General features: G+C 34.5%; 2 protein-coding genes across 2 annotated transcripts; one reads left to right on the top strand and one right to left on the bottom strand.

Annotated features, from left to right (window-relative positions):
- The first annotated feature begins 56,122 nt into the window (after positions 1–56,122).
- Positions 56,123–60,686, top strand: LOC133329316 (uncharacterized). The gene is made up of 3 exons (XM_061537806.1): positions 56,123–56,189; positions 59,367–59,565; positions 59,732–60,686. Exons 1-3 carry the CDS (start codon positions 56,123–56,125, stop codon positions 60,684–60,686), a joined length of 1,221 nt encoding a protein of 406 aa, XP_061393790.1.
- A 2,410-nt stretch (positions 60,687–63,096) lies between these two features.
- On the bottom strand, positions 63,097–65,615 carry LOC133329315 (phenoloxidase-activating factor 2). Its single transcript, XM_061537805.1, has 3 exons — positions 65,596–65,615; positions 64,344–64,443; positions 63,097–64,262 (listed from the first exon to the last, which is right to left on the bottom strand). Exons 1-3 carry the CDS (start codon positions 65,613–65,615, stop codon positions 63,108–63,110), a joined length of 1,275 nt encoding a protein of 424 aa, XP_061393789.1. The 3' UTR covers positions 63,097–63,107.
- Positions 65,616–72,089: the final 6,474 nt, after the last annotated feature.

Here is a 72,089-nt window from a genome sequence, read left to right as displayed (position 1 = left end):
CGACGATGACGACCGGTAGTAATTCTAGATAACAGCGGAAGGATGTTTGCCCATAATTTCGAAGGCAATAAAGGATTTATGCTGGAAGAAGGTAAAAGGATGTGAAAAGGCCTCTCAATTGTTTTGCTTTTGAGTTTGGTTAACCTGGTTTTGTTTGGTTGAACGGTCTCTGTTCTAAAATGTGGTAGGGTTGGCCTCAATGTGGTTTAGAGGGGTAGTGGTTATTCCAGTTGCCTTTATTCTTTTTCTTTTCGAGGATAGCAAGGAGTTTGCAACCAATTTTGCTAGAATTACAATCATAGCAGAACTTCCCCCTCGATTGAAACATAATAATTGTTGTCTACACGCATGTGTCTTAAGTCTTTTGTTTTCATGTCGTTGTTTATCATTTCTTTTCATTGCAACAATTTTAAATTATAAACAAGTTCAGAAAATATGAAATTCAAACACGAAGTTACAAAAAATCATAAACTTGTTGAAACCTCAATTAACATTCCCACCCATCTTTCTTTCGGGAACAATACAACAATTCCCCTAAATTACATTGCATTGGCCCCAATAGTCTCCACTGTTTAAAATTCCATAAGGCATACACGGTCGATTAAAAAGTGGGCAATAAAAAACATGTTTATATTTTTTCCAACAAGAATTAATAATTTTAATATAAATTTCAATTTTAACATAAATGTTCAATATTATTTAGGAGAGATTTTTGTTAAATCGGACGAAAATATATATGGGAGCTATATTTAAATCTAAACCGATTTTCAGGAAACTTAACATATATCATCCTATACCTAATTTATTACGCTGTGCCAAATTTCGTGGAAATCGAAAGATATATAGGGACTTTGGTGGACCATTTACATTAAATCGAACGAAAATCTATATGGGAGCTACATCTAAATCTAAACCGATTTTCAGGAAACTTAACACACATCATTCTAGACCTAATTAATTATGCTGTGCCAAATTTCGTGCACATGGAAAATATATAGGGACTTTGGTGGGCCATTTACATTAAATCGGACGAATATATATATGGGAGCTATATCTAAATCTGGACCGATTTTCACGAAATTTTACACACGTCATTCTAGACCTAATTCATTGCGCTGTGCCAAATTTCGTGCAAATCGAAAGACATTTAGGGACTTTGGTGCACCATTTACATTAAATCGGACGAAAATATATATGGGAGCTATATCTAAATCTGGACCGATTTTCACGAAACTAAGCACACGTCATTCGACGCTTAGTTTAGTACGCTATGCCAAAATTCGTGTAAATCGAATGATTTTCAGGGACTTTGGTGCACCATTCACATTAAATCGGGCGAAACTATACATGGGAGCTATATCTAAATCTGAGCCGATTTTCCCGAAATTTTACACATATGATTTTATACCCCATTAATTACGCTGTGTCAAATTTCGTGCAAATCGAAAGATATATAGGGACTTTGGTGCACCATTTACATTTAATCGGACGAATATATATATATATATATATATATGTATATATATATGTATATATATATGGGAGCTACATCTAAATCTGAACCGATTTTCATGAAATTTTACACACATCATTTTATACCCCATTCATTTCGCTGTGCCAAATTTCGTGCACATCGAAAGATATATAGGGACTTTGGTGCACCATTTACATTAAATCGGACGAAAATATATATGGGAGATATATCTAAATCTAAGCCGATTTTCAGGAAACTTAACTCACATCATTCTAGACCTAATTCATTACGCTGTGCCAAATTTCGTGCACATCGAAAGATATATAGGGACTTTGGTGCACCATTCACATTAAATCGGGCGAAACTATACATGGGAGCTATATCTAAATCCGAGCCAATTTTCGCGATACTTAGCACACATCATTCTAGGCCTAATTCATTACGCTATGTCAAAATTCGTGCAAATCGAATGATTTTTAGGGGCTTTGGTGCACCATTTACCTAAACTCGTACGAAAATATATATGGGAGCTATATCTATATCTGAACCGATTTTCTCCAATTTCTATAGGGTTCGTCTTTGGGCCAAATAAGTGACCTATGCCAAATTTCATTCAAATCGGATTATAAATACGACCTGTACCCTGTTTACAACCTAACATCAACAGACGGACGGACGGACGGACATGCAAATTCTCTATGAACATTCTCAAAAGGAACCATTGGTCTATCTCGATTCCTTTTCCTGTTACAAACATATGCACAATGACATAATACCCTGTACCACAGTGTGATGAAGGGTATAAAAATATTCCTTTAAAAATCCACGCCTCATATAGACCTTGAAAAATATTCCTTTAAAAATCCACGCCTCATATAGACCTTGAAAAATATTCCTTTAAAAATCCACGCCTCATATAGACCTTGAAAAATATTCCTTTAAAAATCTACGCCTCATATAGACCTTGAAAAATATTCCTTTAAAAATCCACGCCTCATATAGACCTTGAAAAAAAGTTTCTTTTAAAAATCCACGCCCCATATAGACCTTGAAAAATATTCCTTTAAAAATCCACGCCTCATATAGACCTTGAAAAAAAGTTTCTTTAAAAATCCACGCCTCATATAGACCTTGAAAAATATTCCTTTAAAAATCTACGCCTCATATAGACCTTGAAAAATATTCCTTTAAAAATCCACGCCTCATATAGATCTTGAAAAAAAGTTCCTTTAAAAATCCACGCCTCATATAGACCTTGAAAAATATTCCTTTAAAAATCCACGCCTCATATAGACCTTGAAAAAAAGTTCCTTTAAAAATCCACGCCCCATATAGACCTTGAAAAATATTCCTTTTAAAAATGCACGCATCGTATAGACCTTGAAAAATATTCCTTTAAAAATCCAAGCTTCATATAGATCTTGAAAAATATTTTTAACAAATCCACGCTTCATATAGACCTTGAAAAATATTGCTTTAAAAATCCACGCCTCATATAGACCTTGAAAAATATTCCTTTAAAAATCCACGCCTCATATAGACCTTGAAAAATATTCTTTTAAAAATCCACGCCTCATATAGACCTTGAAAAAAAGTTCCTTTAAAACTCCACGCCTCATATAGACCTTAAAAAATATTCCTTTAAAAATATACGCCTTGGATAACCTCAGGAAAAAATATTCTTTAAAAAATCCACGCTTTGGATATTGTTTTTAAAAAAATCCACTCTTCCATTGGGTCTTGAAAAAATATTCTGACATTATTTTCTCTTGAAAATGTTATTGTCTTTGTATTTTCCTGCAACATCATTACCACACAAAAGACAAATGTCGGACATCATTTTAATCGGCATCTCCCCCGTAATCGACACCAAGAACAATCACCATCCAACAATCTTTAAGAGTTAAAGGCTATGACACACATACATACATATATTTTTTTTCTTAAAAAAACATTAAATAACAACAACATTAACAACAAAGATAATCTCTAATGCAACATCAAATCTCAAATCTAACATCGACAGCAGCAACAACAACAATTGCTGTTGCAGTACAAGACAAGAAAGATACAACAATCATGGCATGCAAAAACATTGATCATCAAATCGGCCGACAGAATGTCTTTAAATGAATTGTGTCCTCCAACACATGGGGCCCCTTCTGCCCCTTCTACCTCCTCAGCAAACCGAAAAGCACACACACACTCAGTTCTCTAACACTCCGAATATTTTAGCCATGAATTGTGTGTGTGTGGATTGTTTGTTTGGTTGAATGGTTTTGGTTAGATGCCGGCTTCACAACTTGTTGGAGTTTTAAAGCAGTTACAGATTTTGGTGGGAGATGGTGGGTCGAAGCTGGTTTTTTTTTTTTGGTGGCCAAGAGTCAAATAGGCGCTTGTCTTGCTTAAATTGTTTGAGGCTTGTCTGTGGGTCGCGGTTGCCATCACCTTCATCTCCATCATCGTCTTTGCCGCCACCGTCGTCGTCTTCGTTCTCATCATGCGCAACATTAGGCCCACCATCAGACACTGACTTTGACTTACAACACTGAAACTATGACAGAGACCATGACAATGTTAATTTTTTTGTTGGTATGCTTGTCGAAAAAAAATTTGCAACAAAAATAAAAACAACAACAAATATTTTTTTCATGGCAAAACCACACCAAACTGTGTGAGTGTGTGCAAATAGCAGCCGAAGAAAGGGTGTCAAATGGGAAAGAATATTTCCTAAGGGCTAGCCAAGGCGTGGATTTCTAAAAATTTTAATTTTTTTAAAGGCTAACCAGGTCGATAGCAATCAATCGGCTGAAGAATGGTTTACAAGCCGAACTATTGAAGACTGGTGGTCAGATGCTGGTAAGGAGCATGCACCAGCTGATTAGTACAATTTGGCTAGAGGAATGTATGTCCAATGATTGCAACCTCTGTATCATATGTCCCGTGCACAAAAAAAGAGACAAGACGATATGTGCAAACTATAGAGGAATAAGTCTCCTTCCCATCGCATATACAATTACATTATTGGACCATACCAAGGCGACTTCAGACGTGGCAAATCCACCATTGACCAGATTTTTACTCTCCGCCAGATTTTCACTTCGTCGACTAAAAAGCCGCATTCGACAGCCCTATCCGTCCCATGTCTGCCTTTGGTATTTCTGCAAAATTAATTCGGCTAAGCAGGATAACTTTAACAGGCACAAGATTAGCAGTTAAAGTCGAAAAGGACCTCTCGGAGCCCTTCAGTACCGAACGAGGATACAGACAAGGTAATAGTTTGTCGTGTGACCTTTTTAACATCCTGCTGAAAAAGGTCATACGAGAGGCAAAAGTGAACAGAAATGGCACTCTGTCATAATGGGTCGAGCATTGAAAGCGGTAACAGCCACCTTTGAACAAATTAAGAACGAGTCTGCCAAAGTGGGTCTGGCAGTAAACGACGAGAAGACCATGCTGATGGTATCAACGCGCAAGACGTCCAGTGGACTCGGACCAACTGTGGAACTTGAGAGAACTACAGCTTCGAGGTAGTCAAAGATTTATATACCTTGGAACCGGCATAAGCACAACTAATGACATCAGTTTTGGAATTCGGAGAAGGATAGTGATGGCCAACCGATGCTACTATGGTCTGAGCAAACAACTCAAAAGCAAGACCACCTCCCGCCAGACCAAACTCACACTCTACAAGACGCTGATATTACCCGTGCTGTTATATGAATCTGAAGCATGGGTACTTACGCAAGCAGATGAGACAGCTCTTGGAGTGTTTATGAGAAAAATTCTCCGAAAGATCTATGGGCTGATCTGCGTAGATGGTGAATATCGCCGTCGAATGAACCATAAGCTATACCAGCTATTCTCGGACATCGACATTGTTAGACGTATTGAGCTGCAGCGATAACTTTGGCTAGGTCATGTTGTGAAAATGGATGAAGATGTCCCAGCCCAGAAGGCATATTAAAGCGAACCAGCTGATAGTTCACGCAGAAGGGGAAGGCCACGAATACTATGGAAAGATTAAGTCGAAGATAACATTGCCGAAAATAGTCTTTCAAATTGGAAAAACGGCGCAAAAGACCGACGCGCCTGGAAATCTTTTCTAAGCTTGGCTTATGGAACGAATGTTCTGTCACAAGCCTGCTAAGTAAGTAACCAGTTGTGGATTTCTAAAATAATAATTTTTAAGGGCAAGCCATGGCGTGAAATTGTTTAAGAATATTTTTTTTAAAAAATATTTTTTCCTGAGGCTACCCAAGGCGTGGATTTTTAAAGAATATTTTTCCAGAGGCTATCCAAGGCGTGGATTTTTTAAAGAATATTTTTTCCAGAGGCTATCCAAGGCGTGGATTTCTAAAAGAATATTTTTCCAGAGGCTACCCAAGGCGTGGATTTCTAAAAGAATATTTTTTCCAGAGGCTATCCAAGGCGTGGATTTTTAAAGAATATTTTTTCCAGAGGCTATTCAAGGCGTAGATTTTTAAATGAATATTTTTTCCAGAGGCTACCCAAGGCGTGGTTTTAAAAAAAAAATCAGGCTTAGAAACAGAATATTTTTTTCAAGGACCAAATCAGGCTTAGAAACAGAATATTTTTTTTTCAAGGACCAAATCAGGTTTAGAAACAGAATATTTTTTTCAAGGACCAAATCAGGCTTAGAAACAGAATATTTTTTTTTTCAAGGACCAATTCAGGCTTAGAAACAGAATATTTCTTTTTTCAATATCTCTCGCATTTTTATTCAAAATCGCATCACTCCTCAGTCTGTCACCCTTTGCCACTCTGCTAGTTTTTGTTGTTGCTGCCTCAATTCATTACTCGTATATTTAGGTTTATTTATAGCGTAGACTCGGCACTATGTTCTGCATTGGGTGTTTTGTTGTTGTTGTTGTTTCTTCTGCGGTTTTATATGTTTTTCAATATTTTTTTTTTCTTTTGGGTTTGTTGTTATTGCTGCACCTCTGCCGAACCCGCCAATATATGAACATATTTTCATTATTATCGTTGTTGTTGTTGTTGCTGAAAATGTTTTATGCGTTTTACATTGCAATTTGCATTTTGCAGCACGTTGTTTCGATGTTGTTGTTGTTGCTGTGTGGTGGCTAAGTATGTATGTTTTGTTGGAGTTTTGCATGCCTCCCCAAACGGCAATGCCAAAAACCAAATAATGACTATGATAAGATCCGGTTTTTTTTCGAGATACATGTGACCTACTTCCGGTGACTATTTATTTTGTGTTGCATTTTGCATATGTGTATGGGTGAGTGTGTGTGTGTGCTTCAACTCGCACGTGTGTATGTATAGATATGTGTAAAGCTGCTGCACCGCAATGGGTGTTGGTTGTTTGCCAATGACAATGACTTGCCAGTTATCCGCCTGGGATGACTGGCCTCCATCCGCACATGAATATATATATATATATATATATATTTGTATAAATGGGCATGTGTGTGTCATATATGTTTATTTGTTTGCATTTTGTTTATTTTATTTATGCCACCTTTAGATTCTATTAGCAAATTGACTCGTGTTTTACATGCAGCGTCAACAAAACCGTCTCTCTCTCTCTCTCTGGGGGCATTCTGGTTTATTTGCCCATTTCACAGCGTGGCTGAGGCCAAGTTGCAGATACAATAGTAGGAGTATGTCATTATGCATGTGAGTGTGTGTGACTACTTCTAACAACGCATTCAGCGAGCCAAATAGCCGATTGGTAGATATGAAAAATAATCTTGGTTTAGGATGGTCCCCGATATATTCTTTAAAGATCAACGCCTAGGATAGCTTCTAGAATAACTTACTTACTTAGCTGGCTTGTTACAGAACGGTTGTTCTATAAGCCGAGCTTAAAAAAGATTACCAAGCTCATCGGTCTGGTGCGCAAATCCACCAATTTGGAAGACCACGTTCCAAGGTATTGTTTTCTACTTGGTCTTTCCATCTAATTCGTGGCCTTCACCTTCTACGGGAACCATCAGCTGGTTCGCTTTTGTATGCCTTCTAGGCTGGGGCATTCTCATACATTCGCACAACATGACCTAACCAACGTAGTCGCTGCAGCTCAATACGTCTAACAATGTCGATGTCCAAGAATAGCTGGTACAACTCATGGTTCATTCGATGGCGATATTCACCGTCAACGCAGATCGGCCCATAGATCTTTCGGAGATTTTTTTCGTTCAAACATTCCAAGAGCAGTCTCATCTGCTTGCGCAAGTACCCATTCTACAGATCCATAGAACAGCACGTGTAGTATTAGCGTCTTGTAGAGTGTGAGTTTGTCTGGCGGGAGGTGGCCTTGCTTTTGAGTTGTTTGCTCAGACCATAGTAGCATCGGTTGGCCATCACTATCCTTCTCCGAATTTCAAAACAGATATCATTCGTTTTGTTTATGGCGGTACCAAGGTATATAAAATCTTTGACTACCTCGAAGGTATAGTTCTCAAGTTCCACAGTTGGTCCGAGTCAACTGGACGTCTTGCGCGTTTATACCATCAGCTTGGATTCTCGCAGACTCCTCAATTTTTTCAAAGGTGGCTTTTACCGCTCTCAATGTTCGACCCATTATGTCGATGTCATCGGCGTAGGCGAGTAACTGGTGTTGTTTGGTGTACAGAGTGCGATTTCTGTTCACTTTTGCCTCTCGCATGACCTTTTCCAGCAGGATGTTAAAAAGGTCACACGATAAACTATCACCTTGTCTGAATCCTCGTTCGGTATTAAAGGGCTCCGAAAGGTACTTTCCGACTTTACTGCAGATCTTGTGCCAGTCAAAGTTATCCTACATAGCCGAATTAATTTTGCAGGAATACCAAAGGCAGACTTGGCTTTAAACACCTCTGAACGGATAGGGCTGTCGAATGCGGCTCTATGGTCGATGAATATGTGGATTGTATCGATGGGTTTTTCGTTGGTCTTTTCCAAGATTTTGGCGCAGAGTGGAAATCTGATCAATTGTGGATTTCCCAGGTCTGAAGCCGCATTGGTATGGTCCAATTATTTCATTGACCATTGGCTTCAGTCGTTCACACAGCACTCTGGATATAACTTTATATGCGATGTGAAGGAGACTTATTCCTCTCTATAGTTGGAACATATCGTCTTATCTCCTTTTTTGTGCACGGGACACAGAATGCTGATGTTCCAATCATTCGGCATGCATTCCTCTAGCCAAATTGTACTAATCAGCCGGTGCATGCTCCTTACCAGCATTTGGCCATCAGTCTTGAATAGTTCGGCTGGTAACCCATCGGCTTCTGCTGCTTTGTTGTTCTTGAGTCGATTAATTGCTTTTATGACCTCATCTTGGCTAGGTGGTATACACTCTATACCATCATCTCTTATTGGTACTGGGGTATCTTCTTCAACGCCACTATTTGATGCCAGAAGCTTTTCAAAATGCTCCTTCCAGATCCTCAACACGCTGTCTGTATCTGTCACCAGGTTTCCTTTTTTATCTCTACAGGAGGATGTGCCTGCACCAAAGCCTTCGGTTTGGTGTTTTACTCGTTGGTAAAATTTCCGGACTTCATTCTGACTCCTGTACATCTCGATTTGCTGGTGCTGCTAACTACCATGTTTTTTGCTGCCACGAAGTCAATCAACCTCATGCCGTTGTCGGATGTTTCTTCATGGAGGCTGAATTTTCCGACGATGGGGCCAAAGATATTTTCCCTTCCGATTTTTGCATTAAAAATCTCCTAGCAGAATTTTAATGTCGTGGGCAGGGCAACGGTCATATGCTGTTTCTAGGCGCTCGTAAAATAGGTTTTTGCTCTGTTCATTTTTATCTTCGATCGGAGCATGGGCGCAAATGAGACTGATGTAGAAGAACTTCGCTTTTATACGAATTATAGCAATTCGTTCATCTACTGGAGTGAATCTGGAGACGATGTATTTTATTCTCCTGTTAACCATAAATCCGCAGCCAAATTCATGTCTCGTTTCATGGCAGCTATTATACAGGGCGTAATCATCTGATTTACTTACGCCAGTCCCTTGCCATCGCATTTCCCTTAAGGTAATAATATGGGCTTTGTACTTCTTTAGTACATCCGCCAAAGCGAACACTGCGCGCATTCCAAGTGCAGATTAGCAGATCGTGGTCCTTTATACGTTTGCGGGGGTCGTCAACATTAGGGGGGTTTGGTTTTCTTTTTCTTAGCTTTTTCATAGTAGGGGTTGTTTTCCGAGAGTGGGCAACTAACCCGGCGACTCAATCCATTTCTTATAGTTCTTATGGGTGAGGTCGCGGCACATATTAGCTCACTATTTCATCGGGTGATGAAAGTAGCTCCCCAGGTGGAACCGCGGGGAGGTCAGTGTCCACAATTGAGATGAAAGAGATACCAAGATAAGCCTGGACTTCGCCATGGTAAAGCCAATCAGAGCCGTTGCTTGGTATCTATTATCCCCATCGCCATCCAAGAATAAATATTCTTTAACCAGTAAGGAAAGTAGTAAAGTCGGACGGTGCCGACTATATGATACCCTTCACCACTATGGGTATATTAAACAGGACTATTAACATGAAATTGGATGAAATAAAATATGTGATATTTATCTAAATGTGAATCTACCTAGATCTATCCATAAAGTATGTAAATCGACTTCAAACAAATATAAATAGGTCATCCGTTGGGCTATGTCTGTCAAATTTCGTGCAAATCGAAAGATATATAGCGACTTTAGTAAACCATTTACATGAAATCGGACGAAACTATATATGGGTGCTATATCTAAATCTGAACCGATTTTCTCGAAACTTGGCAGACATCATTCTAGGCTCAATTCAGTACGTTATGCCAAATTTCGTGCAAATCGAAAGATATATAGGGACTTTGGAGCACCATTTACATGAAATCGGACGAAACTATATATGGGAGCTATATCTAAATCTGAACCGATTTTCACGAAACTTGGCAGACATCATTCTAGACCTAATTGATTAGGCTGTACCAAATTTCGTGCAAATCGAAAGATATATAGCGACTTTGGTCCACCATTTACATGAAATCGGACGAATCTATATATGGGAGCTATATCTAAATCTGGACCGATTTTTTCGAAACTTGGCAGACATCATTCAAGGCTCAACTTAATACGTTATGCCAAATTTCGTGCAAATCGAAAGATATATAGGGACTTTGGGGCACCATTTACATGAAATCGGACGAAACTATACATGGGAGCTATATCTAAATCTGGACCGATTTTCTCGAAACTTGGCAGACATAATTCTATGCTCAATTCAGTACGTCATGCCAAATTTGGTGCAAATCGAAAGATATATAGGGACTTTGGAGCACCATTTACCTGAAATCGGACGAAACTATATATGGGAGCTATATCTAAATCTGGACCGATTTTCACGAAACTTGGCAGACATCATTCTAGACCTAATTGATTAGGCTGTACCAAATTTCGTGCAAATCGAAAGATATATAGGGACCGTTTACATTAAATCGGTTAAATATATATATGGGAGCTATATCTAAATCTGAACCGATTTTTCCCAATTTCAATAGGGTTCGTCCTTGGGCCGAATAAGTGACCTATGCCAAATTTCATCTAAATCGGATTATAAATGCGACCTGTACTTTGTTTACAATTTAACACCAACAGACGGACAGACGGACGGACATGCATAAATCGACTCAGAAAGTGATTCTATGCATATTCTCAAAAGGAACTATGGGTCTATCTCGTTTCCTTTTGCCTGTTACAAACATATGCACAAAGACATAATACCCTGTACCACAGTGTGGTGAAGGGTATAAAAATCCACGCCTTGGATAGCCTCTGGAAAAAATATTCTCTTAAAACCTTCGCCTTCCTTTGTCCGCCACTGTTTTTAAAAGCCCATTTAAAATCCCTTTGTCTTCCTTCTCTCCTTTCCTTTATCCTCTTCCTCCCACAAAAGCAACAACAACAACAACATAACAATGCCAAGTTTAATAACATTTGTTATTGGTCTGGTTGCACAGATGTTATGTTGTTTGAACCAATACATACACACACACACATGCATCTGAATGTGTGTATGTCTGGCTGATGGATTGTTTGTGTTTATTACAAATAGACCTAAACTAATTCACAAACGCCCACACTTTGAACTTTTTGTTGAAATTGTCGTTGTTGTTGTTGTTGTTTTTTGTTGATGATGACGTTGTTCGGAGTTCTAACAACATTCGCATAACTAAAGAGCCTCTATTTTGTTAAAGCCATGGTGTTGGCTTTTGGCTAAATTTAAATAATTTTTTTACAGAAAAAAGAAATGAACGGATTATGGGTGGGTTGTTCGGCAAAAACAAGCCAAACAAATATTTTTGTTGATATATTTATAACATTATGCAGAATTATTGTTGTTGTTGCTGTTATATTTCTATGTCTGCTAGATGTCATGTTGTTTTTGTTGTTGTTAGTATTTTTGTTTTCTAGCTCTTGAAATATTTATGAGTTAGTTGACCTAATTTTTTTCTTGCTCTCATATTTTGATTGCTAATTCCCCACATCATGGTGCCGTTGTTGTTATTCGATTTTGATTATGGCGATTGCTTTTTTTCAAAAATAATTTCAAATAATTATTTATAATTTATTGCCAATGATTTGATTTGATTAAAATGTGCAGAAAAAATCGATTTTTTTATTTGTATAAGTGAACAACGTAGTTTGAAAAACAAAAGACTTAAGACCCGAACCTAATTTGTCGAGGTTCTTGTTGGTTGATTATTAAAAGCGGTGTTCTGTTTTCTTTGGACGGAGGGAGGTCAATTGGCGTAATTATAGAAAGGAAATGGGAAATTATATTTGTTTTTATTTATTTTTGGTGGAATAGTTTTGGTTTTTTGGAAATTTAACAAAAAAATATAAATTAAAAATGGCAATGGCTTTCCGCTCAAAAAAAGTAAACTGTTGGATAGCCTCTGGAAAAAAATATTCTTTAAAAATCCATGCCTTGGGTAGCCTCTGGAAAAAATATTCTTTAAAAATCCATGCTTGGGTAGCCTTTGGAAAAAAATATTCTTTAAAAATCCACGCCTTGGGTAGCCTCTGGAAAAAAAATTTAAAAAATCCACGCCTTGGATAGCCTCTAGAAAAAAAATATTCTTTAAAAATCAACGCCTTGGATAGCCTCTGAACAAATATTATTTAAAAAACCCACGCCTTATATAGACCTTTATACCTTGGATAGCCTCTGAAAAAATATTCTTTAAAAAATCCACGCCTTGGATGGCCAAGGAAAAAATATTCTTTAAAAAATCCACGCCTTGGATGGCCAAGGAAAAAATATTCTTTAAAAAATCCACGCCTTGGATGGCCAAGGAAAAAATATTCTTTAAATAAAAAATCCACGCCTTGGATGGCCAAGGAAAAAATATTCTTTAAAAAATCCACGCCTTGGATGGCCAAGGAAAAAATATTCTTTAAAAAATCCACGCCTTGGATGGCCAAGGAAAAAATATTCTTTAAAAAATCCACGCCTTGGATGGCCAAGGAAAAAATATTCTTTAAAAAATCCACGCCTTGGATGGCCAAGGAAAAAATATTCTTTAATAATAAGATCCACGCCTTGGATGGCCAAGGAAAAAATATTCTTTAAAAAATCCACGCCTTGGATGGCCAAGGAAAAAATATTCTTTAAAAAATCCACGCCTTGGATGGCCAAGGAAAAAATATTCTTTAAATAAAAAATCCACGCCTTGGATGGCCAAGGAAAAAAATATTCTTTAAAAAATCCATCGGTCTTTTGCGCAGTTTTTCCACTTTGAAAGACCATTTTCGGCGATGTTATCTTCGACTTGATCTTTCCATCATATTCGTGGCCTTCCCCTTCTGCGTCAACCATTAGCTGGTTCGCTTTTATATGCCTTCTAGGTTGGGGCATCTTCATCCATTCTCACAACATGACCTAGCCAACGTAGTCGACGTGCAACTCAATACGTCTAATAATGTCGATGTCCGAGAATAGCTGATACAAGTCATGGTTCATTCGACGGCGATATTCACCGTCAACGCAGATCGGCCCATAATTCTTTCGGAGAATTTTTCTCTCAAACACTCCAAGATCTGCCTCATCTGCTTGCGCAAGTACCCATGCTTTAGATCCATATAACAGCACGAATAATATCAGCGTCTTGTGTAGTGTGAGTTTGGTCTGGCGGGAGGTGGCCTTGCTTTTGAGTTGTTTGCTAAGACCATAGTAGCACCGGTTGGCCTTCTCCTAATCCTTCTTCGAATTTCAAAACTGATGTAATTCGTTTTATTTATGGCGGTATCAAGGTATATAAAATCTTTGGCTACCTCGAAGCTGTAGTTCTCAAGTTACACAGTTGGTCCGAGTCTACTAGACGTCTTGCACGTTGATACCATCAGCTTGGTATTCTCGCCGTTTACTGCCAGACCCACATTGGCAGACTCCTTCTCAATTTGTTCAAAGGTGGCTGTTACCATTGAGAGCGGTTCGACCCATTATGTCGATGTCATCGGCGTAGGCGAGTCACATGTGTTGTTTGTTGTACAAAGTGCCATTTCTGTTCACTTTTGCCTCTCGTATGACCTTTTCCAGCAGGATGTTAAAAAGGTCACACGACAAACTATCACCTTATCTGTATCCTCGTTCGGTATTAAAGGGCTCCGAGAGGTCCTTTCCGACTTTAACTGCTGATCTTGTGACTGTTAAAGTTATCCTGCATAGCCGAAAGAATTTTGCGGGAATGCCAAACGCAGACATGGCTTTGTACACCTCTGAACGGATAGGGCTGTCGAATGCGGCTTTATAGTCGACGAATAGGTGGAATGTGTCTATGTGTTTTTCGTGGGTTTTTTTCCAGGATTTGGCGCAGAGTGATAATCCGGTCAATTGTGGATTTACCAGGTCTGAAGCCACATTGGTATGGTCCAATAAAGTCATTGACCATTGGCTTCAGTCGTTCACACAGTGCGCTGTATAGCACTTTATATGCGATGAGAAGAAGGCTAATTCCTCTATATTTGGCACATATCGTCTTGTCTCCTTTTTTGTTCACGGGACACACGATGCTGAGGTTCCAATCATTGGGCATGTATTCCTCTAGCCGAATTGTACTAATCAGCTGGTGCATGCTCCTTACCAGCATCTGACCACCAGTCTTGAATAGTTCGGCTTGTAGGCATATGCTGCCTATGATTGCTATTCTGACTTCATCTTGGCTAGGTGGTATACACTCTATACCGTCATCTATTATTGATTCTGGAGTATCCTCTTCACCGCTACTATTTGATACCAGAAGCTTTTCAAAATGCTCCTTCCAGATCCTCAGCATGCTGTCTGTATTGAAAAAATAGTCTTTAAAAAATCTCGAATCGAAAAAATATTCTTTAAAAAAATCTACGCCTGTTTTAGACCTCGAAAAATATTCTTTAAAAATCTACGCCTGTTTTAGACCTCGAAAAAATGTTCTTTAAAAAATCTACTCCTAGTTTGGCCCTGGAAACATATTCTTTAAAAAAATTGCTCTTGGAAAATATTTTTTTAAAAAATCTTGCATGTTTTAGACCTCATGTATTGGTCTTAAATAATTATTCTAAAAAAAAGTCGCTTCCAAAACATTACTTCCTAAGTCACCCTCTTCTAAATAATTCGCAATTCCTTATCAAGAACCCCGGTTGTTACTTCTCTGTAAATAACGCCGACTACTCTTGGCTTCTGAAGATAACAAACAGCGGGATATTGCTTCTGCAACCTTTATTGTGTCAATCGTATCTTATCTTTTCAGCACAAATATTTGCCTATTTAACGAAGGCCTAATCAGCAAGTGTCCACCTCCACCTTTTTTCGGTGAACGGTATGCAAACAGAGGACAGCAAACAAGAAGACAATTTTGCAACTGCAAAAACCACAGCAGAACCTTCACGGCATATTTGCATTAAAGTGTAAATATGACAAATTTCTGTAATCTCCGAATGCATCTACACCCACAGGAAGCCCAGGTAACTACATTGTTAGTTAAATTAAACTGTTACCTGTAAATAATCCCCTCTCACATTGCTCTAATTTTGCCAAACAAAACAAATAGTTTTGCAATTTGTTCATAAGTTCAGAGCTAATCTGCATAACTAAATTAGTTCGCCAAAAAAATTAGGGCGTTGCTGTGTATACAAAGAAGGCGTTTCGGCCGGATCGGCTTAAGGAAAAAAGACAAACCACAGGTTGCCATTGAGTTGGTAGCTGGAATTCATGGTAATTGCTCTATTTATTTTCTTCCGATGAGTAAATATTTTGTCAATTCTTAGTTTTAATCCAGCTGGAAGTAAATCATAAAACAAAGGACTTAAGACACAAACACGAAATGCAATACCTGCGCAATCTTGTAGGGAGGCATTTTATAGTGCCATACAACAACAAACTGTATTCCCTAACACAGAGACACACACAATAAGTCAATTGAAAACTCAGCGATATGTTTTTTTTATAGAAATTAGTTTTTTAAGAAAATATTTTATGGTACGGATTTTTTAAAGAATATTTTTTCAAGTAGCCAACAAGACGTGGATTTTTTAAAGAATATTTTTTTCAAGGGCGAATACAAGGCGTGGATTTTTTAAAGAATATTTTTTCCAAAGGCTACCCAAGGCGTGGATTTTTTAAAGAATATTTTTCAAGGGCTAACCAAGACGTGGATTTTTTAAAGAATATTTTTTCAAGTAGCCATCAAGGCGTGGATTTTTAAAGAATATTTTTTCAAGTAGCCAACAAGGCGTGGATTTTTTAAAGAATATTTTTTCATGTAGCCAACAAGGCGTGGATTTTTTAAAGAATATTTTTTCAAGTAGCCAACAAGGCGTGGATTTTTTAAAGAATATTTTTTCATGTAGCCAACAAGGCGTGGATTTTTTAAAGAATATTTTTTCAAGTAGCCAACAAGGCGTGGATTTTTTAAAGAATATTTTTTCATGTAGCCAACAAGGCGTGGATTTTTTAAAGAATATTTTTTCAAGGGCTACCCAAGGCGTGGATTTTTTAAAGAATATTTTTTCAAGTAGCCAACAAGGCGTGGATTTTTTAAAGAATATTTTTTCAAGGGCTACCCAAGGCGTGGATTTTTTAAAGAATATTTTTTCAAGGGCTACCCAAGGCGTGGATTTTTTAAAGAATATTTTTTCAAGTAGCCAACAAGGCGTGGATTTATTAAAGAATATTTTTTCATGTAGCCAACAAGGCGTGGATTTTTTAAAGAATATTTTTTCAAGGGCTACCCAAGGCGTTGATTTTTTAAAGAATATTTTTTCAAGGGCTACCCAAGGCGTGGATTTTTTAAAGAATATTTTTTCAAGGGCTACCCAAGGCGTGGATTTTTTAAAGAATATTTTTTCAAGGGCTACCCAAGGCGTGGATTTTTTAAAGAATATTTTTTCAAGTAGCCAACAAGGCGTGGATTTTTTAAAGAATATTTTTTCAAGTAGCCAACAAGGCGTGGATTTTTAAAAGAATATTTTTTCAAGTAGCCAACAAGGCGTGGATTTTTAAAAGAATATTTTTTCAAGTAGCCAACAAGGCGTGGATTTTTAAAAGAATATTTTTTCCTAGGCCATCCAGGGCGTGGATTTTTAAAAGAATATTTTTTCCCAGGCCATCCAAGGCGTGGATTTTTAAAGAATATTTTTTCAAGAGCTACCCAAGGCGTGGATTCTTTAAAGAATATTTTTTCAAGGGCTACCCAAGGCGTTGATTTTTTAAAGAATATTTTTTCAAGGGCTACCCAAGGCGTGGATTTTTTAAAGAATATTTTTTCAAGTAGCCAACAAGGCGTGGATTTTTTAAAGAATATTTTTTCAAGTAGCCATGATTTCTAGGGCTACCCAACATCCCATGTTTTTCTCAAATTTTTCATTTATTTTTACAACCTATTTATCCTTGAATTTTTTAAATATACAATTCTCATATTTTTTAATTTCTTCTTTCCTGTCATCTCCTGAATATTTCCTTATTTGACCTTTTTCCAATTGACCTCGAGTTATGTAACATTTATTGCCCACCTTTAGAGACCATATGTGACATTTCTTTTTTTATATTTTTGCACACTTCCGACACGCGACATGTGTGTGTGTATGGGCGCGCAATAAAAAGTAGAAGATGGACAAATACACATATCCTTAGAACACATGTGGCATACATTTTTGAAACCTAATTCCAAAATTATGTAATATTATGTAACACTCAAAATATGAATGTTACGTAACATTCAAATGTGCGGAAATTGGAAAACAGACAACCATTAAATGTGCAAGGTCAATTGTTTTACTACTGTTACGTAACAATGATGAGAGATGAGAGAGAGAGAGAGAGAGAGTCAAGGACATTTTGGGTTTCTCCACATTAAAAAATGTTTCTTAGAATTAATATTTAGTTTTTTTTTTTTTTTTTGGCCACAAGGACTTCAGGCGATGTTTGTCATCTATTCAAAAACACTTCAGACACAACATGTTTGTTGTTGTAGAGCAAGAAATGTCATTAAAAAAGAGCATGGTGATTTTTTATAATTTTTTCCTATAGAAAACTCAGCAAGGATATTTTTTTTTAATTGATGATATTTTCTGGGGAAAACTTCAGCGGTGTGTAATTTATAAATGAGTCTATACCGTATTGAGGTTAGAATTTTTTATTCCTCCACCATGTAGAACCATACTCACGATGACCCAAGGCCCCATCGAGAACCCAAAATATCTGCTATGGAAAAATATACCATTGATATTTTATACCCTCAGCCTTTAGGCTAATGAGGGTAAATACACTTTGATACGGTGAAAATGTGCCTCATCGAAATATTGTTTTTAAACCCCATGTTTCTTTCGACCAAATCCGTTTCAGAAAATTTAGAGTCGATTTACACATGTTCCTCCGTCCGTCCGTGCGTTGTCCGTCTGTATGTCTGGCTGGCTGGTGAGCACGGTAACTCTCGAAGGGAATACTCGATTTCATCCAAACGTTGCACCTCATAATATTTCTTTCAAACTTAGTTTAAGTTCGAAGGTGGGGAATATTGGTCTACTCCTTCTCGTACCTCCCCCACTAAATTGCCTCCCCCTCTAAATTTAGCTAAAAATATATTTTATAAAAAAATGTAAACGGACTATCCGATTTTAACGAATCGTTGTACAACCTGTTATATTTGCAAAGTCTAGATCAAGCCCGAAGATGGGATCCATTGGTCCACTCCTTCTGGTACCTCCCACAAAAATGGTCTAAACCTCCTCCGCAAACCATAGGGTGAGGGTATATATCTGTCGGTAACACCGACTGACTCTTTTTTAATTGTTTCTACATACGTTCAAGTAAATTGAATAGTCCAAGAAAAGATTAAGGGCTTCTCTACACTTTGCCTAGGGTGTAATAGGTGTAAATATCGAAAACTTTTGGAGATTTTTTTTCTAATGAAAACAAGTAAAAACGTCCTTAGGGTTTTTTAAGTCGAACATTTTTTATCCCCTACCATGAGGTGGACATTCCAGGAGAAAATAAAATACCAAATTACAGATACTCAGTTTGGAAAATCCTCCTAGGTCCTTGAACATACCCAAAACCAGTAAGGAAAGTAGTAAAGTCGGACTGGGCCAACTATATGTGTACAAGTTCCGATACAGGCGTATGGACTTGTAGGGGTTCTAAATCTACAGAGTAGCTTTGTTGCACAATGACGAACAACAGTAAATGAATATTAGACAATACAAGTATAGAGGCGATACTTAAGTGTTGCTAATTGGAAATACATATGCACCATTTACCTTAAATCGGACGAAAATATATATGGGAGCTATATCTAAATCTTAACCGATTTTCACGAAACTTAGCACACATCATTCTAGACTCAATTCAGTATGCTATGACAAATTTCGTGCAAATCGAAAAATATATTCGGACTTTTGTGCACCATTTACCTTAAATCGGAAGAAAACATATATGGGAGCTATATCTAAATCTGAACCGATTTTTACGAAACTTAACACACATCATTCTAGGCTTAATTCAGTACACTGTGCCAAATTTCGTGCAAATTGAAGCATATTTAGGGACTTTGGTGTACCATTTACCTTAAATCGGACGGAAATATACATGGGAGCTATATCTAAATATGAACGGATTTTCACGAAACTTAGCACACATCATTCTAGGCTTAATTTAGTACGTTGTGCCACATTTCGTGCAAATCGAATGATATTCAGGGACTTTGGTGCACACTTTACCTTAAATCGGACAAAAATATATATGGGAGCTATATATAAATCTGAACCAATTTTCACGAAACATAGCACACATCATTCTGGGCCTAATTCAGTGCGCTATGCCAAATTTCGTGCAAATCGAAAGAAATGTAGAGGCTTTGGTACACCATTCAACTTAAATCGGACGAAAATATGTATGGGAGCTATATCTAAATCTGAACCGATTTTCACGAAATTTAACACACATCATTCTAGGCTTAATTTAGTACGTTGGGCCAAATTTCGTGCAAATCGAAAGATATTTGGGGTCTTTGGTGCACCCTTTACCTTAAATCGGCTGAAAATATATATGGGAGCTATATCTAAATCTAAACCGATTTTTACGAAACTTAGCACACATCATTCTAGGCTTAATTCAGTACGCTATGCCAAATTTCGTGCAAATCGAAAGCTATCTAGGGACTTTGGTACACAATTTACCTTAAATCGGTCGAAAATATATATAGGAGCTATATCTAAATCTGAACCGATTTTCACGAAATTTAAAACGCATCATTCTATGTTTAATTTAGTACGATTTGCTAAATTTCGTGCAAATCGAAAGATATTCGGGGACTTTGGAGCACCATTTTCCTTAAATCGGCTGAAAATATATATGGGAGCTATATCTAAATCATAACCGATTTTCACGAAACTTAACACACATTTTTCTAGACTCAATTCAGTACGTTGTGCCAAATTTCATGCAAATCAGAAGATATGTAGGGACTTTAGTGCACCATTTGCCTTAAATCGGACGAAAATATATATAGGAGCTATATCTAAATCTGAACCGATTTCCACCAAACTTAGCACACATCATTCTAGGTTTAATTTAGTAGGTTGTGACAAATTTCGTGCAAATCGAAAGATATTTGGGGACTTTGGTGCACCATTTACCTTGAATCGGCTGCAAATATATATGGGAGCTATATCTAAATCTGAACCGATTTCCACCAAACTTAGCACACATCCTTCTAGGCTTAATTCAGTACGCTGTGCCAAATTTCGTGCAAATCGAAAGCTATCTAGGGACTTTGGTGCACCATTAACCTTAAATCGGACGAAAATATATATGGGAGCTATATCTAAATTGGAACGGATTTTCACGAAACTTAGCACACATCATTCTAGGCTTAATTTAGTACGTTGTGCCACATTTCGTGCAAATCAAAAGCTATCTAGGGACTTTGGTACAGCATTTACATAAAATCGTACGAAAATATATGTGGGAGCTATATCTAAATCTGAACCGATTTTTCCCAATTTCAATAGAGTTCGTCCTTGGGCCAAATGAATGAGCTGTGCCAAATTTCATCCAATTCGAATAATAAATGCGACCTGTACTTTGTTTACAATTTAAGATGGAAAGACAGACGGACGGGCGGTTGGACGGACATGCATAAATCGACTTAGAAAGTGATTCTATGCATATTCTCAAAAGGAACCATGTGTCTATCTCGTTTCCTTTTACCTGTTGCAAACATATGCACAAAGTAAAAAATCCAAAACTCTCCCCAATTGGCCTAATAAAATTAAATTTAAAAAAATCCAACGATAACAACAACAACCAAACATTTTTATGGACTTCCATTTTGGCTACTGGAAAATGCTATAAAAATTTCTCAAAACACCGAAGTAAGTCATGCCAAAGATGCTACAAAGTGATTTAAGAACATAGTTCGGAAAGACAAAAACAACAACAACAACTAACTCTGCAGATGGTGGCCATCTCCACAATTGACCAGAAGTCCTACAAAAAAAATTTAAGCCATAAAAAAACAAACCAATTGGTCATTGATAGAGACCAGACGGTCATCTTCTGCGTCTACACCAAAAAAACAACACGATGAGGTGAAGTTGTTGATGCTGCCGTTGCATTGTCTGGCTACTGTTGCGTTGCAAAGTCAGACAATAAAAAAAACAATAGTTGGTCCCCCCAAAACCATAAAACAACAAATAATCGGACAGACTAACAACAAAATAGTGGCAGACAAATTTTACAACAACCACCACCATCACAACAAATAACTAGGAGCTAAAAAACTCGAACAAAACAAAAACAACATCACTGAAAAAAATATAGTTTGGGGCTGGGCCAGTCGGACATTTCGGACATCAATGTAAACTTGGATGAATGCTGACCTGCCAGCATCTTAGTCGGCTTTTTCATAAAACTAAACTTAAAAGCCTTCAGGAGTTTTCTTTTTTATTTTTGTTGTAACTTCTAGTAGTCGACTTTTTATTGTTGTTGTTGTTTTTTTTTAACAATTACGCTGTCCTCCTTACCAGACACCTAACAGCATTAGAAGCTTAAACATGTCTAGATCTTCAGTGGGCTTTATTTTGTAACGAAAAACCCCAAAGCGATGGTATTAATGTCCGCCCATGGACAAGTTATAACTTCGTTGATGTTGTTGTTTTTGTTGCTTCGGAATGAAAAGTGTTAGAAATGTAAGGGGGGTGCTTGTTTTTAGACTTCGACATCATTATTCAAAATTTGAAGAAAAGAGAGAGAGAGAGAGAGAGTGAGAAATGTTGCTTATCATAATAGTAGAGAGAGAGTTATCAATATGGAAATTTTAGTTAAAAGAAAGATAGGTTCATAGCTACCATATATATTTTCGTCCGATTTAATGTAAATGGTGCGCCAATGTCCCTAAATATCTTTCGATTTGTACGAAATTTGGCACGGCGTACTAAATTAAGTCTAAAATGATGTGTGCTAAGTTTCGTGAAAATCGATTCAAGTTTAGATATAGCTCCCATATTCCGATTTAAGGTAAATGGTGCCCCAAAGTCTTTCGACTTGCACGAAATTTGACACAGCGTATTGAATTTGGCCTGGAGTTATGTCTGCCAAGTTTCGTGAAAATCGGTTCAGATTTAGATATAACTCCCATATATATTTTCGTCCGATTTAAGGTAAATGGTGTACCTAAGTCCCTATACATGTTTCGATTTGCACGAAATTTGGCATAGCGTACTGAATTAAGACTAGAATGATGTGTGTTAAGTTTCGTGAAAATCGTTTCAGATCTAGATATAGCTCCCATATATATTTTCATCCGATTTAAGGTAAATGGTGCACCAAAGTCCCTATATATCTTTCGATATACACGAAATTTGGCACAGCGTACTGAATTAGGTGTGGAATGATGTCTGCCAAGTTTCGTGAAAATCGGTTCAGATTTACATATTGCTCCCATATATATTTTCATACGATTTAAGGTAAATGGTGCACCAAAGTCCCTGTATACCTTTCGATCTGCACGAAATATGGCACAGCGTACTGAATTAAGCCTAGAATGATGTGTGCTAAGTTTCGTGAAAATCGGTTCAGATTTAGATATAGCTCCAATATAGACTTTCTTCCGATTTTATGTAAATGGTGCGCCAATGTCCCTATATATTTTTAGATTTGCACGAAATTTGGCACGGCGTAATGAATTGGGTCTGGAATGATGTCTGCCAACTTTCATGGAAATCGGTTCAGATTTAGATATAGCTCTCATATATATTTTCATCCGATTTAAGGTAACTGGTTGAACAAAGTCCCTATATATCTTTCGATATGCACGAAATTTGGCACAGCGTACTGAATTGGATCTAGAGACATGTTTGCCAAGTTTCGTGAAAATCGATTCAGATTTAGATATAGCTCCCATATATATGTTCGTCCGATTTAAGGTAAATGCTACCTCAAAGTCCCTATATATCTTTCGATATACACGAAATTTGGCACAGCGTACTGAATTAGGCCTAGAATGATGTGTGCTAAGTTTCGTGAAAATCGATTCAGATTTAGATATAGCTCCCATATATATTTTCGTCCGATTTAAGGTAAGTGGTGCACCAAAGTCCCTATATACCCTCTCGATTTGCACGAAATGTGGCATAACTAAGTTTAGAATTATGTGTGTTATTTTCCTGAAAATTGGTTCAGATTTAGATATATCTGCAACATATATATTTTCGTCCGATTTTAGGTAAATGGTGCACCAAACACCTAATGTGTGTCCGATAGACACGAAATATTGCACGATTGAGACTAGAATGATTGCGTTTTTTTTTTTTGTGTAGTGGGTGCTGATCAGACATAGCTTCCACATATATTTTTCGAACGGGTGTCTGATTGATATTACCGAATAGTGTGTATCAAGTGTGCTATAAATCGATTTACCGAAAGGCATGTATATTGATTGATATTAGTCCGTTAATTTTTATACCCTATACAACTATGTTGTCAAAGTTTGTAACGCTGCGAAATATTGGTCCTAGACCCACCTTTAAGTATACCGATCGTCATATCTCGACTAGCTGAGTCGATCTAGACATGTGTGTCCGTCCGTCTATCCATTATAATTTGTAAACACGATACAGGCCACAGTTATGGACCAATCTTCAGGAAATTTTGCATGTAGGATGGGTTCTGGCCAATGAAGACCCCTATTGTCTTTGGAAAAGATCGGTTAATATTTAGGGGATGAAATGAACCGAAAACTTTATTTTTGTCGGTATTTCTGGTCGCTCCAGAGTTATGACCCAAACACCGCGAATTTTTGCATGGAGAAGGGGTTCGGGCCAGAGAATAAGCATGCCTGTTTTGATAAAGATCGGTCAATATTTAGCGGGTCAAATGGACCCTGACTTTTGTGTGAAAAATGACAAAAAAAAATTAAAGGTCAACCACTCCTCTTGGATATGCTATCAACTTATCGGGCCTCTGTTCTTCAGGGGTAAATATATACGCTATAGAAATATATTTACCCCTGAAGAACAGCGGCCCGAAAAGTTGATAGCATATCCAAGAGGAGTGGTTGACCTTTAAATTGATACCAATTATATGGTCGTATGTACTCAGATGTGGGAGTTACTCTTACCAATTTACAGGTGCTTACGTACTCAGATTTTATTTAGTAAACCATTACCACACTAGAGGGCGAAAATATAGCACTGATCGCTTTGAAATGTTCCGTGAGGTTTCAGTTATGGTCACCGACAACGCCTATAATTTTCGGTGATGATCAGATAATAATATTGGGATGAAGTGGAACGAAAACTTAATTTTTTGTGTTTCTTAGACCCGACGATCTATTGGCCACAATTGAAAGCCGAACATCACAACACAAACCACGGTGAAGGGAATCTGGACAAGTAATTAGAAGGGCCTATACTGGATATTAGTAATATTTGTCAAGCGAAATATTGCCCAAGCTCAGAATGTAGAACCACAGAAAGTAAGATTTTCATGGAAGTTGTGTAGGGTATCATATGGTCAGCCCCGTCCGACTATACTGCTCCGCTCACTGGTTTTTAATGGAATTTTAAAAGAAAATTGAGAATTCCCACATGTGCAATATACCCAAGTGGTGAAGGGTATCATATAGTCAGTCGGCCCAGTCCGACTTTACTACTTTCCGCACTGGTTTATTAATAAAATTGAAGGATTTTTTTAGAATTTTTTTCGGGTGTCTCCAAAGTTCCCCCCATAGGCAATTGGACTCGTTAACCAGATTTTGACAATTGAAACTAGTCGTTCGTACGACAGTTTGTGAATATGTTGTCAATTGATGACATACATACTTACATTCATATAAAACATATTTACTTCCAAACAACAATTTTGTACAACAAATAAAACAACAACAACAACCACAACAAAAAATATTAACCCAATTATGTCCATAAGCAATGTAATCATCCAAAGTGGATGGTGGACAGTCGACAACAAATATTGCGTCGCATCAGAAGAAGAAGAAGACGGCGACGACGACGATGAATGACAGTCGAACAGCGTTCCAAACGTTCCGACCAGTCAACTTCATGAACAAGAGATACTTGAAATATCTGTAACAAAATTGGACAGTAACAGCAACAACAACAACAACAATTGGAGAATTGGTTGGTAAATAATGTTTTCCAGTTTGCAAGTGGTCGGTTGGAGTGGTCACCGATCCAGGCGTCCATCCATCTATGATGATGATGTCGACGATGTGTGTGTGTGTGTGTGTGTCTGTCTGTGTTCATCGTATGGGGAATAACCTGATCTCTCCCCAAAGTCTTTATTTGATTCAAGTCAAGTCCAAGTCAAGTTGTTGGTCTCCACTTCTTGGGCAATGTGATCAAGTATGGAGGGGTACCGTCAGGAGGTCGGTATGTTGTTGCTGTTTTCATTTCTGCTAAAGGCCAGAACTTCCGTCTTGTCTAAAACTGGGTCAATTCACTTATAAATGTTGGTTGGTAGTTGTTGTTGTTGTTGTTTGAGGTGTTGCGGGTTTTGTGTTGTTCTCTGTTCTCTCACAAGGGGTTTTGGGCGATTTTGAATTTTTTCTTTTATTTTTTTGTAATAATTAAAAATAAACAACAACAACAACAAAAAGTTTTAGTTTATTAACCTAACCCGTGCCTTGGAGTTATTTCGATTATCCTGCGATTTTGTTTTTTTTTTAATTTAAGGAGACAGGGAATTTCTTGCCAAAGTAATGGAACAATTTAGCCCTATATTTGTGTACCCTTCACTATAAAGTGGAGTACGTATTAAATGTATCATTACGTTTGCAACACGTCGAAATAGTCCGAACATATTACATGGGTGCTATGTCCGGGATAATGATACCCACGGTATTTTGAAGATTTTGGGTAACTTTTTAAATCGATTTGGCCCTTAAAAAAATTTATGAAAAAATCCACACCTATGTTGGACCTTGAAAAAAATATATTTTAAACCAGTAAGGTAAGTAGTAAAGTCGGACTGGGCCGACTATATGATACCCTTCACCACTTTGGGTATATTCAGCATATGTATCCTAAAGTCAAAATTATATATGGAAGCTATGCTATATCTATATCTGAACCGATTTGAAGGAAACTTATCAGAGATTAATTGTATTAACTTCAGTACGTTGTGTCAATCGGCCTAGCTATGGATTTACTTAAAATCGGACGGAAATATATATAGACAGAAATATATATAGAGGTGTATGTAAATCTGAACCGATTTTCACGAAACTTTGCACACATCATTCTAGATTTAAATCAGTACGCTATCCTAAAATCGAAAGATATATGGGGACTTTGGTGCACCATTTACCTAAAATCGGACAAAAATATATATGGGAGCTATATCTAAATGGGAACTGATTTTCACGAAACTAAACATACATCATTCTAGACTTTATTGAGTTCGATATGCCAAAATTCGTGCAAATCGAAAGATTTTCAGGTGCTTTGGTGCACCATTCACCTAATATCGGGCGAAACTATATATGGAAGCTATATCTAAATCTGAACCGATTTTCATGAAACTTAGCACACATCATTCTAGACTATGTTAAGTCCGCTGTGCCAAATTTCGTGAAAATCGAAAGATATTTAGGAACATTGGTGGTCATTTACCTAAAATCGGACGAAAATATATATGAGAGCTATATCTAAATCTGACCCAATTTTCACGAAACTTAGCACACATCATTCTAGGCTTAATTCAGTACGCTGTGCCAAATTTCGTGCAAATCGAAATATATATAGGGGCTCTGGTGCACCATTTACCTAAAATCGGACAAAAATATATATGGGAGCTATATCTAAATGGGAACCGATTTTCACGAAACTTAACACACATCATTCTAGACTATGTTCAGTACGCTATACCAAATTTCGTGCAAATCGAAATATATATAGGGGCTCTGGTGCACCATTTACCTAAAATCGGACAAAAATATATATGGGAGCTAAATCTATATCTGACCCAATTTTCACGAAACTTAGCACACATCATTCTAGACTATGTTCAGTACGCTTTACCAAATTTCGTGCAAATCGAAAGATATTTAAGGACTTTGGTGCACTATTTACCTTAAATCGGACGAAACTATATATGGAAGCTATATTTAAATCGGAACCGATTTTCACGAAACTTAACACACATCCTTCTAGACTATGTTCAGTACGCTATACCAAATTTCGTGCAAATCGAAAGATATTTAGGGACTTTGGTTCACCATTTACCTTAAATCGGACGGAAATATATATGGGAGCTATATCTAAATCTGATCCGATTTTTTCCAATTTCAATAGGGTTCGTCCTTGGGCCAAATAAATGAGCTGTGCCAAATTTCAGCCAAATCGGATTATAAATGCGACCTGTACTTTGTTTACAATTTAACATCAACAGACGGACGGACGGACGGACGGACATGCATAAATCGACTCAGAAAGTGATTCTATGCATATTCTCAAAAGGAACCATGTGTCTATCTCGTTTCCTTTTGCCTGTTACAAACATATGCACAAAGACATAATACCCTGTACCACAGTGTGCTGAAGGGTATAAAAATCCACGGCTATATTGGTTCCTGAAAAAAAATGTTCTAAAAAATCCACCCTCGAAATCTCCCTACCAAAAATTATATATGCTGTACCATGTTTGGGTGTAGCTTCCTTATTGGCTGTAATTTGATATTTTGGGTTATCATTGGGTAGAAAATCTTCGTACAAAAATTATCCATATTGGACCAAGTTGTAGGGTAGTCCCCATATAACAATACCTCCCAAAATTCGTTATTTTGAGAAATTTGGGCATGTTTTTCAATCGAACTTATTCTTATTGGATTTTTTGAGTTCTCATTAGGCTGTAAATCGATCTACCAAAATTTATAAAACAAATTGGCCCAAGTCTTGTTGTAGCTCCCATATAAAGGTACTTCCGAATTGTCGTTATTTTGGGTCTATTGGCTCTAATTTAATATTTTGAGTTCTAATTGGGTAAATTATTTATCTACAAAAAATTATAATTATTGGACTATATTTCGAAATAGCCCCCACATGACAGAACCGCCCTATATTCGGTATTTTGATGAATACGCACGCATTTTAAACCAAATTTTCTCTAATTTGATACATTTGGTTTCTCATTGGGTAACTAATTTCCCTTACCAAAAGTATCCAAATTGGCCCAAGTTTCAGGGTCTACCTCATATTATGGTATCCTCAATTTTCGGTATTTTAAGAATTTCCTAAACCTTTTTCAATCGGTTAGGCTCTAATTTGATATTTAGAGTTTTCATTGTTTGTCAAATCTACCTACTAAAAATTATCTATATCAGTCCACGTTTTGGTATAGGCTCCAAATAATGGTGCTCTCTGATTTTCGATGTCTCGGGAGCTTGGACACATTTTTTAAACCAAATTTGCTGTAATTAGATATTTTAGGTTCGCAATGGCTCTCAAATCTGTCTACAAAAAATTACCAATATCGGTCCACATTTGGGTATAGTCCCCATATAACTATAACCTCAATTTTCGATATCCGACACTTTTTTCAAACCAAATTGCCTATAATTGGGTATTTTGGGTTCTCATTAGGTTTTACATTTCCCTACCAAAAATTAGCAATATCGGTCCTCATTTGGGTATGGACCCCATATAATGATACCCCCTAAATTTCTACATTTTTGGGTGCTTGAGCACATTTTTCAATCGAATTTGCTCCAATATGATATTTTGGGTTCTCCTTGAATTGTAAATCTTCCTAGCAAAAATGATCAATATCGGTCCACTTTTGGGTATAGTCCCCATATAACCATACCCTCAAATTTCGATATTTTCAGAATATCCGACACTTTTCTCAAACCAAATTGGCTATAATTTGGTATTTTGGATTTTCATTAGGTGTTAAAACATCCCACCAAAAATTATCAATATCGATCCACATTTGGGTATAGCCGCCATATAATGGTACCCCTAATTTTTCGATATTTTGGGAGCTTGGACATATTTTTAAACCGAATTTGCTGTAATTCCGTATTATGAGTTCTCCTTGAATTGTAAATCTTCCTAGCAAAAATGATCAATATCGGTCCACTTTTGGTTATGGTCCCCATATAACCATACCCTCAAATTTCGATATTTTCAGAATATCCGACCCTTTTTTCAAACCAAATTGCCTATAATTCGGTACCAAATATTATCAATATTGGTCCACATTTTGGTATAGCCGCCATATAATGGTACCCCTAATTTTTCGATATTTTGGGAGCTTGGACATATTTTTAAACCGAATTTGCTGTAATTTCGTATTATGAATTCTCCTTGAATTGTAAATCTTCCTACCAAAAATTATCAATATCGGTCCACATTTGGCTATAGTCCCCATATAACCATACCCTCAATTTTCGATATTTTCAGGATTTCCGACACTTTTTTTCAACCGAATTGTCTCTAATTTGGTATTTTGGATTCTCATTAGGTGTTAAATTTTGCCACCAAAAAATTATCAATATCGGTCCACATTTGGGTATACCCGCCATATAATGGTACCCCTAATTTTTCGATATTTTGGGAGCTTGGACATATTTTTAAACCGAATTTTCTGTAATTTCGTATTATGAGTTCTCCTTAAATTGTAAATCTTCCTACCAAAAAATTATCAATATCGGTCCACATTTGGGTATAGTCCCCATATAACTATAACCTCAATTTTCGATATTTTCAGAATTTCCGACACTTTTTTTCAAACCAAATTGTCTCTAATTTGGTATTTTGGATTCTCATTAGGTGTTAAATTTTCGCACCAAAAAATTATCAATATCGGTTCACATTTGTGTATAGCCGCCATATAATGGTACCCCTAATTTTTCGATATTTTGGGAGCTTGGACATATTTTTAAACCGAATTTTCTGTAATTTCGTATTATGGGTTCTCCTTGAATTGTAAATCTTCCTACCAAAAATGAACAATATCGGTCAACATTTGGCTATAGTCCCCATATAAACATACCCTCAAATTTCGATATTTTCAGAATATCCGACACTTTTTTCAAACCAAATTGCCTATAATTTGGTATTTTGGGTTCTCATTAGGTGTTTCATTTTCTTACCAAATATTATCAATATTGGTCCACATTTTGGTATAGCCGTCATATAATGGTACCCCTAATTTTTCGATATTTTGGGAGCTTGGACATATTTTTTAAACCAAATTTGCTGTAATTAGATATTTTAGGTTCGCAATGGCTCACAAATCTTTCTACAAAAAATTACCAATATCGGTCCACATTTGGGTATAGTCCCCATATAACTATAACCTCAATTTTCGATATTTTCAAGATATCCGACACTTTTTTCAGCCAAATTGCCTATAATTTGGTATTTTGGGTTCTCATTAGGAGTTACATTTTCCTACCAAAAATCAGCAATATCGGTCCACATTTGGGTATACCCGCCATATAATGGTACCCCCTAAATTTCTTCATTTTTGGATGCTTGAGCACATTTTTAAATGGAATTTTCTGTAATTTCGTATTATGAATTCTTCTTGAATTGTAAAATTCCTAGCAAAAATTATCAATATCGATCCACATTTGGATATAGCTCCCATATAACCACATCCTCAATTTTCGATATTTTCAGGATTTCCGACACTTTTTTCAAACCAAATTGGCTATAATTTGGTATTTTGGGTTCTCATTAGGTGTTACATTTTCCTACCAAAAATTATCAATATTGGTCCACATTTTGGTATAGGCCTCATATAATGGTACCTCCTAATTTTCCTTATTTTAGGGTGCTTGAGCACATTTTTCAACCGAATTTGCTGTAATTTCGTATTTTGTGTTCTCATTGGGTGGCAAATCGTCCTAGCAAAAATTATTAATATCGGTCGATTTTTGGGTATAGCCCCCAATATAATAAAGGTCCAGCCCATATGTTTGATAGTCCTTGCTTATTTTCCAATCGAAGTAATACAATTGTAGCATTACGAAGTGACTATAAATTAGAATTTTGGGATCTTGGTGGGCGAAGAACTTCTTCACAGAACAAGTTCATGTTCCTGCATAGCTCCCTATACAAGCATCACGCATCATTTTCGGTATTTTCCAGATCGTATATCCCTTTTTCCACCCGAGTAACTGTAGTTTGGTATCTTTTTCTCAATTTACCATGGCATAGTCCCGAATATAAAAGTCTCACTTGATTTTAGGTATTTTGAATGTCCATCTCGACCTGATCGAACTTTACGAAGTTTGTACTTTTTCTTGAAGAATTATTCCTACCAATTAGCTTGTCCAGACACTGTTTGGTGTCATCACCATACTCATCAATAACAACAAGAACACCAACCATCAGAAGACATTTTCTTCGGTTGTAACCAAATTCCTGTTCTTTTTTTTAATTTTGAAAACCCGACCAATTTGATTTCGCTTACAAATCGTAATTGGAGCTTACAAGAATTCGCAGGTTTTGGTGCGTGTCATGAACATTTAATTTCATCATCAATTTCAGTTTTACGACAACGAATTGGATCCTTATTGATGACGGTGTCTTCTTCTTCGACTTCTTGTTCTACTTGATTTCAGCGGTTGTTTTCTTCGTCTTCCTGTCCTGCTTCATCTTCTCCTTGTGGGGGGCAACTAACTACACACACATGTTACCGTTAATGATGCAGTTGCAACAAAAAAAACTTGAAATGTTTTTCTTCTTCTTCTTCGGGCAATTGATGGCAAGTGAAATAACTAACCTTGTCGCCTTCATAAATAAAATGCGACGATCCACCACCACCACCAGCCTCCTCCATGTGGAGAAGATCAACAAAAAGTGGTGGAGAAGAAGACAACGACGATTCACATGAATCAAATTCACATGAAATGCATGAAATTATATTCTTCTTCTTTTTATAGGTTGAGTGTATGCATGTGTGTGTGTGTGTTTGATATGTTGTTGCAGCTCCAATCATCATCTTCGTTATTATTGTTGTTGTTGTGGCTGTAGTACGATTAAATCAACCTCCCTCTAGGGCATGACCGCTTTTCATTTTGTGTATGGATGTTTGAGGCAATCCTTGCAACAGGTACTTCTGTCATCGTTCACAGTTGGTGTTTTGTTTTCTGTTGGCGGGTGATGGGAGAGATGGTCCATCTCCCTACCCTGCAGTATGGTGTATTCTACATATTTTCTTCGATATGGAGCTTGCAACCTAATCGAATGCCAACCAATAAAGAGATTTTTTTAAGATTTGCTAGATAATGATTTTATATCACATTTAGATGTATAGGGACAGTGGTTAAGATCGAATAAATTGGTTCATGTTTTCTATGGAAACATTCGACATCGATTTTTTATCGATTTTTTTTTTAATTTTTCATCGGTGATAAATTTGACTATAGAAAAGATGACAAATTTTTCTATAAGAAAAATTGCTATCGATTATTTTACTAAAGAAAAAATTACTATCGATTATTTTTCGATAACGATAAAAAATTATCGGTGAAAAATTATCGATAAGAATGTTTTTTTTTTTATTGACAATCGATACTTTTCTAAAGAAATTACTATTGTTTATCTTACTATAGAACAAATAACTATCGATAATTATATTTATCGGAAAAAAATACTATCAATAATTATTTTTATAGAAAAGATGAAAAATTTTTCTATAAGAAAAATTGCTATGGATTATTTTACTAAAGAAAAAATTGCTATCGATAATTTTTCGATAACGATAAAAAATTATCGGCGAAAAATTATCTATAAGAATGTTTTTTTAATTGACAATCGATTATTTTTCTAAGGAAATTACTACTGATTGTCTTACTATAGAACAAATAACCATCGATAATTATTTTTATCGGAAAAAATACTATCGATAATTATTTTTATAGAAAAGACGGCAAATTTTTCTATGAGAAAAATTGCTATGGATTAGTTTACTATAGAAAAAATTACTATCGATAATTTTTCGATGACGATATGGTAAAAATTATCGATAATAATGTTTTTTTTAATTGGCAATCGAAAATTTTTCTAAAAGAAATTACTATTGATTATGTTACTATAAAACAAATAACTATTGATAATTTATCGGAATAATTAATATCGATAATTATTTTTATTGGAAAAATTACTATCGATTTTTTTCTAAATTAAAAGTTACTATCGATAATTATTTTTGTCAGAAAAAAAAATACTATCGATAATTATTTTTATTGTAAAAATTGCTATCGATATTTCTTCTAAAATAAAAATTACTATCGATAAGTTTTCTATAAGAAAAATTACCATCGATAATCTTTTTTATGGGTTTATTATTGATTATCTTACTATAGAACAAATAACTATATAATTTATAGGAATACTTATTATCGATAATTATTTTTATCGGAAAAAATACTATCGATAATTATTTTTATCGGAAAAATTGCTATCGATATTTTGTTCTAAAATAAAAGTTGCTATCGATAATTATTTTTATCGGAAAAAATACTTTCGATAATCTTTTTATGGGTATAATTACTATCGATAATTTTTCTGTAAAAAAGTTACTAAGAAATTTTTTTCCGATAATTATTTTTATTGAAAAAATTACTATCGACATTTTTTCTAAAATAAAACTTAGTATCGATAATTTATATAATAAAAATTACCATCGTTACTATGGAACAAATGACTATATAATTTATAGGAATAATTATTATCGATAATTTTTTTTTATCGGAAAAAATACTATCGATAATTATTTTTATCGGAAAAATTGCTATCGATATTTTTTCTAAAATAAAAGTTGCTATCGAAAATTATTTTTATCGGAAAAAATACTATCGATAATCTTTTTATGGGTATAATTACTATCGATATTTTGTTCAATATGAAAAATTAATATCGATAATTTTTCTGTAAAAAAGTTACAAAGGAAATTTTTTTCGATAATTATTTTTATTGATAAAATTACTATCGATAATTTTTCTATATGAAAAATTACTATCGATAATCTTTTTATGGGTATAATTACTATCGATAATTTTAAAGTTACTATCCATACTTTTTCTATAAGAAAATTCATGACGGATAATTTTTATGTGGTAAATTATCGATAACAAATATTCCATAAAAAAATTATCGATGATAAACGTGTGTGTATAGATAAGTTATCTACGATAATATTTTGTTCGATGACTATTTTCCTATCGAAAAATAGATAACAACGTTATTTAAAACACTGATTATCGATCATGTTTCTAGAAGAAAAATACTATCAATAATTTTCTGTAAGAAAAATTACTATCGATAGCAATCGATAATTACAATCGAAAAATTTTAATCTATAATTTTTGCGATACGAACATTTGCTATTGTTAATATTTCTAATAAAAATGTTATCGATAATTAAGCTATCGATAAAACAATCATCGATAAGTAATTTATCGAAAAATTCAAAATCGATGTTTTGATTTTTCTATTAAAATTTTTTAATTGATTATTTTTTTTAAATCCATTTCGATAATTTTTCTATAGTAACATTCAGCATCGAACATTTTCGATAACACAAATTTACCTTCGATCATATGCAGAAATGTTCAGCATCAATATTTTTCAATCGAAAAATTCAACATCGATTACCTTTTTTATAGAAATCGAATTATATTTTTTCTATAGAAACATTTCGCATCGTTTATTATTTATCGATAAGTGTGTAATTTGATAAATACAATTGTAATCGAATTTTTTTTTGTTAGAAACAATTTTAATCCATAATTTTTTGATACGAAATTTCTTTTGATAATATTTCTAATAAAAATATATGTCATCTTAAAATTTTTAATCGATTTTTTTTTTCTAGTTTGTAACGTCGCGAAATATTGGTCCTAGACTCACCTTTATTCCGGTCGTCAAATCTCGACTAGCTGAGTCGATCTAGACATGTGTGTCCGTCCGTCCTTCCGTCTGTCCATTACAATTTGTAAACACGATACAGGCCACAGTTATGGACCAATCTTCACGAAATTTTGCATGTAGGATGGGTTCTGGCCAATGAAGACCCCATATTGTTTTTGGAAAAGATCGGTTAATATTTAGGGAATGAAATGGACCAAATACTGAATTTGTGTCGGTTTTTCTGGTCACTCCAGAGGCCGCAATTATTGCCCAAACATCTTGAATGTTTACATGGAGAAGAGGATTGGGTCAAAGAATAAGCATGCCTGTTTTGATAAAGATCGGTCAATATTTAGAGGGTCAAATTTACCCTGACTTTTGTGTGAAAAATTAAAAAAAGAAATTAATTGTATGGCGTATATATTTACTCCTGAAGGACATAGAGCCGAGAAGTTGATAGTATATCCAAGAGGAGTGGTTGGCCTTTAAATTGATACCAATTATATTGTATGTATGTATTCGGATGTGAGAGTTACACGTAAATATTCAGATATTATTTAGTAAACCATTACCACACTAGAGGGCGGAAATATAGCACTGATCGCTTTGAAATTTTCCATGAGGTTCCAGTTATGGCCAAGGACAACGCCTATAATTTTCAGTGACAATCAGATAATAATTTTGTGAGGAAGTGGACCGAAAACTAAACTTTTTTTGGATTTTTTCGAACACTACAAAACAACCCAGGTTGAAGAGATTATCGACAAGTAATTAGAAGGACTGCATTGAATATTAGTAATATTCGGAAAATATGTCAGTGTATATGTTATAGTTCCGTGGTAGTTGTGTAGGGTATCGTATGGTCGGCGTCCGTCCGTCCGACTATACTGCTCCGCTCACTGGTTGATGTATGGAATTTTAAAATTTTAAGTTGTTCGGAAATTATCATTTTATTAAATAATAATCGATAAATTCCCTATCAAAATTCATCGATTTGAAAAATTTTCGATAATTGTTTATAATTTTTACTAAAAATAGATTGTTCCGTTAAAAAATATATATCGATATTTTCGATATAAACAATTATCGATATTTTTGATGCATGGAAATTAAAAATTTTAAGTTTTTCGAAAATGATCATTTTTATCAAATAATAATCGATAAATTCACTGTCGAAATTTATCGGTTTCGAAAAATTTCGATAATTTTTTATCAAAATCTTTTTAAAATTTGTACCACTGTCTTATTATTATTTTTCTTCTTCAAATATTTTTTGGCATATAATTTCACTTACTTTTCCTGACTGTCTGTATGTCTGTCTCTCTGTCATGCCGGTCCATCCCTGTTGGTCCCTCTATCCCGCCAGCAGAATCATTTATTCATTTTTTTTTTTATTTTCATTTCGTTATGCTGGCAGCATAAAAATGACTTGTTGGTGTTGTTGTTGCATTAATGTTTTGTTGTCAAACAAGTCGCATACCAAAAACAACGTGATGTGGGCCAAGTTATCAACACACGTTCTCCCCTTTAAAATGATTTGGGGGGAATGGGAAAAACAACAACAACTACAAAAAAGAAGTTCAAAATAAACATGACAATCAGAGAAAGAAGCAAATGCAGTTAAAAAGTCAAGAAGAAGAAGAAGCAGAAGAAGAAATGCAGCAATCCCAAATATTCAAGGTGTTGGAGGGGTGGGGGCGATAACATTAGCATACGATAAATACCAATAACAACAACAAGAAAGACAATGCAATGCAAAAGAACCCAACCCAAACCAAAAACAAAAAAAAAGTACACAGAAGAATAAATTTACAAACACAACAGAAAAAAAAATCAAAGATAATCAAAGAAATGGAAGAAATGGAAGACACGCTTTTAAATTAAGTGAGCTGCAAGAATAACAACAACAACAACACCACCACCACAATCAATAACAACAAACAAGTGTGTGGAACCCCGAAAATCAACAACAACAACAAGTTTGGCAATCAATGAGGCAACAACGTCATGTCATGTTCGGTGCCATCGAACGATTCTTTATAATGGTATAGAGCAACAAACAAACCATTAACCCGAAACGGAGGGGACCCAAAGCTTCTACGGTGGCCAACATCAAAGAGAGGCAGAGACATGTTGGAGAGAGGATGAGGGGGTAAATTTACTACCAAATTTTTGTTTTTCCTAATTTTTTCCTTTGGTGGTAATTTTAATACAAGTCATGTGCATGTACAATAAAAAAAAAACTGAAAGGGTATCTTCATCTGTTCCCCAGGGTAATTTAAAGGCTTTTGCCTTATCATAAATTTTGATGAGCTGCTCAATAGTTAAAGGGGGATTATTAAATATATTATCGGATCATATAAATAATCGTTGTGATCTGACGTGATTGTTACGATATGGGGGCAGGTAGTTATTATTTTTGGGGTAACAATAATTATTTGGCAAGAAAAAATTCAACAAAAATTTTTAGAATTTTCAAAAAAAATGGAAATTTTTAAATATTATAATAAAAATAATATTTTTTCAAAATCTCATATTTAAAATTATTTAAAACAGGCTAAACAACCCTTTCTTTGATTCATTATTTCCACTCTTCTTATTCCCATTCCAAACTTTGAAGCTATCGCTCTAAACAAAAAATGTTTGTTTCTTAAGTCTTTTGTTTTTTCTTTCACTTAAAGGCCAGTCTATTGGCGGCATGTTGTTAGAAGTTTGTGTATGTGTGTACGCTTGTGGTTCACCTGCCACATAATTTATCTGTAAAATATGTTTAGACCCCATGGTGATATTTTATCGAAGCTTACATAAATTCCGATTTTGACTAGAAATGAAAATAAATTTCATAATGAATCAGAAAAAAAAACAAAATTGAAATTATTGTACAGAAAAAATATGGATGAGAGCCTATATGAAAGAATATTCTTTTAATGGCCTCTACAGGACCTCCAAAAATATTCTCAAACAATATTCCTTTAAAAATACACACCTTGTCAGAACCTCAAAAAAAATTCTTTTAAAAATCCACGCCTTGTCAGAACCTCAGAAAAAATTCTTTTAAAAACCCACGCCTTGTCAGAACCTCAAAAAAAACTTCGTTTAAAAATCCACGCCTTGTCAGAACCTCAAAAAATATTCCTTTAAAAATCCACGCCTTGTCAGAACCTCAAAAAATATTCCTTTAAAAATCCACGCCTTGTCAGAACCTCAAAAAATATTCCTTTAAAAATCCACGCCTTGTCAGAACCTCAAAAAATATTCCTTTAAAAATCCACGCCTTGTCAGAACCTCAAAAAATATTCCTTTAAAAATCCACGCCTTGTCAGAACCTCAAAAAATATTCCTTTAAAAATCCACGCCTTGTCAGAACCTCAAAAAATATTCCTTTAAAAATCCACGCCTTGTCAGAACGTCACAAAAAATATTCTTTTTAAAATCCACGCCTTGTCAGAACCTCAAAAAATATTCCTTTAAAAATCCACGCCTTGTCAGAACCTCAAAAAATATTCCTTTAAAAATCCGCGCCTTGTCAGAACCTCAAAAAATATTCTTTTAAAAGTCCACGCCTTGCCAGAACCTCAAAAAAATTTCTTTTAAAAATCCAAGCCTTGTCAGAACCTCAAAAAATATTCCTTTAAAAATCCACGCCTTGTCAGAACCTCAAACAAAATTCTTTTAAAAATCCACGCCTTGTCAGAACCTCAAAAAATATTCCTTTAAAAATCCACGCCTTGTCAGAACCTCAAAAAATATTCCTTTAAAAATCCACGCCTTGTCAGAACCTCAAAAAATATTCCTTTAAAAATCCACGCCTTGTCAGAACCTCAAAAAATATTCCTTTAAAAATCCACGCCTTGTCAGAACCTCAAAAAATATTCCTTTAAAAATCCACGCCTTGTCAGAACCTCAAAAAAAATCTTTTTTTTTAAATCCAAGTCATAGCTCAAACCTAACGTTTGTTTCATCTGACAGTATGCCAAGAAAACAAAACGAGTCATTGAATGAATGGATGAATGCCTAACTGACTGAGTGACTGTCTGGATGCCTTTCTGGCCATGTGACTTACTGACTAACTGTCTGCCAAACTAGTGAATTCTGGCTGCGGGCTTTGTAATGCTGCCTCTGTTGTTTTTATAATTTCTGTGTACTGCTGTTGTTGTTTTTGCTTGCCATTTCACAAAAGTCGGTCATGAAATCGCAAGTGACCCACATTTGCTGCTGCTACTGCTGACGTGACGGCCAAGGAAATAACACAGATAACACACAACACAAAATAATTCCCCATCCATCCATTCATACAAAGAACGCAAAAAACGAACCGCCAGAGCGAAGAATAAAAACACACGAAGCTATGGTGTTAGTGTGTGTGTTTGCAAGCTTCGTGCCAAAGCCCATGTCGATTCTAATGCGTAGTCTTTGCAAGCCGTGTGCAGACTTGGGGACGTGTATGATTTTTCTTTGTTGTTGTTGTCTTTTGATTTTTTGCTATTCCACTTGCCATCACATTCACTCTCACATTGGCATGTTTCTTGTTGTTGTTATTTACAACAACAAAAACCCCAAACGATTGCCTATCAACGACCAGTGGTTATTGTAAACGAACTTTGTCTGTTTGATACTCGATGATGTTTGAATGGTAGTTAAGCAAACAAAAGACTTAAGCAACAAACTTGACCTAAGATTGTGTGTGTGTGTGTGTGTTCTTTGGTTTGTTTGTGTAATCACGGCCAATGACAATGTCACTGCCAAAGGAAATTGAAACAAATAATGGAATTGGGTTCAATTACAGTGATATATTTCCAAGTGGAGGATTTTTAAGAAAATAAATTTAAACCGTAAGGTTAAAGAACCGTGGGTTCTTTAAAAATGGGTTTTTAGCATGATTTTTTTTAAATTTATTATTTAAAAAAATACATATTTGAAACCTTGGAAAATATTTTTGGAAAACTTAGAAGAGCTCTGGATTTTTTAAAAACATATTTTTTGAAACCCTAATATATTTTAAAAAATCTATGTTTCAAACATTGGAACGGGCGTAGATTTTTTTAAAAATATATTTTTGAAATCTTGGAAGAGGCGTGGATTTAAAAAATATATTTTCTAAAACCTTAGAAGAGACGTGTATTTAAAAATGGATTTTGAGGTCCTGAGAAGGCGTGGATTTTCAAAAAGAATATTTTTTGAGGTCCTATAAAAGGCTTGGATTTTTTAGAGAATATTTTTTGACTAGGTATAGAGTGTATACCACCTAGCTAAGATGAAGTCAGAATAGCAATCAATCGGCTGAAGAATAATAAAGCAGCAGGTGCCGATGGGTTACAAGCCGAACTATTCAAGACTGGTGGTCAGATGCTGGTAAGAAGCAAGCACCAGCTGATTAGTACAATTTGGCTAGAAGAATGCATGCCCAATGATTGGAACCTCAGCACAAAAAAGGAGACAAGACAATATGGGCCAATTACAGAGAAATAAGTCTCCTTCCCATCGCATATAAAGTGCTATACAGCGCACTGTGTGAACGACGGAAGCCAATGGTCAATGACATTATTGGACCATACAAATGCGGCTTCAGACCTGGCAAATCCACAATTGACCAGATTTTCAATCTGCGCCAAATCCTGGAAAAAACCACGAAAAACACATCGACACATTCCACTTATTCGGCGACTATAAAGCCGCATTCGACAGCCCTATCCGTTCAGAGGTGTATAAAGACATGTATGCGTTTGGCATTCTTGCAAAATTAATTCGGCTATGCATGATAACTTTAACAGGCACAAGATCAGCACTTAAAGTCGGAAAGGACCTCTCGGAGGCCTTTAATACCGAACGAGGATTCAGACAAGGTGATAGTTTGTGACCTTTTTAACATCCTGCTGGAAAAGGTCTCTGTAGACCAAGCAAAACATATTACTCGCCTACATCGACATAATGGATCGAACATTGCGTGTAACAGCCACCTTTGAACAAATTTAGAAGGGTCTGGCAGTAAACGGCGAGAAGACCAAGCTGATGGTATCAAACCGCAAGACGTCCAGTAGACTCGGACCAACTGTTTAACTTGAGAACTACAGCTTCGAGGTAGTCAAAGATTATATACCTTGGTAACGCCATTAGTAAAACCATTGACATCAATTTTGAAATTCGGAGAATGATAGGATTTGAAAGAAAAAATTCTCCGAAAGATCTATGGGCCGATCTGCGTTGACGTGGATTTTTAAAAGAATATTTTTTGAGGTTCCAACAAGGCGTGGATTTTTAAAAGATTAATTTTTGAGGTTCTGACAAGGCGTGGATTTTTAAAAGATTAATTTTTGAGGTTCTGACAAGGCGTGGATTTTTAAAAGAATATTTTTTGAGGTTCTAACAAGGCGTGGATTTTTAAAAGAATATTTTTTGAGGTTCTGACAAGGCGTGGATTTTTAAAAGAATATTTTTTGAGGTTCTAACAAGGCGTGGATTTTTAAAATAATATTTTTTGAGGTTCTGACAAGACGTGGATTTTTAAAAGAATAATTTTTGAGGTTCTGACAAGACGTGGATTTTTAAAAGAATAATTTTTGAGGTCCTGACAAGGCGTGGATTTTTAAAAGATTAGTTTTTGAGGTCCTGACAAGGCGTGGATTTTTAAAAGATTAATTTTTGAGGTCCTGACAAGGCGTGGATTTTTAAAAGATTAGTTTTTGAGGTCCTGACAAGGCGTGGATTTTTAAAAGATTAGTTTTTGAGGTCCTGACAAGGCGTGGATTTTTAAAAGATTAGTTTTTGAGGTCCTGACAAGGCGTGGATTTTTAAAAGATTAGTTTTTGAGGTCCTGACAAGGCGTGGATTTTTAAAAGATTAGTTTTTGAGGTCCTGACAAGGCGTGGATTTTTAAAAGATTATTTTTTGAGGTCCTGACAAGGCGTGGATTTTTAAAAGATTAATTTTTGAGGTCCTGACAAGGCGTGGATTTTTAAAAGATTAATTTTTGAGGTCCTGACAAGGCGTGGATTTTTAAAAGATTAATTTTTGAGGTCCTGACAAGGCGTGGATTTTTAAAAGATTAATTTTTGAGGTCCTGACAAGGCGTGGATTTTTAAAAGATTAATTTTTGAGGTTCTGACAAGGCGTGGATTTTTAAAAGATTAATTTTTGAGGTTCTGACAAGGCGTGGATTTTTAAAAGATTAATTTTTGAGGTTCTGACAAGGCGTGGATTTTTAAAAGATTAATTTTTGAGGTCCTGACAAGGCGTGGATTTTTAAAAGATTAGTTTTTCGAATATTTATTTAAGTTTTTTTTTAGTAAAACCATATGACATTGAAATAGAAAAATCCATTGTTTGTTCAAATCCCAAAATTTGTTAATTTAATTATTTGATTTTTTTTAAATAGGTCAACTGCTTAGAAGTTACGACCAATTGTGTGTTGAGCATGCGCAACAATGTCTGTCTGTTGTGCCGAAATACCTGAGAATATGCATGAAAAGTAAAACCTAATGAATTAACACCTTTAAAGAAGAAGAAGAAGTTGGCGAAAAAATAAAAACAAATTTGTATGACTGTTGTTGTTGTTGTTGTTGTTGTTATTATTTGGAAATATTACTTTCTTTGTGCTATGACATCGTTGGTCATGATGGCGAGGGTTATGTGGTTGGTTCTTCTGCTGCTAAAATTAAGTAACCATTATTTGTGTTCTCCAGCATTTCCATTGTTGTGTGTGTGTTGCTATGTGATCGTGACGTGTGTGTGTCTGTTTTGTACTCTATATGTCGATAATTATTATGGTATGTCCCAATTCCATAGTTTACTTTTAATAACACTTTGGCTCCGTTCGCTGTCATCAGCACCAGCAGCAGCAAATCTAATAGTAACACCACACACTTGCCGCCTCCCCTCGGAGACCCCTGTCATATGTTGGTGATGATGGTAACAATGGTGTCAGCCATCTAGCCAAAGCCGCATAGCTTGGCGGGATGGCTGACAACAACAAAAACAATTGAGGTAAGATTACGTGCTTACGAGAAGTCTAGCCGACACTTCAGGCCAGCTATATTGGTATGTGTGTGTGTGTGTGTATGTGGAACTTTATTTCTTTCTTCTAAAGTTTGTTTTTGTTGTTGTTTCTTCTTTTTTTTATTCCTCAAAATTTACTTTTGATTATAATTTTTTATCGATAATCGTGTTGTGTTTGTAATGGCACGATTCTGAAAAAAAAAACAACAATAACACAAAATCGTGGGCTAACTACCAGATTGAGGAGGTTCTTATATGTTGTGTATGGTGTGTGTGTGTGTGTGTGTATGTTTGTGCCTAGGTGTGAGTGTGCGTATTTTTCCTCTTCTTCTTCTGTTACGACCTTATTGGGAATAACCAAACACAAAAACCAAGTTCTTAACAGTTGTTGCGTTGGTGTTTCCCGTGTCGTTGTTGTTGTTATTGTTTCTTTCCCTCAAAGCTTTGATCACGCTGCCAAAAAAGCTGCTGACTTTCTTTGGCAGACTCGTCGCCCTCCGTCCTTCCTCCTCTACCTCATTGTCGTGATTTACCACCCTTCCTTCCCGTTGCCGCTTCCATTTTACACACACACGAACATTTTGTAATCGCTTTGCCGAATCAGCCACGACCACGAAACGAAAGGGAAAGAATTTCTTTCTGAGGTAATACCTGTTTTGCGTTCTCATTTTTTTCATTCTTTTGTTTGTTGTTGTTGTTATTATTGGTGGAAATTAAAAATAACCAAAGTGCTGGTGATGGCGATGATGATGAAATTCATTGGAAGTTAGCTTTCGATTTTTACATAAGAAAATGAAATGATTTCCGGGAATTAAAAAAATCATCGTCGTCGTCATATTACTACCGGCGGAAATATTTATACGCCGTGTTAACCTCCGTTCCGAAAAACAAAACCCCGAAAAAGAAGAACCATGACTAAGCTGAAAATCTGATACCGCAATCGGTCTGAACAGCAATTATTTCGACAGGTGGTGTACCGTTATTACCGAGAGTTCATAAAACAAAAAAATCAAAATGTTTCGGGCAAAAAAAAAAATTGTGGATTTTTTAAAAATATATTTTTTGAAGCCTTGACAAGGCGTGAATTTTTTAAAGAATATTTTTTCAAGCCTTGACAAGGGGTGGATTTTTTAAAGAAGAACTTTTTTAATCCTTGACAAGGCGTGGATTTTTAAAGAATTTTTTTTCAAGCCTTGACAAGGCGTGGATTTTTTAAAGAAGAACTTTTTTAATCCTTGACAAGGCGTGGATTTTTAAAGAATTTTTTTTCAAGCCTTGACAAGGCGTGGATTTTTTAAAGAAGAACTTTTTTAATCCTTGACAAGGCGTGGATTTTTAAAGAATATTTTTTCAAGCCTTGACAAGGCGTGGATTTTTTAAAGAATATTTTTTCAAGCCTTGACAAGGCGTGGATTTTTTAAAGAATATTTTTTCAAGCCTTGACAAGGCGTGGATTTTTTAAAGAATATTTTTTCAAGCCTTGACAAGGCGTGGATTTTTTAAAGAATATTTTTTCAAGCCATGACAAGGTGTGGATTTTTTAAAGAATATTTTTTCAAGCCTTGACAAGGCGTGGATTTTTTAAAGAATTTTTTTTCAAGCCTTGACAAGGCGTGGATTTTTTAAAGAAGAACTTTTTTAATCCTTGACAAGGCGTGGATTTTTAAAGAATATTTTTTCAAGCCTTGACAAGGCGTGGATTTTTTAAAGAATATTTTTTCAAGCCTTGACAAGGCGTGGATTTTTTAAAGAATTTTTTTTCAAGCCTTGACAAGGCGTGGATTTTTTAAAGAATATTTTTTCAAGCCTTGACAAGGCGTGGATTTTTTAAAGAATTTTTTTTCAAGCCTTGACAAGGCGTGGATTTTTTAAAGAAGAACTTTTTTAATCCTTGACAAGGCGTGGATTTTTTAAAGAATATTTTTTCAAGCCTTGACAAGGTGTGGATTTTTTAAAGAATATTTTTTCAAGCCTTGACAAGGCGTGGATTTTTTAAAAAATATTTTTTCAAGCCTTGTGGATTTTTTAAAGAATATTTTTGACAGGGCGTGGATTTTTTAAAGAATATTTTTTCAAGCCTTGACAAGGCGTGGATTTTTTAAATAATATTTTTGACAGGGCGTGGATTTTTTAAAGAATATTTTTTCAAGCCTTGACAAGGCGTGGATTTTTTGAAGAATATTTTTTCAAGCCTTGACAAGGCGTGGATTTTTTAAAGAATATTTTTTCAAGCCTTGACAAGGCGTGGATTTTTTAAAGAAGATTTTTTTGAAGCCTTGACAAGGCGTGGATTTTTTAAAGAATATTTTTTCAAGCCTTGACAAGGCGTGGATTTTTTTAAAGAATATTTTTTCAAGCCTTGACAAGGCGTGGATTTTTTAAAGAATATTTTTTCAAGCCTTGACAATGCGTGGATTTTTTTAAAGAATATTTTTTCAAGCCTTGACAAGGCGTGGATTTTTTTAAAGAATATTTGTTCAGGCCTTGACAAGGCGTGGATTTTTTAAAGAATATTTTTTCAAGCCTTGACAAGGCGTGGATTTTTTTAAAGAATATTTTTTCAAGCCTTGACAAGGCGTGGATTTTTTAAAGAATATTTTTTTTCAAGCTTTGACAAGGCGTGGATTTTTTAAAGAATATTTTTGGCAGTGCGTGGATTTTTTAAAGTTTGTAACAGGCAAAAGGAAACGAGATAGGCACACGGTTCCTTTTGAGAATATGTATAGAATCACTTTCTAAGTCGATTCATGCATGTCCGTCCATCTGTCCGTCTGTAGATGTTATATTGTAAACAAAGTACAGGTCGCATTTATGATCCGAATTGGATGAAATTTGGCACATCTCATTTATATGGCTCAAGGACGAAACCTATTGAAATGGGGAAAAATCGGTTCAGATAAATTCGTCCGATTTAATGTAAATGGTGCACCAAAGTCCCTATATATCGTTCGATTTGCACGAAATTTGGCATAGCGTACTGAATTAAGTCTAGAACGATGTGTTGTAAATTTCGTAAAAATCGGTTCAGATTTAGATATAGCTCCCATATATATTTTCGTCCGATTTTAGGTAAATAGCTCACCAAAGTACCTATATATCTTAAGATTTGCCCGAAATTTGGCACAGCGTACTGAATTAAGTCCAGAACAATGTGTGTTAAATTTCATGAAAATCATTTCAGATTGAGATATAGCTCCCATATACATTTTCGTCCGATTTTATGTAAATAGTGCACCAAAGTCCTTATATATCCCTCGATTTGCACGAAATTTGGTACAGCGTAATGAATTAGGTCTAGAATGATGTGTGTCAAGTTTCTTGAAAATCGGTTCTGATTTTGATATAGCTCCCATATATATTTCCTCCGATTTTATGTAAATGGTGCACCAAAGTCTCTATATATCGTTCGATTTGCACGAAATTTGGTACAGCGTACTGAATTAAGCCTAGAATGATGTGTGTTAAATTTCGTGAAAATCGGTTAGGTTTAGATATAGCTCCCATATATATTTTCCTCCGATTTTATGAAAATGGTGCACCAAAGGTCCTATATATCCTTCGATTTGCACGAAATTTAGTACAGCGTACTGCGTTAAGTCTAGAACGATGTGTGTTAAATTTCGTGAAAATCGGTTCAGATTTAGATATAGCTCCCATATATATTTTCGTCCGATTTTAGGTAAAGTCCCCCACCAAAGTCCTTTTATATCGTTCGATTTGCACGAAATTTGGCACAGCGTACTGAATTAAGTCTAGAACGATGTGTGTTAAATTTCGTGAAAATCGGTTCAGATTTAGATATAGCTCCCATATATATTTTCGTCCGATTTTAGGTAAATAGTGCACCAAAGTCCCTATATATCTTTCGATTTGCACGAAATTTGGTACAGCGTACAGAATTAAGTCTAGAACGATGTGTGCTAAATTTAGTGAAAATCGGTTCAGATTTAGATATAGCTCCCATATATATTTTCGTCCGATTTTAGGTAAATAGTGCACCAAAGTCCCTATATATCTTTCGATTTGCACGAAATTTGGTACAGCGTACAGAATTAAGTCTAGAACGATGTGTGCTAAATTTAGTGAAAATCGGTTCAGATTTAGATATAGCTCCCATATATATATTCGTCCGATTTAATGTAAATGGTGCACCAAAGTCCCTATATATCGTTCGATTTACACGAAATTTGGCACAGCGTACTGAATAAAGTCCAGAATGATGTGTGTTAAATTTCGTGAAAATCGGTTCAGATTTAGATATAGCTCCCATATATATTTTCGTCCGATTTTAGGATTCCATCATATTTTTTTTTTTTGTAGTTTTTTTAATATTTTTTCTTGTATTTTAAATTTCTCCTGGTTTTTTTTTAATAAATTTTTTGAATATTCCAGAACTTCGTATATATCTCAAAGATTCCATAATATATTCAGTGGTTCCGTTCCATTTTATTTTTCATTTAAATTTATGTAACCTCAATATCCCGTTCGTAACTACGTCAATGAAATGTTTCCCTAATGAGTTTTTTTTCTGTTCATTATCGCAAAATCGAAACTGTTTTTTGGTTTTTGGCTTCTAAATCTGCCAAAGCAAAGAAATTTTACTTTTCAAAACATGACAATCACTTTTTCTGTTTTTGGATCGACCGTCCGACCAATCAGCCAGCCAGCCAAGCCAACCAACTACCGCAAAACAACCCACTTTTGGTCTCGTTTAGCGGACACATTGGCAGCGAAGAATTCGCATTAAAAATTCAAAATCCCGCTGCAAAACAACAGAATCATAATAATGCGCAAAAACTTTTAATGATGGAGGGGAGCAGACGGTCGGAAAGGAGGGCAGGTGGTGGTTAGTGGAAACGTGCTGGCCAGTAACAAAAAAAAACCTCAATTCTGATTCACTTTCATATGTGACACGACCACGTTAACAATGGTTGGTTGGCGGGCTAAAAGGGCCCTTGACGAAGAAAGGCGGTGAGGGGCCGATGAAGAGTTAAGTGGTCAAAACACACACACACCACATACATAGACACATGAAAAAGAAAGAAGAAAGAACACAGAATGCTATTAAGCACAACAGACAGTCGTAAAGACCGACGACGACGGCGACGACGAATGTTCGGCGGATGGTTGGACAGAATTTTAACCGCCAAACAATGCGGCAAACGCAAATAATTCCATGTTACCATCATCGCCAGCACGATCACTACCACCAACACAAATACAAAACAAACAAACAAACCGAATGAACGAACCGAACCAACCGACCGAACAGCCCCTCCGACCACAGATTTTATTTGTTTAACAGTTTGTGGCATTTGTGGTTGTTGTTGCTGTTGGCGTTCTTGCTGCTGCTGCCACTTTTGTGAATATTTAATTTACGGAAAAATATTTTAACGACAACGTTGACCCAGTTAACCAAAGACCCACACACAGACGCACACTCACACGCACTTAGCCCCACTCTGCTCTACCCAAACCCTCTTCTCACAGACTGTCTCCAAGACATCTTTCAACTACCGGCATTCAGGCACGCACGCAGATACACACACGCACACACACTCACCTGCCCACCTCAGACAACTCACCCAAAAGAGTTCTGAGATTACGTTCCCAAGTTGCTAATTAATCGACGACAGTGTCAGCGAAGTTGAAGTTGTTAACCAAAAAATCCCCACCCAAGCTTCGCGATCATGGACTGGTGTTTTTGCGAAAAATAAAAAATCGGAGAACAACAACAATTCATGATTACAAAGAAAGTGTTAAGAGTGGGAATGGGATTGCAAGACATATTCGAAGTTAGGTAGGAAAAGGGGGTGGGAGGAGTTCATTTTGGGTTCCTTTTTTGGTAAGTCGGGTAAAGTCTACCGTCTACTTATGCGTGATATGGCAATTTTGATCGTACAACATGACATTAATTAAGAAAGTGAGTTTAATTTTTTTGGGGAGGATTTAAAAATTTAATTTGGAAAAAAACTGTGAACGGAGCAGTATAGTCGAACGGGGCCAACTATATGATACCCTACACAAAAATCTAACTTCCACAAAAATCTAACTTTCTGTGGTTATATATTCTGAGCATGGAAAATATTTCGCTATATTTGCACCCTCTTGACCGACTAGAGGTCAACAAATATTATTAATATTCAGTAAATCCCTTCTAATTACTTGTCCAGACTCCCTTCACCGTAGGTTGTGTTGTGATGTTCGGCTTTCAATTATGACCTATATCTCGAAAAAAACTCAAAAAAATTAAGTTTTCGGTCCACCTCATCCCAATATTATTATCTGATCATCACCGAAAATTATAGGCGTTATCCTTGACCATACCTGGATCCTCATGGAAAATTTCAAAGCGATCAGTGCTATATTTCCGCCATCTAGTGTGGTCATGGGTTATTGAATATTATCTGAATACGTAAGCACCTGTAAAAATTTAAGTGTAACTCCCACATCCGAGTACATACGACAATATAATCGGTATCAATTTTAAGGCCAACCACTCCTCTTGGATATACTATCAACTTCTCGGCTCTATGTCCTTCAGGAGTAAATATATACGCTATAGAATACAAATTTTGTCATTTTTCACACAAAATTCAGGGTCCATTTGAACCGCTAAATATAGACCGATCTTTATCAAAAGAGGCATGCTTATTCTTTGGCCCGATTCCCTTCTTTTGGGCCAGCCAGAAAATCAGACAAAAATAAAGTTGTTGGTCCATTTCATCCGCTAAATATTAACCGACCTTTTCCAAAAACAATACGGGGTCTTCATTGGCCAGAACCCATTCTACATGCAAAATTTCGTGAAGATTGGTCCATAACTGTGGCCAGCATCGTGTTTACAAATTATAATTGATAGACGGACGGACACACATGTCTAGGTCGACTCAGCTAGTCGAAATATGACAATCGGTATACTTAAAGGTGGAACAATATTTCGCGGCGTTACAAAATTTTGGGGCTGCACAAAGCTATAATACCCTGACAACATAGTTGTGTAGGGTATACATATTTTTTTTTTAAATCCACGCCTTGGATGAACTTGAAAAAATATTTTTTTTTTACTTTGGTGAACCATAAAAATTAAATCGGCTGAAAATATATATTGAAGCTATATCTAAATCTGAACCGATTATCACGAAATTTAACACACATCATTCTAGACTCAACCCAGTATGCTATACCAAATTTCGTGCAAATCGGAAAATGTCTAGGGACTTTGGCATATCATTTACTTAAAATCGGGCGAAACTATATATGTGAGCTATGTCTAAATCTGAACCGATTTTCAAGAAATTTTACACACATCATTCTAGACTCAACCCAATACGCTATGCCAAATTTCGTGCAAATCGAAGGATATATACGGACTTTGGTGCACTATTTACCTTAAATCGGACGAAAATGTATATGGGAGCTATATCTAAATCTTAACCGATTTTCAGGAAACTTAACACATATCATTCTAGACCTAATTCATTACGATGTGCCAAATTTCGTGCAAATCGGAAGATGTCTAGGGACTTTGGCATACCATTTAGCTAAAATCAGGCGAAACTATATATGGGAGCTATGTCGAAATCTGAACCGATTTTCAAGAAATTTTATACACATCATTCTAGACTCAACCCAGTACGCTATGTCAAATTTCGTGCAAATCGAACGATATATAGGGACTTTGGTGCACCATTTACATTAAATCGGAGAAAAATATATATGGGAGCTATATCTAAATCTGAACTGATTTTCACGAAATTTAACACACATCATTCTGGGCTCAATTCAGTACGCTGTGCCAAATTTCGTGAAAATCGAAAGATATGTAGGGACTTTGGTGCACCAATTACCTTAAATCGGATTAAACTATATATGGGAGCTATATCTAAATCTGAACCGATTTTGACGAAACTTAACACACATCATTCTAGGCTCAATCCAGTACTCTATGCCAAATTTCGTGCAAATCGAAAGATATTTAAGGACTTTGGTGCGCCATTTACGTTAAATCGGAAGAAAATATATATGGGAGCTATATCTAAATCTGAACCGATTTTTTCCCAATTTCAATAGGGTTCGTTCATGGGCCAAATAAGTGACCTATGCCAAATTTCATTCAAATCGGATCATAAATGCGACCTGTACTTTGTTTACAACTTAACACCAACAGACGGACGGACGGACGGACGGATATGCATATATCGACTCAGAAAGTGATTCTATGCATAGTCTCAAAAGGAACTATGGGTCTACCTCGTTTCCTTTTGCTTGTTACAAACATGTACCACAATGGGGTGAAGGGTATAAAAATGTGCCTTTATTTCCCTCGACTTCCAATTCCTGAATTAACAGCCAATCAAATGTTAACTAGTCAAATGTTAACTACATAACAGTCAACCCCATTCCATAGCATACTTTTAGGCATGTCAATTACCATGCGTTGCCAACTACACATATATTGAATAAAAGCAGTTTGTTAAAGACACAAACTATGAATATTCTAAATTAATTAAAAACACAAAATAAAAATTACAAAAATATATATTAATAATAAAATTAAAAATAACTAATATTTATTTAATTTTATTATTGTGTTTTATTTTCAAAACAACAGTTCTATCCGAAAATATTTGTTAATTTATTAACGATTGCCTTATGTTTGCAAAGTAATAAGAAAGGGGTGTACAGTACCAATACATGTTATGTCGTTTTAGCTGTAGCATATGTTAAGGCGCAAATTAACATGTCAAGCGGACAGCAGTTAAAATAAAATATATTTAATACTTAAAACGATAACAGAGCTGAAAATAAAAGGAACATCAGTGCCAGTGGGCGCGGATTTTTAAAAGAATATTTCTTAAGGTCCTACAAAAGGCGTGGATTTTTAAAAAAATATTTTTAGGTCCCACAAAAGGCGTGGATTTTAAAAGAATATTTTTAGGTCCTACAAAAGGCGTGGATTTTTAAAAGATAATTTTTGAGATCCTATAAAGGTGTAATTTTTTAAAAGATAATTTTTGAGGTTCTGACCAGGCGTGGATTTTTAAAAGATCATTTTTTGAGATCCTATAAAGGTGTGGTTTTTTAAAAGATAATTTTTGAGGTTCTGACAAGGCGTAGATTTTTAAAAGATCATTTTTTGAGGTTCTGACAAGGCGTGGATTTTTAAAAGATCATTTTTTGAGGTTCTGACAAGGCGTGGATTTTTAAAAGAATTTTTTTGAGGTTCTGACAAGGCGTGGATTTTTAAAAGATAATTTTTTGGGATGCTATAAGGCGTGGATTTTTAAAAGATCATTTTTTGAGGTTCTGACAAGGCGTGGATTTTTAAAAGATCATTTTTTGAGGTTCTGACAAGGCGTGGATTTTTAAAAGATCATTTTTTGAGGTTCTGACAAGGCGTGGATTTTTAAAAGATCATTTTTTGAGGGTCTGACAAGGCGTGGATTTTTAAAAGATCATTTTTTGAGGTTCTGACAAGGCGTGGATTTTTAAAAGATCATTTTTTGAGGTTCTGACAACGCCTTGTCTAGGCTTCAAAAAATATTCTTTAAAAAATCTACGCCTTGTCTTGTATAGGCTTCAAAAAATATTCTTTAAAAAATCTACGCCTTGTCTAGGCTTCAAAAAATATTCTTTAAAAAATCTACGCCTTGTCTTGTATAGGCTTCAAAAAATATTCTTTAAAAAATATACGCCTTGTCTAGGCTTCAAAAAATATTCTTTAAAAAATCCACGCCTTCTGTGGAGGTTTCAAAAAATATTCTTTAAAAAATCTACGCCTTGTCTAGGCTTCAAAAAATATTCTTTAAAAAATCTACGCCTTGTCTAGGCTTCAAAAAATATTCTTTAAAAAATCTACGCCTTGTCTAGGCTTCAAAAAATATTCTTTAAAAAATCTACGCCTTGTCTAGGCTTCAAAAAATATTCTTTAAAAAATCTACGCCTTGTCTAGGCTTCAAAAAATATTCTTTAAAAAATCTACGCCTTGTCTAGGCCTTGCAAAAAATAGCCTTTGGCAAAAATTATTAAAAAAATCTACGCCTTGTCTAGGCTTCAAAAAATATTCTTTAAAAAATCTACGCCTTGTCTAGGCTTCAAAAAATATTCTTTAAAAAATCTACGCCTTGTCTAGGCTTCAAAAAATATTCTTTAAAAAATCTACGCCTTGTTCTATGCTTCAAAAAATATTCTTTAAAAAATCTATGCCTTGTCGAGGCTTCAAAAAATATTCTTTAAAAAATCTACGCCTTGTCTAGGCTTCAAAAAATATTCTCTAAAAAATCTTCGCCTTGTCTATAGGCTTCAAAAAATATTCTTTAAAAAATCTACGCCTTGTCTTGTATAGGCTTCAAAAAATATTCTTTAAAAAATCTACGCCTTGTCTTGTATAGGCTTCAAAAAATATTCTTTAAAAAATCTACGCCTTGTCTAGGCTTCAAAAAATATTCTTTAAAAAATATACGCCTTGTCTAGGCTTCAAAAAATATTCTTTAAAAAATCTACGCCTTGTCTTGTATAGGCTTCAAAAAATATTCTTTAAAAAATCTACGCCTTGTCTTGTATAGGCTTCAAAAAATATTCTTTAAAAAATATACGCCTTGTCTAGGCTTCAAAAAATATTCTTTAAAAAATCTACGCCTTGTCTAGGCTTCAAAAAATATTCTTTAAAAAATCTACGCCTTGTCTAGGCTTCAAAAAATATTCTTTAAAAAATCTACGCCTTGTCTTGTATAGGCTTCAAAAAATATTCTTTAAAAAATCTACGCCTTGTCTTGTATAGGCTTCAAAAAATATTCTTTAAAAAATCTACGCCTTGTCTTGTATAGGCTTCAAAAAATATTCTTTAAAAAATATACGCCTTGTCTAGGCTTCAAAAAATATTCTTTAAAAAATATACGCCTTGTCTAGGCTTCAAAAAATATTCTTTAAAAAATCTACGCCTTGTCTAGGCTTCAAAAAATATTCTTTAAAAAATCTACGCCTTGTCTAGGCTTCAAAAAATATTCTTTAAAAAATCTACGCCTTGTCTAGGCTTCAAAAAATATTCTTTAAAAAATCTACGCCTTGTCTAGGCTTCAAAAAATATGCTTTAAAAAATCTACGCCTTGTCTTGTATAGGCTTCAAAAAATATTCTTTAAAAAATCTACGCCTTGTCTTGTATAGGCTTCAAAAAATATTCTTTAAAAAATCTACGCCTTGTCTTGTATAGGCTTCAAAAAATATTCTTTAAAAAATCTACGCCTTGTCTAGGCTTCAAAAAATATTCTTTAAAAAATCTACACCTGGTCTAGGCTTCAAAAATATTCTTTAAAAAATCTACGCCTTGTCTTGTATAGGCTTCAAAAAATATTCTTTAAAAAATCTACGCCTTGTCTAGGCTTCAAAAAATATTCTTTAAAAAATCTACACCTTTTCTAGGCTTCAAAAATATTCTTTAAAAAATCTACGCCTTGTCTAGGCTTCAAAAAATATTCTTTAAAAATATACGCCTTGTCTAGGCTTCAAAAAATATTCTTTAAAAAATCTACGCCTTGTCTAGCCTTCAAAAAATATTCTTTAAAAAATTTACGCATTGTATAGGCTTCAAAAAATATTCTTTAAAAAATCTACGCCTTGTCTTGTATAGGCTTCAAAAAATATTCTTTAAAAAATCTACGCCTTGTCTTGTATAGGCTTCAAAAAATATTCTTTAAAAAATCTACGCCTTGTCTTGTATAGGCTTCAAAAAATATTCTTTAAAAAATCTACGCCTTGTCTTGTATAGGCTTCAAAAAATATTCTTTAAAAAATCTACACCTGGTCTAGGCTTCAAAAATATTCTTTAAAAAATCTACGCCTTGTCTTGTATAGGCTTCAAAAAATATTCTTTAAAAAATCTACACCTGGTCTAGGCTTCAAAAATATTCTTTAAAAAATCTACGCCTTGTCTAGGCTTCAAAAAATATTCTTTAAAAAATCTACACCTGGTCTAGGCTTCAAAAATATTCTTTAAAAAATCTACGCCTTGTCTAGGCTTCAAAAAATATTCTTTAAAAATATACGCCTTGTCTAGGCTTCAAAAAATATTCTTTAAAAAATCTACGCCTTGTCTAGCCTTCAAAAAATATTCTTTAAAAAATTTACGCATTGTCTAGGCTTCAAAAAATATTCTTTAAAAAATCTACGCCCTCTCAAGGCTTCAAAAAATATTCTTTAAAAATCTATGATTAATTTGCCTTAAATATTTCCCCTTTTACTCCCTAATACAGCAAACCAACAATAGATGTGATAACATTCATGTTTATGCATTAACATTCATGTAAAACTGTTTATAACATTTGTGTTTTGTTTTCTATGTCAAATAACATTCTCATTAACAGATTTTCTCTTTCTTTCTCTTTGCGTCAGTCGTTTTTAATTGTGAATTCTCAGTTACGCTCGCACAAACTTGCTCTTAATTTAATTTTGCCCAACACTGCTACTGACTGACGTTTTATCTCTTTGCCTCATGGCACTTTTAGTTCATAACTATCTTTAGTGAGTGACGGTCGGATAACGGGTTGCCGAGCTTTACTTGCCACCGGTTGGACTTTTTTATTGTTGTTTACAAACAAACCAAATAAGACCGACCCCCAATACAATAGTGTAAAATAGTCGTGTCGCGTCTGGTCTGGTCAAGTGTTATGTAAATTTGCGTGTTATCTGGTCATCCTAATTTAATGTTATTTAATTGAAATAATTCATCTCCCTGCTTTCCCCCACCCCAAATAAATGATACAATGAATAAAGACATGATTGCCGCGGAGATAAATTGCCGTAATACCTCAACAACAACAACAAACATGGGTAAGCTCCACAGAAGAAGAATTGCATGGTGGAGAGAGTATCTCAGTGTTTAGTTTGCATTGTGGGGAGAGTGCGAGTTACACTGAGACAAACTAGTGCAAAAAAACAATGCAAATGAATGCATGATGAATAAAAATAACAACGGCAATTAGAACAGCAACAATAATAATCAATAACAAACATGCCTAGTGGGGAGAGAGCAAGTAGCTCCCAAATGTTTGCTAATGCTGTATTAGACAGAGAGTATGTGTGTGTGTGATTGTGTAGTGTGTTGGCTACGTGTGAAAAGAGAAAGTCTTTTGGATGTGAATCAAAACAATGCAAGGTGTGACAGGCGGCATTAATATGCCATCAGGGAATTTGAAGAGTAAATCGATAGTTTTTTGGATATTGTTAAATGTAGGAAAGAAAATAATATTAATAAAATATTAAATAAATAAAATAATATTAATATAAAAATAATATAATAACAATTTTTAAATTTCAAGAGATTTTGAAGAGAGGAAAACACCACTGCTTATGATAAAAAATAATAATTTAAATTTAAAAGATTTAAAATTAGTTTTTTTCGTGAATATTAAAATATCAAACATATTTGAAAATTTAATTAATAAACTGGTACTAATAAACGAAAATTTTTGTTTTAGAGTATAGGTTGAGAACTGTATAATGCAATTTGCCAGGTGAATTATTAGGCGTGGATTTTTTTAAAAAATATTATTTGAGGTTCTGACAAGGCTTGGATTTGTTAAAGAATATTTTTCGAGGCGTGGATTTTTTAAAGCGTGGATTTTTTAAAGAATATTTTTTGAGGTTCTGACAAGGCGGGATTTTTTTATTTTTTCAAGTAACCAAAAAGGCGTGGATTTTTTAAAGAAAATTTTTTGAGGTTCTGACAAGAGGCGATTTTTTATTTTTTTCAAGTAGCCAACAAGGCGAATTTTTGGATTTTTTAAAGAATGTTTTTTCAAGTAGCCAACAAAGCGAATTTTTGGATTTTTAAAGAATATTTTTTCAAGTATCCAACAAGGCGAATTTTTGGTTTTTTTAAAGAATATTTTTTCAAGTAGCTAACAAGGCGAATTTTTGGATTTTTTAAAGAATATTTTTTCAAGTCAACAAGGCGTTGATTTTTTAAAAAATATTGTTTCAAGTAGCCAACCAGGGTTTCAATGATGGAAATATTCCACACCTGAGGATAGGGAATACACCACTGAAAATCAGGCACAAAAATCGTTCGAACTATTGCTATTTTGAGCCTCAGTACTCCATTTTAGGGTCATGGACTCAATGAAGGAAATATTCTACACCAAATTTCACTATAAGTCGCGGACCAACAAAAACCTGTCATATATCAATAAAAATCCTGTATCAAATTATGCTAAATTATTTGGGCCTATTTTGTATATCTTTCGAATTTGTGCCATTTTGTCCCAATGTTCTTCATTTTAGGGTCATTGTTCCAATGAGAGAAATATTCTACACCAACTTTCACTATGGGCCAGCAACTACAAGAAAACTTTAGGTTGGGATAAAAGTCCCTTAAAATTTATTACGAAATTTCCTATTTAAAGAAAATATTTATCGGGGAATATTATTGCAACATTTTTGAATAGAAGCAAATTGTTCCACTGTACTTTATTTTTAGTCCATGGTCGCGATGAAAGAAATATTCTACACAAAATTTCAATATAATTCGCGGACTAACAAACATCTGTAGATATGATATATACCAATAAAAATCCGCTATCAAATTAGGCTATATACATAAGAGCATATTTGGGTCTATTTTGTATATCTTTCGGATTTGTGACATTTTGTCCCGCTGTTCTTCATTTTAGAGTCATGGACCCAATGAGAGAAATATTCTACACCAAATTTCACGATAAATCGCGGACCAACAACAATATATAGTTATATTCCAACAAAAATCCGCTATCGAATCCGCTAAACAAAGTATTTTTTGGGCTATATTTTACGATTGTTTGTATTGTGACCATTTTGTCCCACTGTTCTTCATTTTAGGGCCTTGGTCTCAATGAAAGAAATATTCTACACTAAATTTTACTATTAGTCCCCGACCAACATAAATCTATAGATATGATATATACCAATAAAAATCCGCAATCGAAATTGGTATATAAAAAATATAATTTTGGGCAATTTTTTTTTTTTGAATATAAACAAAACATAAAATTTCACTATAGGTCAACGACCAACAAAAATTTGTAGTTGAGATACATATCAATAAAAAATCCGCTATATAATTGGGTATATAAACACAATGTATTTTTGGGGTATTTTTTGTGTTGTGGCCATATTGTCCCACTGTTCTTCATTTTAGGGTCATGGTCTCGATGGAAAAAATATTCTACATAAAATTTCACTATAGGCCATCGACCAACTAAAATCTATAAATATGATATATTTCAATAAAAATCCGCTATTTAATTGGGTATATAAACACAAAGTATTTTTTACGATTTTTTGTATTGTGGCCATTGTGTCCCACTGTTCTTTATTTTAGAGTCATGGTCTCAATGGAAAAAATATTCTACATAAAATTTCACTATAGGTCATGGACGAACAAAAATATGTAGATGTGATATATACCAATAAAAATCCGCTATCAAATTGGGAATATAAACAAAAAATATTTTTGTGGTATTTTTTACGATTTTTTGTATTGTGGCCATTGTGTCCCACTGTTCTTTATTTTAGGGTCATGGTCTCAATGGAAGAAATATTGCACACAAAAATTTCACTATAGGTCATCGACCAACAAAAATCTGTAGATGTGATACATATCAATAAAAATCCTCTATCAAATTGAGTATATAAACAAAATGCGATTTTTGTATTGTAACCAATCTGACCTACACAAGTTCATTTCGGGACCATAGACTCAATTGAAAAAAAAAATTCTACAAAATATTTTACTATAGGTAATCGACAAGCAAAAATTTGTAAATCGAATAATTTTTCCTCAGAAAAATATGTTATTTTATCAACGAGTAAATAAATACATTTATCTGGACTTTGGCCAAAGACCAATCCCTAGTTGAGTGTATCTCAAAGTAACTACTTTGCGATTTTATTAGCCCCCTCATTATTATTTGTTTTTATTTCAAAATAGTTATCATTGTTTTCTTTTTTCCTCCTCCCTCTCTTTTACAGCTGTGGAAAACTGCAACACGATCAACAATAATCAGCCAAACAAAACCGCATGCCTGAGTGGCAGCGATGAAATCGCATTTGAAGAGCACCCAGAAGCTGAAGCTTATTTAAAACATTTACTGGAGGATGGTTGCAATGAGGGGGATAGTGGTTACGATATGGAATTGCCATCGTGGTATGATGAGCATTTATTTAAACAGTGAGTAAATACACACAAAAACATAGATACACCCTCAAATATACACATTTTGAATGGAAATATTTTTCAAAAAAAATAATTTCATTTACTAAATTTAGTTTAAAGCACATGTGTATTGGGGTGTAATAATATAAAATTGAAATTAAATTTTGTCTTTTTCTTACAGAGGTCAAAATTTCATGAACAAATATCGTTTTGTTATACAAAGTGGTATGCTGTCGGGTTTGGTGGCCGTCTTGGCAATACCCTCAATTCTGCGGGTACTCATGTGTACGAGACAATCAAACACATCCGCCACAGCTTATCGGAGATATGTAAGAACTCTGCTGCACACCATTTCTTGGTATAAATATTCTCCAGAAGATAAATCATCGAAATTTTGGATTAGCCTTAAAGCAGTGCGTAAAGCTCATTCGAAATCAAGTAGGGCGTGTGCCAAACTCGGTGCCGGACAAATAACCCAAAAAGATTTGGCCTTAACACAATTTGGCTTCATAGGATTTCTATCGTTGGGTGCTCATCGTATACAATTGGATGATGAACATTTCCTGGAGGCCACCGCACATATGTGGAGGGTTTTGGGTTATCTGCTAGGCATTAAAGATGAATATAACATTTGTGGTCGCGATTGGAAGGAAACTAAATTAAGACTTGATATTGTTATGCGTAAAGTCTATGAACCGGCATTGGAAAATCCATCCGAAGATTTTCAACAAATGGCCAAAGCATTACTGGACGGTTTATGGCACATCAATACCACCCTAACTGTCGGGTCATTTATCTATCTAACAAAGCGCTTGTGTTATGTTAAAGGTTATGAATACTTTGAATTTGATTATCCCGCCCGACGCAAGCCGGATCCTCAACAACGTCTAGCCTATAAGGATTTAAGTTGGTTAGATCGCTTCATTGTCTTTTATGCCTTGATTATTGTTACCTATCTGCATAAATTTGATATTGTCCGCTGTTATTTAAATTTCCGTGCCTGGATAAATGAACAACTGATTGAATATTTGCCTTATATTGCCATTTTGAAATTTGGCACCGCCTGGGCTTACGTGAGCATTTTTAATCGTAATGGTGGCGAACAGGAATTCCAATATCATTTGAAGGAGGAATAGTTTAAGATGTTAAAATTTGTTGACAATTTTATTTTTATTTGTAATAATAATAATAATAAGTAGATATAAAACTTTGCAATAAATCACCAAAAAACTTTTTTAAGGGATTTTTCGATTTGGGCCAATTTGTCCCACAATAAATAATTTTTGAACCATGATGCCAATGAAAGAAATATTCTGCATCAAATTTTATATAAGTCTCCTGCCACGAAATAGCTGTAGCTATGATGTATATACGTATTTATCCGTCAGAAGATTTTTTGAGAGAATTGGTTTATATATAATTTCCATTTGCCCCCTTTTGTCCCACAATCCTTCGTTTTAGAGGGTTGATGTTAATGAATGAAATATTCTACATAGAATTTTAATATAAATCTCCAGCCACCGAATATTTGTATCGATGATATTTATCATCAAAAATCTTGTAACAAATCGGGAATTTTCAGTAGATTTTTTAAAGTGATTTTTCATTGCCCGTTTTTCAATTGGGCCAAATTTTGCCACACCCTTTCATTTTAGGGTCAAGATGCAAATGAAAGAAATACTCTACATCGAAATTAAATATCAGTTTTCAGCCACGAAATATTTGTAGCTCTGATATATATCCATAAAAAATTCAGTAACAAATTGGGTATTTTAAAAAGATATTTTTGGGGGATTTTTCATATAAATTTTTGGGGATTTTTTGTTTGGGCCAAAGTGTCCCCTAAATCTTCTTCTTAGAAGCTAGGTGTTAATGAGAGAAATATTCTGCATAATATTTCAATATAGTTCTCCAAACACGATATATAAGTAGACCAGATATATCTCCCTAAAATCGAGTATTTTTCAGAACACATTTTTGAGAGTTTTTTTTTGCATTTTCTAATTTGGTCAAATTGTCCCATAATCCTTCATTTTAGGGGGATGATGTCAATGAAAGAAATATTCTGCATCGATTTTTTATATCAGTCTCCAACCACAAAATATCTGTAGCTATGATATATAACCATAAAAAATTTAGTAACAAATTTGGGTATTTTCAAGAGATATTTTTTAGGGGATTTTTCATATAATTTTTTGGGGATTTTGGTTTTGGTCCAAAGTATCCCCTAAATCTTCATCTTAGACGCTTAATGTTGAAGAGAGAAATATTCTGGATAAAATTTCAATATAGATCTCCAAACATGATATATAAGTTGACCTGATATATCTCTATGAAAATCAGTTATAAATGAATCATTTTTTCAGAAGCTATTTTTGAGAAATTTTTTTCACATTTCCTAATTTGGTCAAATTGTCCCATAATCCTTCATTTTAGGGTCAATATGTCAATGAAAGAAATATTCTGCATCAAATTTTAACATATGTCTTCAAACACAAAATATTTGTATCTATGATATATATTCATAAAATATAGTATCGAAATTGGTATTTTCAGAAGACATTTTTTGGTAGATATTTCATATAAATTTTTGGGGATTTTGGTTTTGGGCCAAAGTGTCCCCTAAATCTTCATGTTAGAGGCTAGGTGTTAATGACAGAAATATTCTGCATCAAATTTCAATACAGGTCTCCAAACATGATATATAAATAGACCTGATATATCTCCCTAAAAATCTTCTCATAAATCGAGTATTTCTCGGAAAAAATTTCTGATAGTTTGTTTGTATATTTTCTAATTTGGTCAAATTGTCCCACAATACTTCATTTTAGGGGGATGATGTCAATGAAAGAAATATTCTGCATCGAATTTTAATATATGTCTCCAACCAGGAAATATATATATATATAGCTAGGATATATATCAATGAAAATTTAGTAATTTAGTTGGGTATTTTCAAAAGATATTTCTTGGGGGATTTTTCATAGAAATTTTTGGGGATTTTCGTTTTGGTCCAAAGTGTCCCCTAAATCTTCATCTTAGAGGCTAAGTGTTAATGAGAAAAATATTCTGCATCAAATTTTAATATAAGTCTACAACAACGACATATACGTAGCTATGATATATTATACATAAAAATCTAGAAACAAATTAAATATTTTTATAAGACATTTTTTGGGATATTTTATTTTTGGGATTTTTTATTTGTTCGAAAATGTCTCCTAAATCTTCATCTTAGAGGTTTGATGTTAATAAGAGAAATATTCTGCATATATATATATATTTGGAATATCTCTTTTTGGGATATTTATTTTTCAAACATTTTTTCTAAATGAACCAAATTACCCTACAATCCTTTAATTTTAGAAGCATGATGTAAATGGAAGAAATATTCCTCATCAAATTTCATTATAAGTCTCCAACCAATATATAGAAATATATCCACTTATATATAATTAAAACTCATTGCCTTTATACCTTACATAGTCTTTTTTTATTTCACTGAAAATTTTACTTTTTTCAAATCTCAAAATCCATTTCGATTCGATTTTTCTTTTTTAGAAAATACTATACGAAGTAGTATCAAAATTGTGAGCATACATTTGTTCATCAATCCAGCTGCGGGCCAGTGCCACATGGGCGTAGGCCGCTGGAATGGGATCGTTGCAGCCAATACCCCAAACAACAATGCCGTTTTGTTGATAACGATTCTCCGCTGCTGGACCAGTGGGGCAAACCAATGGAGCACCACCATCACCCTGGCACGTGTCAATGCCCACCTCACCACCGGCACAAATAAACGAAGGATCCAGAACAAATTTCGGTCCCAAACGTGTTGTACGGAATTTCGACTGGCACTGATTGAACTCCACAATGGGTAGTGGCAAACGTTTCATAATGGCACTGAACCGTCCTTGGGCACCAAATTGATCTTTACCCCAGCCGGTTGAGAAGCAGGTAGTTCCAGAGATGGGTACACTATTTGCCGGTGGCAAACACACCACATTAATGTGATCGCCCAAGGTAAAGGGTGTCTGCAGAATAATCAAAGCAAAATCATAGCCCACATTGCGGGGATTATAGCGAGGATGTTGCACCACCTTGGCTGGTGCCGATTCCTGATATGGCAAACGTTCCTTGGTCGTTTGGGTATCCCATTCACCAGCACGAATTTTGAAACTATTCAATGGACGATTAATGACACAATGGACCCCAGTCAATACAACGCTGGGGTGAATCAAGGACCCCGCACAGAAATAACTGGAATTACCAGAATCCAAGAGGGCCACAGTCCAGGGGAATTCACCAAACCCAGCTTCATTATCCAAAGCCCCGGTGATGTTGAAATCAATACCGCCAACATTGCGAATACCACAACCTTTGGGACGATTTGGTTTCTGCTCCTGTGGTGTGGGTGTAATGCTATCATCGCGGGTATTGGCACCATCACAGCAGACATCCAAGAAATGTGGACACACGGGATCATCGGCATTGAAGCGAATATCAATTAGCAGCGAAACATCATCGGTGGGTGTCTCCTCCTGGCCATTAGATGTTTGGGAATTGGTAGATGGATCACACATGTGATAGGGGACACAGTTGCATTGTTGGCGACCGCTTATGGAACCGGTTATTGTATTGCCACCATTGGGATCGGGTGTAACAATATGGGCAAAACCACTTGGTGCCCGAGTGGGAGTTGAAGCTACTTGCTGTTGTTGTTGGGGTTGTTGTTGTTGCGACTGCTGATTGAAAAAATTGTCAATCAATTTTGTCAATTCAGGATCATTGACATTATTTTGTTGTTGAGGCAAAGCCTTGACCAAAGCCACCGAGGTCAACGCCAAGGCGACCAAGCTCAGTCGCAAAGGGAACATTTTACGGGAGGAAGATCTGAAAATAAGAGAGAGGATAGTTTTTTACAATATTAATATATAATCTGCATTATTTATATATAATCAGAATATTACAATATTTATAAGAGTATTGGTATTTTGTTTCTTTGGGTCTTTTTCAAATAATGCCCAATTTTGGATGAACACTTAATTTTAGAATATTATTGTTAATGAACGAAATATTCTACATCAAATTTCACTATAGGTAACCGAAGACAAAAATCTATAGATATGATATATTCAAATAAAATATGGGTTACAATTTGATATGTATATGTAGCCTTTGTCTAATTTTGAGTTTTTTTTTTAAGCAATATGCCAAAAACTCCCTCAATATCAAATCCTACTGAGTCGATGTCAACTGAAGAAATATTCTACATCAAATTTCACTATAAGTCACCGAAGAAATGATTTTGGTAAATTTGATATTTACCAACAGAAAATTGCGGATCTCATGATCGAAATTGTAGTTGAATTTTGTTTACTCAAGAAATTGTTTTACACAGTTTTCAATGACCAATTCACTTTCTTTGGTGATTAATAGTATTGAGTTTCATATTAATATTATCAGTTCATTAACCAGTGACCTATAGGGTGACAGTGACACAATTTATATATATTTTTTCCATTCTTTTTTTGTTTATTTTATTATTTTGTTTATTCTAATTCAAGAGATAAGAAACATATGGCTTAGTCTAAGTAACAACTGATAATATTGAGTATTTTTTTTTTTTTTTGTAATCTTCAAACAATTAAAATTCGACAATTTTGTATAAATGTCATTAAGCGATAAAACCCTCAAAATGTTTGACATTAGGTTCGTTCGTTTACTCAATAATTTGTACGAATTTGTAAAAATTATTACAAAATATTGTTCGTTTACCCAAAAGTCCAGTAAAAGAGGGTGAATTGAGAGAGCAAATTTGACAGTTGTGTTACTGAGTATTTGCAAATTCTTACAAGGAAAATTTACTCAGTAAGAATTTTCTTGTACCATCAGCTGATATTTAATCAGCTGTTTTGTTATGTTTTGTAAACAAACAAAAAATTGTTCTCAAGAAAATTGATTGTTTTGTGAATTTTATATTGATTTTGTATTATTAAACATTAAAATTAATGAAGAAAACGCAACTATTGGTAAACAACATACATTTTCCGCTTGTTATCCATTTTTCTAATAAAAATGCTGTTTTTTAGTTTGCGCCAATTTGTTTGTTGTTTTAATCAGATGTGTCGAAACAATCTTTTTACTGGATGTTGTTCGTTTACTTTTTGCAGTTTTCTCTCTTGAGAAGGAAAAATTCGTATTTTACTCTCTGCAAATTCTTACTGAGTAAATATTACTGGGAAAGTAAACGAACGAACCTATTATATGTCAAAATGTTGATATGCATTGTTTTCTCAAAATTTAGATATTAATTTCAGTTGTCATTGTTTGACATTAGGTTCGTTCGTTTACTCAATAATTTGTACGAATTTGTACAAATTATTACAAAATGTTGTTCGTTTACCCAAAAGTCCAGTAAAAGAGAGTGAATTGAGAGAGCAGATTTGACAGTTGTGTTACTGAGTATTTGCAAATTCTTACAAGGAAAATTTACTCAGTAAGAATTTTCTTGTACCATCAGCTGATATTTAATCAGCTGTTTTGTTATGTTTTGTAAACAAACAAAAAATTGTTCTCAAGAAAATTGATTGTTTTGTGAATTATATTTTGATTTTGTATCATTAAATACTAAAATGGATGAAGAAAACTCAAGTATTTAAAAATAAGGTAATACAAGAGTAATTGGCGAACGATTTTTTAGGTTCCAAATCCAAACAAAAAATTGTGCATCCCTAACATGTCTGGAACACCATAGGTTATGTCAACCCCCATATCAATTGCAGATACAGGAAAAACAGGTCACAACCCTTTTAAATGTTTGTGGGGAACAAACAACATCAATTTTCTGCTTGTTATCCATTTTTCTAATAAAAATGCTGTTTTTTAGTTTGCGCCAATTTGATTGTTGCTTTAATCAGCTGTGTCAAAACAATCTTTTTACTAAATGTTGTTCGTTTACTTTTTGCAGTTTTCTCTCTTGAAAAGGAAAAATTCGTATTTACTCTCTGCAAATTCTTACTGAGTAAATATTACTGGGAAAGTAAACGAACGAACCTATTATATGTGAATGTTTTATTTTGCTTAAAGAAACTAAAATCGACATTTATTATTATTTGTTTATTATTATTCGCCATTGTTATTAGTAGATTTATGAGAATTTTATTAATTGCAAAATAAACAATGTCATATGTTTATTATATTTACATATGGTTATTAACGTACTACATATACACATATACGGGGAAATATTGGGGATTTGACTGACTGACTGATTTAACGTTTCATCAACGCCCAGACGAAACGGCTGAAGCTAGAATCTAGAAATTTTGGCTGAGTGTCACTCTTGGTCTTGGTTTGGAAATTCGTACTAGAACGGTACGAAAAGTACTAAATATGATACCATTTGTATTTGGCGAACCGGTAGAACTAGGACTCTTAAATTAAATTAAATGAGGGTCACTGATGGAGTATTGAATAGATATAGCAATGTGGTTTTTGGACATTCGAACTATAAGTACGCGAAAAGTACTAAAATTTACTAAATTTGGTACAATTTCCTAGCGTGAGAATAGATAGAGCTAAAAACTTGAAATTTGGAGTGCGAATGAGAGTTGAGATGTAGCGTCTATTTAAAGAGATGGTTGTGAAAGTGTGTACTCATGTGTACGAAAAGTACTATAGGGTACTATATTTGGTACAAGTTTAATTTGAAGATACAAATCGAACTGGAATCCTGAAATTTGAAATAACCATTACCGTCGGAGTGTAGGATTGGGATATGAACGTAGTTTTGGAAATTCGTTAATTATGTGTACGAAAAGTACTACAGTTTGGATTTGGGTGAATCGATAGAGCGGGAACAATGATTTTTGGAGTCAGGGTGTGGGATTGGGGCCAGGATTCAGTTTAAGAAATTAATACTTATGAGTACTAAATGGTACTAAATTTGGATTTTAGGTAAACCAATAGAGCTAGAATCATGAAACTTGGAGTCAGGATCACTGATGAGGTGTATGATCGAGATATGTAGGATTGTGGGTGAACCGATAGAGTTGGAATCCTGAAACTTGTATTTAGGATCACTGTGGGAGTGTAGGATTGGTGTATGTAGATTTTCTGGTCGCTCCAGAGGCCGCAATTATGGCCCGAACATCGCGAATTTTTACATGGAAAAGGTGGTCGGGCCAAAGAATAAGCATGCCTGCTTTGAGAAATATCGGTCAATATTTAGCGGGTCAAATTGACACTTTTGTGTGAAAAAATTACAAAACATGTATTATATAGCGGATATATTTACCTCTGAAGAACATATACCCGAGAAGTTGATAATATATCCAAAAGGAGTGGTTGACCTTTAAATTGATACCAATTATATTGTCCTATGTACTCGGTGTGGGAGTTATACTTAAATATTTACAGGTGCTTACGTAATCATATATTATTTAGTAACACATTATCACACTAGAGGGTAAAGGGAATCTGGACAAGTTATGATTACTATTATTTGTTGACCTCAAGTCGGTCAAGAGAATGCAACTATTACGAAATGTTGCCCAGCCTCGGAATAAAAATCGGCAGAAAGTTAGAGTTCCGTGGTAGTTGTGTAGGGTATCGTATGGTTGGCACCGTCCGACTATACTGCTCCGCTCACTAATTTAATAAATAAATTAGGCATTGAAATATATACGGAAAATTTTTAAAATTTTATTGAAAATTGATCCCAATTTTTTTAATAATTAAATTAGTTTTTTTATTTGCTATACCATTTCTAACTATTGATTTATTTACTAATTTTAATTGGCTTTTCCAAAATCATGATATGGTTCTTTTATTTCCCCGAAAAATATTTTATTTTTTGGGGGATTTCCTATTTCCCCCCATTTATTGAACTTCTCCGAAATCACACACACATACACACACAAATCTATTTGTTTAATAATAAAATCATTTGTTTATTATTCTTCCTTGTTGTTATTATTGCTATTTTAATGAGAATTATTTGCGAATATGGTAATTATATTAACATGTATGTAAATATAGGTATGTGTTCGTGTGTGTGTGTGTGCGTATTTTACCAAAGAGCTATAGCGGGTTTCACCTCTATTACTCACATTGTTATTATTTTCGATTTTGGTATTTTACGTACCAATGGCAACCTTGAAGAAATCTCTTGCCTAGCTTCTGGGGAAAACAAAAAAAAATGACAACAAATAAAAATCGGTGGGAGGGGATTTTTTTTTTTTTTGCAATATTAAACTGGTTTTGGAACTTTCGAATACTAGAGTAAGAATATTCTCTTAGATTTTTAATAACGCACTAAATCGTTGTCGTCATCTACTACAAAATTCCCAGACACAAACACACTAACGTTCGACGGTTGGGCTCATTCTTAAATGTTGTTACTCCTGTTTTGTTAAAAATAGCAGACTATTAAATTACGAGGGGGATTTTCCAAAGTCGTTCTTTAGGTGGACAGTAGAAAATATTTCAAAACCCATTTTTTGGAATTTTTTTTCTAGCAACCATTAAAAAAACACTTTGAAAACATATTTTTGATCAACTGTATGTACATTCACATGTATTTGGTTTTTTTTTATTATGGCCACAACAATCCATATTCTTGACCTTAACAATGACAGGTAGGTGGTGTTTGGCTGGGTTCATTAGCTTCCCTATCATTATTGCTTTTGTGGCTTACACGTTTATTGCCTCTATTATTTGCAAAAACACAAAATGTTCTTCATTTCCTTTTTTTCGTTTTGAAAATACACGATTCGTTAATTTTTTAAAACCTTGGCCTAATTTAATGTAGTTTTTTTTTCAATTAATCTTTCGTTTAACCCAAAAGTTCACAATATTCCAATTTTTTTGATATTTAATTTTCTTACAATTTTGTTATTTTTAATAGTTCGTAATCTCTCTTCGCTTTTGTCTAATCCCGCTCGTTGAATTCGATTTTTTTATTCGCGTTTCAGAAGATCACTGGTTTTGCCGCTTATTTTTTTTATTACCACTTGCGGCTGCTGCTTTTGTTTGACTGAAGTCTACACAAGCTGTGGTTGTTTTAAAAAACCTTGTCTCTGAATCTGGAAAATAAAAAACAATCTGGTTATCAGGCATGTGCATCTCAGAATCGGTGAAACATTGGCTGCGGTTTGCCAATGCCGCTTTTGTGTATTCTTCAAAATAATATTTTTTTGAGGAGTGTGTCTCCAAAATACAAAAAAAAAACGAAAACTTGTTTCTGTTATAATTTTTTTACTTCTTCTTAAATTCATTATTTAATATATGTATGCATGTTTAACGATTAAGTCAGATTCGTTTTGGGTAAGTGAGGTAAAGAGTTTACATATTGAGATTCTTAAAGAAAAAACAATACATTTCTTTGAAGGAGGAGGATTAAATGGGTATATATATATATATAAATATATAAGAAATATGTTCGGAGAAATTTGGAGAAAAATTTTAACATCATTTCTTAAGTCGTATTTCCATGTATTTTTTTTTTTTAATTTCAATTATTGTACAGGTTTCTTTTGGTCGAAGACTTATAGTGAAATTTCCTATAGAATATTTTCTTTGATACCAAATCTCTATCTTAATATTTAATGGGAGATATCGACCCAAATCCAACATAACCTAAAAAAATAAAATATTTTTTTTTAAATTTTTTTTAATTCAAATTTAAAATTACCTTTAAATGATATATACAGATTTCTTTTGGTCGAAGACTTATAGTGAAATTTTCTATAGAATATCATTTTCTTTGATACATAAGGTCTATCTTAATATTTAATGGGAGATATCGACCCAAATCCAACATAACCTAAAAAAAAATAAATTCGTCATTTCGTATATTCCATTTTAAATTTACCTTTTAATAATATATGAAGCATAACTACCAAATAATTTTCATGCGAGACACATAGTGAAATTTGATGTAGATTATTTCTTTCATTGATAGCATCCCGCTAAGATGACATAATGTGAGGGATTTCGACCCAAATCCAATATAACCTAAAAAATAAGTAATATTTATGTATGCAAATACAAATTGACATTTAAATGATATATGTATCATAAATACTTATCTATTTTACTCCGAGACATATAGTGAAATTCGATGTAGAATATTTTATTCATTAACATCGATCTGCTACGATGACATTTTATGGGAGATTTTAACACAAATCGAAATAAACCTTAAAAATCAAAAAATGTCTACTAATATAAATTAAAATTGATATTTAAATGACATAAGAATTCCCTATACCAATAGCTATTGTTCCGAAACTTATATTGAATTTTAATGTAGAATATTTCATGCCTGAACGCCAACCCGCTACGATTTCATTTTGTTGGAGATTTCAACACAAATCGAAAATAACATTAAAAAATCAAAAATATCAACTTATTCAAACTGAAATTAACATTTAAATGATATAAGTATTCTATATACCAATATATATTGTTCCGAAGCTTATAGTGAAATTTGATGTAGAATATTTTATGCCCTAACACCAACCCGCTAGGATGACATTTTATGGGAGATTTTAACACAAATCGTAAATAACCTAAAAAGTCAAAAATTATTAATTTTAACAAATTTAAATGAACATTTAATTGATATTTGTATCATATGTACCAAATATTAAATTTTGATGTAGAATATATCACTCCTTGACACCATCCCGCCAGGATTAAATTTTGTGGGAGATTTTGATACAAATCGGGAAAAAACTAAAAAAAAATAGTAATTATTATTTTATACAAATTCAAATAGATATATAAATAATGTACAATCGGAGCTACCAACTTATTTTACTCCGAGACATATATTAAAATTTAATGTAGAATATATCACTCCTTGAGACCTTCCCGCCACGATGAAATTTTGTAGGAGATTTTGGCACAAATCTGCAATGTAATAATCTAAAATTTAAATCGACATTTAAATGAAGTAGTATAGTAGTATAGCTACGAATTTTATTTTTCGGAGATTTATACTAAAATTTAATGTATAATATTTCCTTCCTTGACAACGACACGCTTGGATGGCATTTTGTGGGATATTTGGGCACAAATCGAAAATAACCTAAACAAATCAAAAGTATTTGTTAATACAAATTAAAAAAAAGACATTTAAAAGCTATATGTATTATAGCTGCCTATAAAATATGTTCAGGGACTTATAATGAAATTCGATGAAGATTATTTTATTCTTTGACATCGACCTCCTGCAATGGCATTTTGTGGGAGATTTTGCCACAATTCCGAAATAACCTAAAAAAATTAAAGAATCTCTTTTCATACAAATTCAATTTGCCATTCAAATGATATATGTGTTCCAATGCCGACATCTTTTGTTCCGAAACATATAATGAAATTTGATGTAGAATATATGATTCCTTGACACCAACCCGCTAGGATGACATAATGTAAGAGATTTTGACACGATTCAAAAATAACCTAAACAATACAAAAATATTATTCATCATTCAAATTGGAAATGATATTTGAAAGGTTACCCATTATAA

The sequence above is a fragment of the Musca vetustissima genome, unplaced genomic scaffold, assembly GCF_032173495.1.
Source record: "Musca vetustissima isolate MV318-11 ecotype Yass unplaced genomic scaffold, APGP_CSIRO_Mvet_v1 utg3448, whole genome shotgun sequence".
NCBI lineage: Eukaryota > Metazoa > Arthropoda > Insecta > Diptera > Muscidae > Musca > Musca vetustissima.
The sequence above is the reverse complement of the archived record's forward strand: the minus strand, read 5'-3'. Positions and strand labels throughout refer to the sequence as shown.

Excerpts from the sequence above, each read along its gene's own strand:
- LOC133329316 (XM_061537806.1), top strand. The coding sequence starts at position 56,123 with ATGAATAAAGACATGATTGCCGCGGAGATAAATTGCCGTAATACCTCA. Across the intron at positions 56,190-59,366 it reads AACAACAACAACAAACATGG|CTGTGGAAAACTGCAACACG; the intron begins GTAAGCTCCACA and ends TCTCTTTTACAG. Across the intron at positions 59,566-59,731 it reads GATGAGCATTTATTTAAACA|AGGTCAAAATTTCATGAACA; the intron begins GTGAGTAAATAC and ends TTTTTCTTACAG.
- LOC133329315 (XM_061537805.1), bottom strand. The coding sequence starts at position 65,615 with ATGGATAACAAGCGGAAAAT. Across the intron at positions 64,444-65,595 it reads ATGGATAACAAGCGGAAAAT|ATCTTCCTCCCGTAAAATGT; the intron begins GTATGTTGTTTA and ends TCTTATTTTCAG. Across the intron at positions 64,263-64,343 it reads TGCCTCAACAACAAAATAAT|CAAGTAGCTTCAACTCCCAC; the intron begins GTCAATGATCCT and ends CAACAACAACAG.